The sequence below is a fragment of the Argiope bruennichi genome, chromosome 1 (genome assembly GCF_947563725.1).
Source record: "Argiope bruennichi chromosome 1, qqArgBrue1.1, whole genome shotgun sequence".
Lineage (NCBI taxonomy): Eukaryota > Metazoa > Arthropoda > Arachnida > Araneae > Araneidae > Argiope > Argiope bruennichi.
Genome location: NC_079151.1, coordinates 142,259,882 through 142,331,970, shown reverse-complemented (window position 1 = coordinate 142,331,970; position 72,089 = coordinate 142,259,882). Strand labels below are relative to the sequence as shown.

General features: G+C 28.0%; 1 protein-coding gene across 1 annotated transcript; it reads left to right on the top strand.

Annotated features, from left to right (window-relative positions):
- The first annotated feature begins 49,993 nt into the window (after positions 1-49,993).
- On the top strand, positions 49,994-70,904 carry LOC129961993 (uncharacterized). Its single transcript, XM_056075684.1, has 16 exons — positions 49,994-50,111; positions 50,903-51,052; positions 51,800-52,024; positions 53,712-53,946; positions 55,897-56,130; positions 56,404-56,608; positions 56,846-56,977; positions 58,740-58,841; positions 60,125-60,308; positions 61,419-61,517; positions 61,705-61,824; positions 64,060-64,215; positions 65,856-66,031; positions 66,146-66,308; positions 68,693-68,854; positions 69,213-70,904. The coding sequence occupies exons 2-16, from the start codon at positions 50,915-50,917 to the stop codon at positions 69,960-69,962; spliced, it is 3,081 nt and encodes a 1,026-aa protein (XP_055931659.1). The 5' UTR covers positions 49,994-50,111; positions 50,903-50,914; the 3' UTR covers positions 69,963-70,904.
- The last annotated feature ends 1,185 nt before the right edge of the window (positions 70,905-72,089 follow it).

The following is a 72,089-nucleotide window of genomic DNA, read 5'->3' as shown; positions in this document are numbered from 1 at the left end:
AGTTTTTCCTTTTTTTATTTCTAATATTTTAGAATATTAGGAACAAAATTATGAATATCATGTGAGAAACCATTTAATGGAACTCAACGGTAATATTTGAATATTTAGGTATTTAATACTTTTTTTAATACTATGTTACTTAACGCCATTCCTCGTCGTCTGACCATGGATCAAAATTATGAGACCTAATAACCTTCATGATGCTAAAAAAATGGGATGTTAGGTTTTTTTAAAATAATAAAGTGGAATGTCTATTTTTTCATAGAAAAATTGGTAATACCGGGTGCGGCAAAAATTCATGCAAACTTCAAAAAATCATAATAAAAATAGTAATGCTCGAAAAAAATTGCGGTTTGCGGGAATATGTTCAGAGAGCCTTTGAATTTTGTTATTTCCATTAAAAAATGACTGGTAGATGGCGCTCACAAGTCATACCAAGATTGTTTATGCAAATCAGTATAGCTATAAAGCACAAGGCTGGAAATGGATCTGTCATTCGAAGCCAGTAGCATGCTATCGCTACCGGATCGAGCATTATTGATGAAACTGTTCTATAAGAACAGTGAATCCACGACTAAAGCATTGCGACAGTTACGGGCGGTGAAAGGAATTAAGGGGAAGAAAAACCCAATTTCATTGAATGGGATATTGAATTCAGTTCGCCATTTTGAGGAAACGGGAAGATTAGAGGATCGTCCACGAAGTGGCAGACCATCCGTCAGCTCTGACCGCGTCCCTGTTGTCCAAAGGCTCATGAGAAATGTGGTAGCCGAGACTTCAACTGGGAGTTCCAGTGCACGTGAAGCAGGTAAAATAACAAGAATTCCGGAAATATCGATCCGACGCATTCTGCATGAAATCTTGAAGCTGCATCCGTACAAGATAGAGGCATTTCATCAGTTGTTGCCAGCAGATTGAGAGAAAAGACAAGCCTTTGCAACATGGGTGCTCGCACAAATGGAACGTGACCCACAATGGTTACTGAACATCATGTGGACAGATGAAGCCCACTTTTCATTGCATGGTGACGTCAATATGCAAAACAGTCGTATCTGGGTAGCATCAACCCTCTTGCGTATACGAACAAACCACTACATTCTCCACATATGACTCAATGACTTGAATATATCAAATTTAATATGTGTTTTTATGACTACCAGTGTAGGTCTGTGTTTGTTTTAATCAATTGGAAAAAACGCATTTAAAATACATTTAAGTACGCAAAAATTAACTCGAACATATTTCACAGCACAATTTGTTATACACACTTTCTGAATCAAGTAAACAAGTTTATTTTGTATTCAATACAAGGAAAATAATAATACGTACAAAGGGCGTTTTCATCCAAGTGAAAAAAAAATTAATATAAGTTTTTGCTCAAAGCTATTTAAAAAAGAAACAGCTTAAATAGTAGAGTTTCTAAAGATAAAATATTGTTAATAATACAAAGAATAGAATCTTGGAATGAATTTTAAGAAATGATTTCAAACAGCCAAACATCAAAATATTTTCATCTTCCTATGGAAAAAAAATTACTCACCGTGATGCAATTATTTTTATTTGTATCAAAACAATTTATTGATTTTTAACATATTCATAAATATTTTAGAAAATTATCATCATTTTCATCTAATGACCGAAAAAAATTATATTTTGTTAAATATAGATTCAAATTCGTTTTGCGAGGAGTTTGTTGAAATGTCTTTATTCAAAATAAGACAGTTTTTCTCTTTATATGTAAAATACCAATATTGATATTTGCATGTTAAAGTATCTGTTTAGTATTATTTCGCTTCAGATCTTGATTCTAGTCATAATTCAACAAAAAAAAATATGCTTACAGCATCAACATTTTTCAATTGCATTTTTAATCAATTTGAACAACAAAATTTAAATAGAAAATTGTAAAAATTGCTGAAGAGTAAACAAGACTGAAGACTTCAAAAACATAGGTTCTTTTTTCAGACACTTAACAAAATATAATTAATTGATGTCTGCTGATTTCAGAAAAGATTTTCAAAGAACAGAATCAATTACTTATATCACATTCATGAATAATTGAACATATTGGTAAACATTAAGATAGTGTTCTTTGTATTATATATAATTATTAAATATGCTTTTTAAACTCAAAATGTGCATATATAACAATAAAAACTCTCACCATCTTTATCAGCATTATATAATGAATTTTAATACTTACATTTATTTATTTTCTCAATTTATTGAGTTTTAATGCTTTTTTAAATATCAGCATTATTTTTGAATTTATTTTTATTCACATTAACCATTTCCTCGTCCATTTTCAATTACCCGTCTTTGTGTTTATTCAGCTTTTTTTTTTGGTACATTAATATGGTTTTGCAGCTATTAATAAAGAAGTTTAATATTTATGAAATTACTCGCAAGAACCAACACAATAAACAAGAAATCTCATTAAATTAATTTCAAGAAATAAATTTGCTTAGGAGGCTTTAAATATAACTACATCAATTATTTAAATTACTTACTCAGCTAATTTTATCTGGTGAACAGCGTGTAAACATATTTTGGATTAACTCATTCACTGAGCAAAATTTCTTTTTATTCAATTTTCCATATATGTATATATAGTTGTGCTTTTTTGCATATGTCATTTTATATTATCATGATAGCTTTGTATATACAGAGTATGGATCTTTCAGGCAAAAATGATTTTATTATTAAAATATCACAGAAACAATTTTTTTACTCACTTACTTCTTTCAAGTTTATAAAGGTTTTTCTTTCATGACAATATATTATTTTATTACTTCCATAATTTGATTATCATTTAATAGATTATTAATAATTGGCTTTATAATAAGTTTTATTTATTAACAGAAAAATAATATCTCTGATAGTAAATTTGAAAAAAAGATTGATTTCAAGATTCCACATCTTTATAGTACCGAATTACAAATTAAAAAATAAAAATTACAAAATAACTAAAATAAAAATTTAATTTTATTGCACTGATATAAATTTGGTCCTAAAAGCATTTTTTTTTTGGGGGGGGGATAGACATAACATATTCTTCTGTTAAAAATGATGAAAATTGCAAGAAAATTTTTAATGCTTCTATATATTTTATATGTGAAAATATAAACCACTTGACAATAAAAAAAAGTTTCAAAATAAGAATTTTAATTAAAGCTGAAAATATGTCAAATCATCAAAAGCATTTCTTAGCTGTATATGCATTGCTTTTCAAGAAACAAAACTGAATATAAAACCTTTACAAATAAGATTGAAAAAGATTGAATATACAGTACATTTCCGAGTATCCGGCCTAATGTTGCGGAAGTGTACATAGGATAACAAGAAAGTCGGATATGCCGGAATTCTATGAATTCATCTTTTTTCCCACCAATAACAGATGACAAATAGAAAGCTCTGCACTGGGAGTTTATATGTTTTTCTATACTGCACTAATTGTTTCAAGAATTTATTAGAGAAAAGTAAGTTAAAGGGTCTAAACTGTTCTTAATTCAACATAAATTCTGTAATGTCCAACTTAAATGCAGGAAACATAAACAAAACATTAACGTAAATTGTAGACCTAGTTCTTAAGAAAATTTGCTCAAAATGATTTTATTTTTCACTAATAAATGTTTACACAGATATGAAATGGTAACCCTGTGATAAGTGTCAAAATTTACAGTTTTTAGGTTTTGAAAAAGTTTATAATAGATGACTTATTAGACGCCTTGCCTTAATTATTTAATTACGATAAAAGGAAACTATGCCGGATAGCACGGAAGCCGGATAATCGCGAACAGGATACTCGGGAGTGTATTGTACATCTAAATATTTGCTTGGACATTTCTTAGTTATCTGACAAAAGCGATCATATATCATATCTAAGAATTTACCGTAGAAATAATGCATATATCACTTCATAATTTTTATTACGTGAGTCAAATCGTGGTATGATGTAATATGATTGTGTTTTTCCTTCTACAAAACGCGCAATGGATTTCAAAATGGAATTAGCTTGACACATTGATGCGCATTCTGCTCTCAGCAAATATTCCTAAACTATCAATATTTTTTGAGCCTTGCATTTTTGGCAATTGATATCACGAACAGATTCAGAATTCTAAATCTCATTTAGTCATTTCTCAAGAATTGTACAAAAACAGCAACGTTGGTATTTATATTATTTTTAAAAATTAATTTATTCTTAAAAAATGCATCAAATTGTATTTCTCAATATTACTTTCAATATTTGGTAATATATATATATAGATAGATATAGATATATAGATATATGTTCTGAATGGAAGTTTCTTAAAAATATTTTATTTTGAAAATAGAAAAGAATTGTAAGGAAGAAAAATTGATATCATAGAAAAATTTTGTGAATATTGAAGGAGATAGCGTTAAAAATTAATTTTTAATTAAAAATTTAATTTAATTTTTTTAAACTTATTCTCAAAACGTAATTGTGTTTCCTTATTCATATTCTAGGTTCAATGATTTTGCTAATAGCGCGTTTTTAATGATTTTTTTTGTTATGTATGCCGTCATATATAGATAGTGTGCCAACGTACAAACGTTATCATTCAAAAAAAAATTATCAACACCTTTTCAAAAAGCTCTTTATTACTCTGTGTTTTTATTTTACTTTCTGTGCTTCTTGCGTTAAAAGAAAAAAAGAAATTTGTCAATCGACTTTTTTTCTTACTTAATGTATTGCTATGGTTTTCTAATTTTAAACAATTGTGTATTGTTGATGAATTAAATATTTTTAAAACTTACTTATCATGAATCGACTAACTTAGTTAAATTCTTATCCCACACCAATCGTCCTATATGGTTAAACGAATTTTGGAGAAAATTGATTGAAATATTCCATTATATTTAAAATTTTGATCTATAAATTAACGTATTAAAATGTAATAAATAATTAATAGCTATTTTTAATGCACTAATAACAATGTGCATTTAAAAATTAAATTTCTTAAATTTTTATTTTATGGCTTTTATTTTGTTTATAATAAAATTCCAAATCTTCTAAATTATGTCTAAATCTTCCAAAAGCTGCATAATATAATTTCATTACATTATAAACTATAAACGAAATTTATGCTGTTGAAATTCTTTCTTTAATATATTCCTGATTATTTTTTCAATTCAAAGAATCCCAAAAATAAATTTTATATTATAATACAATAAATGAGTTTTTTAGCATAATATTTTCTACAAAATAAATGCTTACATTAAAAATATATTATACACGAAATAATTTTAATCCCGAAAAATACCAAATACATTATTACACCAAATTTAATATATCTGATATTACCTGTATCAGATTAAAGACTGGACGCTAAAATAATTTGCAAAACAATCGATGGTCTGTATTTTCTGTTCAGTTTGTTTCAGTAATTCAGTTTTCTTGTGGTAGAAGAAATGAAATAGATTTTTAAATACGATCTGCTTTATTAATGACATAGAAACGATTGTTGGATTATTGAGTAGTACAAGAACATTGTAAATGTAATACATATCTTTTTGTGGATAAGATCCAATTGAATTCCCGAATGAGGATCCTTATATCCATCTCTGTATAAAGGATAGATTGTTAATTGATAATGTATTGTTACTCATTGTACCAGCATCACAAATTTACACCAACATTTTGCATGATTGAAAGTAAATTTTTAAAAATGAAGTAAAACTTTAAAAAACAGCGGAAATTGGAATGAAAAGCATTTAAAGAAATATTTCATAAATATTGATGAATGATGTTAAATTTAAAGTATTATTCACTTGATTATTAAATCTTAATAAACGGAAAATTCAAACATTGAGGGACGAAATGGAAATATTCAAAATAAATTAATAATTAGATTAAATACTCCCAGTTTCTTTTATTGCATAGTAAATAATTACCTAATAACTTGCATAGTAATAATAAGTAAACTGAAGCAAGATTTTCCATAATTGCTTTCTAACACAGGCTGCCGAAAGAAGACAACTTTGTATTACCATCATTAAAAAGTATCATCATGAAAAAAAAAATAACCGAATGAAGCATTTTCAATTGATTCGAAATAACAACACGAAACTATCTTATCTTCTTTTGTCCTAAAATTAATGAGAAATTATTTTAGAAAAGCAATTCTTTAAGACTTCTCAAGAGCTTGGATCTAAATATACCCTAAAGGTTGTAGCTTAATAATATAGAATATAAGACAATAAATTAATGCAATAAATAATACTTTAAATAAATTCAAAATAATATTTTAAATTTTCCCAAAATTTTATAAGAGAATAATTTTGATGGAGCTCCAGCTCGATGTTAAGTATGCTTATTATTTTAGCAGTGAATATAATGATTCGAACACTTCAGTTTTACAAAATTACTTTTGAGAAAGTACTGCTACTCTCTTCCAAAATATTTAGAAAGCTGCCTTCAATTATATTCATCGTAACAGAAGTTGAAAACAACGGCGTAATTGAATTTTGTAAAAGGGAGCAACATACACAAAAAAAATTTAATTGGATCTGGGGTTTTCACTTAGAAAGAATTCTATTCTTCGGAAATATTTCTGGAGAAGTAGCTCGAAATACAGGAATTCCGCTGTTAGACTCGATCTTCTATTTGAGGACGGCATAAGATACAACGTTCTGAAGAGTTATAAAAATATTTCCTATAATAAGAAAAATATTTGTCCAAGATATTACCAGTAAACCTGAAAGATATTCCACTAAGCCTGATTCTTCTGGGGAGGGTTATTTGTTTGATTTCATTTCATCAAAAGTCTCGTTATTTCGAGGCCATCATAGTCAGTAGTATTTCGTGATTTCGCAAAATATTTCTACGTTGAGGAAGTACAACAAGTTTAATGCTTCGGCGCAAATAACTCTTTCTTTTTTTTATAATTGAAGGTAAACATTGGTATTCTTAATACAACCTCTTTAATACTGCGCAAGTGATATTCTTTCCATTGTTATGTTTTGACACAGAATACGTGAATGTAAGAGAAAGTTATTAAAAATTCCGAGTATGTGTAAATATTGTTGCTTCTGTTCTGTTTGAACAACTTTGAAAATACAGTAAAAAAAATGTAAATCTTGGAATTTTTCTAATTATTCAAATTATCTCCCAAAAAAAATTCTATAACTTTTTTTTTGTAATTTCATATTTTTGTTCATGTATTATAATGTTAAGTGTGCAATCACTGATAATGGCACTGGGTTTTGGGGGCATTTCTTTATTTCAGATAATTAAACTGGTATGTTTGGCTCATTATCCATATGAAATCTGATATGCATTTGGATTGATTTCTTTTTAATTCATTATCGGGATCATACATCGTTTCAACGATGTGGAGCAGACGTTTCGTGAGTTGGAAGTCGATTTTTGGTGACGTATAAGTGAATTATTACTTGAACTCAGTAATGATCATGCTATCGCTGTAAAGATGGATGTGAATGTAACACATCGAAATATAAAAAATGCATCAGCTGAATCATACAGGGTGTGTGAAAAGTATCTCCCCAATTTTAAAACAGTATTTAAGAAAAGCAAATGGAAAGATGTATATACTATTTGTTGTTGTTCTTATTTTACATTGAATAAAAAAAAGAATATTTTTTGGAAGTGTTTAAAATGATGTGTTATTACTCGAGCACACTTCTTCCGTGTCAGTTGGCTTGATTTTATTTAGTTTTATTAATATCCAGCTTTAAAGAAATGCTTGTATTATTTTGGGACTGGACTCTTAATTTTGAGCAGATAACGAAGACGATACCTAAGCTGTTATACTCCTCTCCACACTTCCGCGCCACACAAATTATTCGGATAGGAATCTCTCTGGCGAACATACTTTGCCTGGATTTGTTTCATGGAGGAACATTGAACGGTGTGAGATAACGAGATGAAATCCTTGATCCATATGTCCAGCCCATATATTGCTGCTATTGGTAACGATTTTCTTCTGAAGGACTGCAATGCGTGACCAATCGAGTTCTGCTTATTAAGAAGTCTTGAAGGTAACGGTATCGAACGAGTAAAATTGCCAACTCGATCCTCAAATTTGAGTCTGAAAGGGCGTCTTTGGTCTGCCTTGTGAGAAAAACTGCTACTTTAAGTCCACCTCCAAGGTGGTTAGATGAACTGGAACAAGGATTACTCTGTGTCTGGTCTTTGCTTCCCGTTTCGGTGTTCGATAACTTAATTCTCAGGATTGAAACTCGATACTGCCAGTACATTGCAGAAAGGATGAACACATTATTAGAACCCATTTTTTGTAATGCTTTTTTTTTTCAAGAATAGAATTCTCAGCCAATAGTTTTTTTGTGTTGCTGTTGTTCTTGTAAATCATGTTTGTGCCGGAACTTAAGAAACTCTCTATGTTGCATTCGTTAAAGAACTGTTTAGCTCACATTTCCTCCAAATTTCTTGTTTTTATGTTCATTTATTCTCAAATTAGACACAAAAGACAGATTGTACCTTAACTTTTGGAGGCCAGTGTATGTTTGAAAATTCAAATTACTAATATATTGGCTACCTTCCTCTTATGAGTCCCATGACATCGATGTCTATTAAATTTCCAAACAGTATAGAACTTTGCAATTAGGAAAAACTTCTGTATTATTATTTGAAATTTTAATCTCTGAAAACCTAACATTTAGTTAATTTATATGAGAAACAAATACTTATGAAAAAATTTTATTATTTCCTATGTGTTTTTATTCTTTGTGATGAAATGAATACAGAATAAAATTTTGTGGGATTTCTAACACAATTTAAATTTTCATTTCTAAAGTATAATACTAGATTTTTAATATTTCATCATTTGTATCAAAGTTTTATCGTATTATAGCCGATGATCATCATGATATCTGCGATGCGAGCGAATCTTATAAAACGAATAAGAGGAATGTAATGTTTTAGAAACAATAAAATACCACGAAACAGCCCTCAAGGGAGTTCAAAGCAAGCACCGTAGATCCAAAATCATATCCAGCTTGTCAGGTAAGACGAATCGAAGAGCTGCAATGCCTTCACTCAGATATGTTGTTGTATCTCATACCGCGCAGGGCATTTAGTTTTTATGGGATTTCACTTAATACTTTTTCCTCCTGGAGCCCAATGGATTTCTAAGTTGTCAAATAACACAAGGTGATAAATGAATGGTCAGTAATTTTATGGTTCGTATTAGAACGAAAACAATAAAAGGATTAAATAAAATTGTATCTTCAAATGCAACAAACCATATAACGCTTTATTTCTTCTGCTGAACCGAAATAAATAATTTTGATGATCCTATTTCAACAGCAACTTAATTCAGTAACTTTATCATTTTTACACTTATTTGATATTCAGAATTTTATTGTATTTGAAACATTTAATGCATTACTTTATATTCATATAGAAGAGTCATTTCATATTGACCGTCAGCATACCTTAGTGATGACAAAGTAGGAAAAAAAAGGCAGAATTATCTTCTTAATTTTAAGCCAATTATCTTATTTAAAAAAATTATCGGTGTACTTTCTGTTTTTAAATGTAAAATTATTTTGTTGAAAAACATATTATGAGCAAATAATTGAAATACTTTATTATGAAATTTGTCAGATTTGTACGGAGTTATTTAAATAATAATCAGAAAAAAAATGCAGCGTTAAATTAAAATTCAATATAATGTCATAATTACTGAGAGTGTTATCAGCTGCATAATTAGAAGAGTGTTATTAAAAGAATACGGTTTTATGGAAGTTAATAAATTTTCTGTATATTAATTACATAATATTATTCTGAAGTATTAATACTAATTGTATTTTTGATAAATATATTTTCATCTTTTGTCAATTCCACTTCAGGACAGAGGTCAGAATAATATTCTATAAAATTTTAAGTACGTATATATTTAGAATTAAAAATAATGTTTTTAAATAAAAGGCATCATGAAGTTGTAAGAATTTAATACTTAAAAAATTTATATTAAAAGTAAATTTTTAAGAATTTTTTTATAGAATATGTCTGCTTTCGAATCACTTAAAGAGGAGGACATAATAACATCACATTCCATCTTTTGAAAGAAGCAGTAATCATACTTTGTAGTATTTAAAAAATTTCATATTGAATCTAAGGAAGCCATTGGAAAGTACTATATTTAAATTTTAAAAGAAAAATTTCATAGAATGAATCGACTTTGAATGCATTAAAATAGGCTAATTATAAGATTATTTTAGCATTAATTTAACATCTCAATAATTAATGTAGTAATACGTCTACTTTTATGTGTAAAAGAATATATTTTAAAGAAAATGAAAGCATAATTCCTGGACAGTAAGATATATTTCAATATAATAACGATTTTTAGGTGACTATTCTTTGTAAATTGAGCGATATTGAAAGCGAAAATGTTTCAAAACGCCTTATAAGACAAACTACAGAATCAGAACAACCTAAGTTCGCATGTAGTTGCTTCATAAGGTGTAGGGAATTTGTAAGAAAGGGATTTTTCAAATTTTAATGACATTTTTACCTGAATTATTTAGAATTTCGACGTTTTCCCCAAATAACTTCGGAGTATATTATCACACAAAAGCTATTTTTACACATTTTTAAAAATTTTAAAAATTCATTTTTTAGTGATCCAGTTTTTCCTATACAGTTTTTGTTATTAATTTTACTATTTTTTGATTTAAATTTATATTATTTTGTAACAATTTTTATTGTTGCAATAAAATTCAAATTTTTATTAGTTTATTAAATTTCTTGAGTGAGAAATTATTTTTCAAAAAAGAATAACTTTCTTTGGGTATTATTTACAATGCGGAATTTTTTCTTTCGCTTTGAAATAATAATATTTTTTTATGTTGATATTCTTTCCGTAAATTGTGTTCTTTAAAAATACGTAAGAATTCACGGGCAAATGCAATACAACTATATGAAAATAAGGCAGAGAAATCAAGCCTAAAACCTTTTCGTGTAGTTCTCGTTCGTTTGTTCTAGTTTCGTTCAATAGAAGATTTAATTCTATTAATTCTATTTTATTCAAAGTTTTGTTAATCAAAACTTTGAAAAAAATGTTTGATATGCCTTATAAAAAAGTTGCCAAAAAAGTAACTAATGTTTCTTTCACCTGAAACAACCTCAAAAAAAATGTCACAATTTTCAGGGGGGAGATGTTGAAATTCGACTTAAACTTTTAGTTAATGGCATGATATACTTTCATAGTTTAATGAAAGGTATAATCTTTCAGAATAATAAGAAAATAAAAAGATATAAACTTTCAGTAGTCGCTTTCGGAAACATAACATAAAAAGAGTAATATATGTATGGACTTGCCTATGTTTTCACTAGTTTATGGAATATTGTCGTTAATTTATGCTTTTTTTTTAAAATTATGCATAAGACACCACATTATAAAACAAGTCTTTGCTAATTCATCATATGTAAAATCATTATTATTTAAGAACTTAAATCTTTGGACTAATATAATAAAAAATGGCAAATTAGGTTTTACTACTTTATTATATGAATGGTGTAAACAAAAGAACAACGGATGGCATTTCAATCTTATTTCAAATTCGCCACTCGCGACTAATTTTTGTTAATAATGAAACAACCTGCTAGAAGTGTAGGATGTAAATTCACTGTAAATGAATAAATCTTTTGCAGTTGCCTAATAAATTATGGAAGAATAATAGAACCTTTAACAAAGCTGCATTATAGACATTTGGAGGTAATTATTTTTTCTTTTTCTTAAAAAAATGGCAACATTATAAAAACACATATCATCATTAATTATATGGAATGATGTGAACAATTTGAATATTACAGAAATTATAACAGAGAGAATGTGCTTTAAAAGAAAAAAAAAATGCGTGTGTGTGCTTTATTTTCATCAATGATATTTAAAAGGGCGTTTCTGCAAATAAATTCTTTAGAAAAATTATTCTCTAGAAAAATTTTCCATAAAGAACAAAAATTTTTCATAATTACCTCAATTTGAGATTTACTAATCTTAATTACTCTTGCTTGAAAAATTCCAAAATAGAATAACTCAATGTAAATAATTATAGTCAAAGCAAAAGCAAAGTAAAATAAGGCACATTTAGCCCCAACATTACTCTAAATGAAATTAAAAAGCAAAAACAATGAGAAGAGACAAAAATGGAATGAAAAGAAAATCCACAAAACTTTTCTGCAAGTTTTAAATTAAATCTTCGTTGCTGAAAACGGCATCCATTTAATCACAAAGTACTTGGAGGAAGAAAAAAAAAAGAAATCCAAAGTCGGCTGACACACCTCTTTAAGTCCTACATCTTTCTAATTACCTATAACTTAATTAGCCTAATTACCGTCGACATACACCACGCGGTTACCTCCTGTATCTCATTATATAACGCTCCGTCCTTGTCTTGATTGAAAGATGGGCCTTCGGTAATTCGAAACTTGAGGGGAAATTCAAATGACAGACGATTTCAGGAACAGGATTTTCAGGAAAAGCAAATCAGTCCCCGCTCGTTGAAGTAAAATTCCCGGAGGGGTAAGTTGTAGTTGCTATGTCGCCAATGGGAATGGACACTCGTGATTCGATCTGTCTTGTACTATAAGATTTACTCACTTTGTACACTGTGTTTCTTTAAATATATCTGGTTCAAATAGATCAACTAAGTTTGTAAGGGTGCTTCTGGCAACATTGTTAAAATTTTAATTGAAATTGAAGTTTGTTCAAATAAAAGTGGTTGTGTACATTAATCCATTAAGTCGGGGAATCGAAACTAATCTATTGCTGCGAATTCTAATGCTTCTTCTACAGTCCTTCAGAAAATCCCGAAAATTAAACTATTATTTGAATTAATGGACGTGATTTGTAGTTTTAAAAAAGTTTATTATTCAAACAGGCACTTATTCTTAATGAAATTGTTAAAATCATTCGTAAATTTAATCACTGATCTTACATTTCACAGTCATTTTCAGTTATTTCACAGAACTTTAGCAGAAAGCAATCATGAAAATAAGAGCAAATATTGAACCAAAATCTTTCATTCGTTAACATAAAACAAAGAAAAAGCGTGAGAGCAATGTTGCTCTCTTTGAGCTTGTAGGTCCAATCACATGTATTTAAATATGTTTCGAAAGTTGTATTTTCTATCCTGAAATGCGAATTAAGTATTTCAATTAGTTTAAATTTAGCAGACAATGAGTCGCCTTTGTCGACCAGCCGGTTAGCCGGAGATGCAGGTTATATTTAATTTCACTTAAAATTCATAGATAAAGCCTCATGTCCATGATTCCATCAAATTCTCAGACATTAAACGTAAGTTATTTTAATAGATCTTGCCTATGTTCTGTAAACTGTAAGTATGAATTTCTCTAATGACGAACATTTCCATAACATGATAGCACTATTATGTTCGGTTTATCTCTAAATTTATTTAGCGATATAATAATTTCACTTTTTTTATTCTTCCTGAAAACTACATAGATATTAAACAAGTTCCTTCTTTAACTTTCAAAAATGGAAGAAAATCACGAGATTAATGGAACTATAGTTATGAAATACTTAATGAAATGTGTTATATACTTAAGAATATGTTTAAAGTTAATTACATATAGACAAAGAATTTTAATGTAACTAAATTAGCATCATTGAAAATAATTTTTTGAACTTTAAAACAATGTAAAAATTATGTTTATGCCAGAATATTTTCGGAAGTTATATGAAAAAAATCTAGCTTATTTTCTTAATTAATTAAAATTTCAAGAAAAAGCTTCTGAGGTGCATATTCGCACCTTACAATCTGGAAAAAATTTGAAAACTCTACGTCAAACAATCTGGACTGTAGAGCGCCAACACATATATTTTTCTTTATTTAAATAGAGATCGAAAGATTGTATAAGTGTTTATCTCAGTGATTTCCATTCGACATTCCTTACGACATTCATTTCATGGCATTTTCTGGGTACATAATTGTTTATACATTTGTGTGTATGTGTGAAGATGCTGATATTTACTTAGAAATATTTCGATTTTCTTACTTACACAAAAACCAAGCTTACATACCTAGTTGCATACTGTCAATTAATCACCGCAATTACTTGTTCATGTATATTTCTTCAGAGACCATATTTAAATTTTAGAAACCAATGCCATAAAAGTTGTATTGTACCAATGTCATAAAAGTTGTATTTTTCTATAAATTCGCTTTTGTAGTAATTCGAAATTTCTTAGGTATAATAAGAATAAAGTAATACAAAATTATCAATTTAATTATATTATAAATCTATTATTAACTTGAATTATAAATTTACTTCTATTATAAATATATTATTCACTTCAAGTATAAATTTACTTGACAAAAGTTTTCCGATTTAGAATTTTCTTTGAAATATGCATTTACCCATGTATATAGAAAAAAATTTTTTACCTCTGACTTATTTAATATTTATTATGGTAGTTTTTCCTTGAATGAATTTCAGATGAAAATATACACTCAGATCAATTCATTGCTGTCTTTAAACATCTATAGATAAAAACAATAATCATAAATGGATTTGTAATATCATGAAGACATTAAAATTCATAAGTTTAAAACAGTATCAAATTCATGAACACTAACTATTCTAGGTGTAAAAAAGTCGTTAACATGTAAATATCACATAAATATGTAAGTAAAAATAATGAATATGCTAACTATTAATGTATTCACTTGTATATTATTTTATGGAGGCTTGAATATTTCAAATATATGAGATATCTTTTTTTTCTTTAATTTTTGATAGATATAATATATAGTAAACGGGTAAATAACTTGAATTGATGTCAGAATACGGTTACAAATAAAAGGGATATAAAAAGCCTAGAATTTAAAATAGCATTTTAAAATAAGCAGATATGTATATTTAATTTCAAATACTAGATTACCAGAAATATAAATTATTCTTTTTTAAACATATACCCTTTCTAACTGTTGTAATTAATTCTCAAGTAATATCACTATCGCTATTGCATTTGTAATTATTCCTAAAAAGAAATTTCTGTCGATAATAGAGAAATGGAAATACTGGATTCAGCATGCATATAAAGAAATTTTCTACGCCTTAAGAATTTCTTTTCTACCATTTTAAGTGCGCTCACTGAATAATTCAATAGTGGAATCAAAATCCATGAAAATGCAAACTTCGGAGAAAAAAACTGACTTCACACAGAAAGTTGAAATCAAATCTGTGCGAATTGCACGTAAACGGTTTAATTCTCGAAAACTTATCCGTGAAGAATAAAAAGTAAGACATACATTCTCACAATGAATGATTCTGTGTTAACATTTAGCGCGAAATGAAGAAATCGGATAATTCTAAAATGTTACAATCTGATTTATTCAAGAACTTTGATATTTAAAATCTATTTCTAGAGCGAAGCCTCTTTGGAGAAAAAAAAAAGAAGCCTCTTTAAAGAAATGAGATGTTTCTCTTTTGAAAAAGCATTCATTCAGGACAGATAGAAAGATTTATAAAATGCAACGATTAAGTGGAGATTGCCGAATATATAAATTACGGGTTTTAGGTCATTTTCGTGAAATAGAATATTCAAAAAATAATTTGGCATCATCATGATAAACTATCATGATTTCCCTCTTATTTTTACTCGCATTAATTTTAATACATTATTTTCCTCTGAGATTTGTAATGATTTAAAATTATGAGTTTTTTATAGAATACTAGAAGAACATGCTCGAACATATAGGTTTTATTTTTCTTCCATTTGATGGTCACCGATTAACTAAAGAAAGTTTATTATAGAAAATTTCATGCGCATTGGCAGAGTGTTTAAGAAATTTAAAAAATTGTAATTTGCGGCGTAACATTAAATGTAAATATGTAATAACATTAAAAATAAACAATAAATGTTTGGAATTCTATGAGAAAATAGACTTTAAGAACACGCAAATCAAAACTTATCACTAAAAATGGATTAAAACAAATTGTGAATCCACCGATAGAAAAGAGTGATACCAAAAGTAAAACAAAAAAAAATGCTCAAAGAAAATATTATCTATCATTCCAATTCGTCCACAATGAGAGAATATAATGAATCGGCATAAATATAAAATTATAATAATTGCAGACCTCAGTTCATTGACCTCTGTCACAAACCAGCATAAAACAATATAAATAAAATGTGTAAACTTAACGATAACATAATTAATTTTTTTCATAAGATTTATTCGCATGCCGATAAATCATAATTTTTTGAGTTGATTGATTCCAAAACAAAAGTTTGGATCTGCGCATCTGATAAGGTCATAGATAAAAGTGGAGGTGCTATTTTTTAACTCTACCCAGTATTACAAATAACAGAGGTTTATTATGTTACAGATTCTATACAAATCTTACAAACAATTGTAAAGAAAGCACATAAATTCACGTTCTAAATAGTAACCTATAATAGCACACAATTAAAAAAAATCATAGAAACGACAGTCAAAAACCCCATAAATGTAGTGACAGATTCTCAATCTCAGTTCTGGAAGATCATGGGATTGAGATTCAGTTTCAAGTAGAAATCAAAGGGTCAAGAAATAATAAATTACAAGTTATAGATAAGGGGCTAAATCAACATGTCAGTAAACAGCAAATTACAGATAAGGGGCTCTAGCACATTTTTATAACAAATATACTTATTCATAAAGCTATGTTAGGGCCCCTTATCTGTTATGCAACCGCCATTCTAGGTCCAAGTAGTTATCAGTATCCACATGAAAGAACTTGAATCACTTCACGCCTTTCAAATAAATAAAGCGCCATTATTTATTAGAAATCACAACATTCAGGAATACCTTCATCTACCAACAATTAATGATTTCCATAAAAGGCTATTGCAGAAATTCTTCGAGAAGCTGGGCGTAAAGACAATGAAGATTTCATAATAATAATTTCAGATAATTGGCTCTATCGAATGAAACGGCATCTCTTAACAACTCATCCGAACCCAGAAGGAATGCTAGTTCCTCATCTGATGTAGGGCATCTTTAATGTGTAATAATAATTTCAGATAATTGGAGTATATGATTCTAATATTTCCAAGAATGAAAGATCCAGAAGCTTTAACAATGTTTGACATCTCCATTACCTGATACATCATGACACCAACATGACAGCTGAACTTAACCAATCTGTAGAAATTAAATAAAACGTTGACATGAGTAAATCATGTTCTCACTTTATTTTAATTTTTGCTTCATTTTAAAGATCAAACATTGCTAAAAAAAACATAGGTATAATTTTAAGAGTAATATAGAACTGTAACTGTATTCGTAGTGCTACTTTTTTTTTCAGTAATATTGGCATCCAGACATGAAGAAACCTTGAGTTCAAGGACTATGTCAATCCACGACGCATCTACATGTGTTCGGGCATGATGCACATTAAATTCATTATGGGCAATCTAATCTTCGCACTACAATGAGGAAAGTGTGATGCTGTTCTCATCAGTTGATCACTGTTCAGGATTAGGAAGTTTTTTCTAAAATTATCTTTATGCCATTTCAAAAAGAGGATGATGGCTCAACTACAGCCAAAATTAAACTAATAGCAATTTAATGAGAATTTTTCCTTAGATAGTTTCTTGTTAAACAAAATTAATCAGGATTTACCTTATAAAAATGGTTTGATTGGTATATCTTTGAACTATAGCATAACAATCTCATGTTTAGCATTTCTATTGAATTACCATCGCAACAATAATTTACAAAATAATTTAATTAATGGACGAAGGTACGATATATATTAAAAGATCTGCTTTATTTTTTAAATATATTCTAAGCTAAAAAATACTATTAATATCATAATCCTTTTCAATTTTACTACTCAGAAACCAGGAAAATAAAAATTCTTTTTCGACCCAAATTCAGCAAGATTTGCACCGTCGATTTAGCAGACTAAAGTAGCGGAAGGAAACCATTTTCGTGGCGCCATTTAGCCTTATTTATTCAAGGACTTTGACGATTAATCTATTTTAGTCAAATCTCTTCTTCAAGCACCATAAAAGTTTTACGACCATTCACCTATTTGTGTGAAGTTGCTTTGTGCAATTTGTTCCTTCTGATAGTAAAACTGTGTCACATTAATATCCAAAAAGATAAAAGAGCTTTCTCATATTGATCAAGGTTCATCATCACGATTTCTTACTCCCCAGGGTTGTATCGTTAAATAACAAAATATTTAGAAGGCAGCCATAGGGCAGACGATGGAGCACGTATAAAGCAAAAATTCCTCTGTGACTTGTGCTGGAAGCATAACTATCGAATAAATTGAGATGAGACATATAAAAGAAGAGTTCTAACTCTCATGAACATTAAATAAACTCGGTAATGAGCTCTTAAAAGTGAGAAATTTGAATCAAAATGGTTACCTGAAAAACTATTAATTCTTAAAAACTTATTTTGGGACAATTTATCTTTTTTTTTTTTTTTTTTTGCTAAACACATTTTATAACTAATCCTAAATAATTCTAACATTTTCATCTAGTATCAATGTCAATTAAAAAACAATTATAAGATAGCTATTGGAGAATTTAAATTTTTAAAAAACTGGTTATGAAAATCATGCTGTTCTGTTATTACGTGCGGTAAATATTATTTTATAATATTTGTTTTGATAGTATTTTAAACTTTTTTTTTGCAGAAAAACTACTTGAGAAATTTCGTTAATTAGCGAATGAATTATATATATTTCCTACAAAATTCTGATATTATTAATATTTTTTGATAATTGAAAATTTATATAGTTTTTTTTTAATTTTCCTTAAATTTGCATTAGAAGCATATTTATTTTTTTCTGTTGAAATTTGCATATTATTTTTATAGTATTAATTCATGCTTATGTGATGTATGTAAAATGTATCTAGCTAGTTTCAATTTTGAAATTCATTGTACATCATGAGTTCTCATACCGACATTAAAAGTAATTCTTTTGCTGTTTAATTTAGTTTTTATATTTTTCTTTACATTTTAGTTGTGTGTGTGTGTAAGAGAGAGAGAGAGAGTCAATTATAAATTGGTATAAGGGAATGCATTTAATTCATTGAAATTTTATTAAAATGTTATACAGTTATAATGGTTTTTATTTAAAAAAGTTACGATTCTGACTATTTAATATTTCAGTTCACAAAATTCCGAACTTTTCCTATATTGTATTTTCAAGTAAGATTTCAATAATTTCAAAATTAATAATCGAAATCCTCTCATTTTTTCATACATTTATAAATTTTTCTGTTAAATTTATATAAAGTTTATTTAAATGACATTTTTCTCATAATGCTCTGATGAAAATTCTGATAATACGCAGATGAAGATCTTTATAATGCTTATATTAATGATGGCTCTATCGAGTGAAACGGCATCTCTTAACAACTCATCCGAACCCAGAAGGAATGCTAGTTCCTCATCTGATGTAGGGCATCTTTAATGTGTATTAATAATAGAGCTCACTGAATAATTGTGCTAACCTAAACATCGTTATCTTAAAGAATCATCAAAGCTCGGTTAAATTTCAGCATCAGTTAGCGAATCCGGAGAAGACGAAATTTTCCTCGCGAGGAAATCAGTGAATTCCAAAGCGGGAATTACTCTTATGAATAGAGGCATTCTTCACGAGAAATTATTGCTGGAAAACTGAATGCCGTGAATTACGTCCCAGATATAGTTTAGTGATAAAACATTAGCAATGCTCATTCCATTCATTCATATTCAGTTTTAGTATTCAGCAAGACAGCCGATGGTTAATTATTTCTGACTTTCTGCCTAACTTCGTAAATTGACATTCGAATAGGAAGGAATTGTTAGAACAAAGAGGAATGGCGGAAGACAGGAAAATGCATCAGTTGGAATTCCCTGCCTGAATTTTTGAGACAGAGAATGAAATGTATTCTGGTAATAAAATTTTCAAGAATTCATGTATGCAGTCAAATGGTGACGTTAAGTAGTTTGTAAGTTTTGAAGTGAAGTACTCAATGATACAAGAAGCGAGTGTGCTTTGCATATCTTAACACTTTCCTCGGTAAAAGAATGGCATTTTAGAGAAAAGTGGTTTCAATAGAACTTAAATTTGAAAAACTGGTAAGAATATGTAAATCTGATAAATAAAATAAAAAAAAGACGCGGCTAGCATTAACCTAACAAAAATTGGTAAAATAAAAAATAATATTTCTCAACATGATGGGGTTTTTTTCTACAGCTAATTTACACTATTTTTACAGCTATTACAGCTATTTTTACACAGCTATTTTTCTTCTTTAAGATCATTTAACCTTGAAATATATAAAACTTTATTAATATACATTTCTATTTTTTTCATGCTACCATTTTCAGTAGATTTACTTACTTTAAAAATCTTTTCTTGGTGCTTTTTTTTCTTTGTCAGTAATATAATAACATTCGAAAGGTTGTTGACATGGTTGAAATAGAGTTTAAAGCCGAAACGTAGTACTCTATGCAAGAAAAAACCTTTTTGAATTTTGAAAATTAATAATAAAAACTTTATTGCGTGAAAATGACAGTTTGCAAAATTGCATTGAAATGAAATAATATTGAATATAAAAAAACCATAAAATACATTACTAATGAATGGTAATGAAGAGCACAGAAGTCTAAATATATGCATTACAGAGTTGTCAATTCACACTATGTGAATGAAAATTTGATGTTAGAAAAATATCAAATTATTATTTATAAAAGTGAATTTTATTGAAGTCATATTGAAAAAGAGGAGCATCAAGGATTTCTTTTGAAAAGTGTATAGGTTACTATGCATAAAATGATTATTTTTTATTTATTCAGTGACATCAAACCTTGTATAGAGTCATAAATAATGGTATTATCATTTGGAATTTGAAATACAGAAAATATTTTCTTACATTAAATCTTCAATATAAAATTTTTTCGATATTTTCTTGTATCTTATCTTAGATTTTATTTTTTATTTTTTAAGCATTAAGCAAATTAAGCATTTATTTTGTATGAAATGAAAACTCATGCATTACAGAGTCCATTCATTAATAATTTTTAAATTTAATATAAAATTTAAAATTAAGTAAATGAAAAGAAGAGAATCAGAAATCCTTTGATAAATTCATTGCAAACAAACACCCAACAAATTCAACAGAGGAACATGTTTGTTTCGTTTCGGTAACTATACGTAAAAAAGGTAGATATGTCAAATCAAGAAAGTAAAGAGCGCTCTGAAGTATAAATAAACGCAGAGTTCTTTGAACAGAGTACCAGAAATATTATTGAACTAATCCAACTCTGCAATTCGCTGTTATTTCAATCCTTTTTGATTCTCTTTTGGTAAATATTTAAATTCAATACTGCGAGAGTAGCAGTATCAGCAACACTTTAATTGCCTTCAAATAATCAACATTAAATATCTTTATATACAACCGCTTTAACATTCTACAGAAGTCTTTTTATAGTGAAATGCTGATTCAGACATTTTTCGGAGTTTCGGCATTTTACTGTCTTATGGTGTAAAATGTATTCATGACACTTTGCAAACAGTTTTTTTAATAAAGTTACATAAAAAGCTAGAAAAAAATGTTTGAAATCTTAAATCTAAATGAATTTCTGGTGAATGACATCGATAAGTGTATACAAGGTATTATACAATATTCAAGGAATGCATAAAGAAAAAAATGTGTTCTGAAAAGTAAATACCTGACGAGTTATTTATAAAGAGAAAATCAAAAAATTGTCCTATAGCTGACTCGTACGTCACTATTTGCTATCTTCTTTTTCATTTTCAAACAAAATTAAACCTTCAATTACATTTGAAACGGCATAATTTTTGTTAACTAAAAGAGGTTACACAGTTGATTGTTTGATTAAATATGTATCAGTTTATTTACAAGATAGTTCTTTCTTCCCATTTACAGTACCTAAAAACTCGGAGTTAACTGATGTTAAAATAATTTTCCTGGCGCTTTTCTGTGCATGGCGAATTTTACAATTAATTCGATTTATTTCTGTACATTATAAGAATTTACTCATTGTAAGATAATGTTACTTAATTTTTTATTCATTGATCATAAATTTATAAAAATAGTTCAAAAAATGTTCTTTCGCAATTTAATATTAAATTTAATAATCATTTGGATTAATCCTTTGCAAATAATATATCAACTGTATATCTTATATTATTGATAATGTCAGAAATGCTTCTTGTTAAATTATATCCATTTCTTATATTTCATTAAATATGGTGTCGCAAACAGTGTAAGCTGTTTTCATATCATACAAAACTTTTGGTCAGCTATTATATATTCACGTAAATCAACGCTCTGTAGTATTTTGTCCGCAATTCATACCCAAATGCATGGGACGAGAAACAATTTGCACTTCGGGCAGCCACCATTCCCATCTGTTACCGACGAAATCTCGTCAAATCTGCTTAGAATAAACGCACGACGCAACATTATTCGAATCCATACGAAAAACGAAAGGGGACAAACCGAATCTGACTTGCTCCGATATGCAGGCGAGGAACACAAGTCAAGAGCGCCCAAAACCGATATTCTGCATAATGGGTCCTCTTTGTATGGAGAACGGAACGCACCATTAGAAACGGAGACAAAACAGCTGACGGGAAAACCTTGAATGGAACGACATATACACTTTTCACTGCTCGGATATTTCTTCGGTCTTCATTTTCGGAATGGCAGCAGCTGGCTCGTCCCAGGGTAACGCACCCCCTGGGGGGTGATGGACAAACTAAGTATTCAATTTCTCTCGACTGCGGATGGACCCTCTTTCTCCCGAAATGCTCAAACACGGGAAATTCCAAAGGAAAAGAGGTCCTAAAAAGCTCCAGAACGAGGTATTAAAGAGGAATTTAAGTCGAAGAATATAAAGACGAATGGGGCGGAGACCATAAGCGCCCCAGCGCCGGGAACTGTTCCAGAGAATAAGAATGCAATTTCGGCACACAATCGCGTTAGGTATCCATCTCCTTATTGAATCGCCAACTTTTCTAGTGGCTTTAGAGAATTTCACAATGAGAAAGAAGGATAATGTGATGGAATATACCGCATTTAGAATGCCTTCTCTGTCCCTTTCTACTTTATTTTATGAAATATTCACCGGCAACCTGAATTCAAATGTTTTCGAGTTTATGCTAAAAGAAATTTGATCTGTTCCATCCAATTACGTAGCATTAGTACAGAGAAATGATTAGATTTGTTAATTATATATGCTTCAAATTCATTTATAATGTTTTTTAAATGATAGTACAGAATATATCAACTAAACTGCCTACTTTATCTCGAACTTGTTTTAATAAACATATTCTATGTCTCCCTAGCAGATATACTTCAGCCCAAATTACAAAATTAGCTATTTAATAAGTTCAGATGACACATTCGTGTCTTATCTATTTGGGGGGGAAACGATGAGATTTGAGTCTTCAAAATCTTGAGTGAAACAATAATTGGGAATATTAAATCTAAACCAGTGTGAGTAGTCTCCTCGAAACTTTCTCGGATACACTCCATTAAAAGCATTATCCCATAGAATTTAGCAAATTTACTGAATCCATCACGTATCGGCGAGTGTTTTGAAAATGAACCCCTGATATTCGGTTAATAGCATCCAAAAATCGAATATGAATTTTAAACGCATTTTTTTCCAACTGATTGAAACAAAATTTTTACACAGAACTACACTTGCAGTCACAAAATTACATATCAAATTTGATATATTTAAATCATTCCATTTTTGAGTCATGTTTACATGTTTCTGAGAGTGCAAACCGACAGACGTTTAACTCTTTATTGTATAGGTATCTACACTATAATTTTACACAAATATTTTTAAATACCTGCTACCTGAATTTCTATAATTTCACATAAAATTTCAGTTTAGTTTCTGAAGAAAAGAAATTATATTTCAACTCAGTAACATGCTTGCTAAATCAAAGCATCCTCGTAAAAAATATAAAGACAAATAGAAACCTCATTCAACATTGACGTTATATACGTAGTATAGAATATATTTCATGATTACCTCCTTGTAATATATGAGAGGATTATTCAATAAAAATTTCTCTAGCTCAATAAAAAAAAACAGCGAATTTTTGTGAGAAAATAAAACAGCAAGCTAAAAAAGTAATTATATAAAAGTGTAGAAAAAATGAAAATTTTAGGACGAAAATCATCATCACTTACCTTTAATAATAAGTGTATTGTAATCATTACAATATTCAAAAATTTAAGGAAAAAAATGCTTTAAACAAAAACTTATTCAATACTCAAATATAAATGAAATCTTCATATGGATTGTCAACAATGGAAAAAAACAGAGAGAAATTTTAGCAGCAACAATGGAACCGATGTGGTTTCATTAATGTTAATATAAATAAAATGGTGTTAAATATAAATAAAAACATTTTTGGAAGTTAATTAAATTAACAAATTTACATCAGCAAAACTGGTAGTATCAGAAAGAATTTTTTTTTAATTTTAAAAAGGTGTAAAAATCATTTTTGTATGAGAAGATTTTCGAAGATTTTCATGATTAAAGGGTTAAATCTCTCTCAATTTTCAATTAATTACATTTCTAATTAAAATTTCGAAAAATCCCAACTAGGAACTTCCATCATCCAAATTAAACTTGCATCAAATTTATTGTCTCTATGTCAAACGATCTGACCTGTATAATGCTAAAACATACACACTTACCGTATATTAAATGTGTGTGTGTGTGTGTGTGTGTGTGTGTGTGTGTGTGTGTGTGTGTGTGTGTGTGTGTGTGTGTGTGTGTGTGTGTGTGTGTGTGTGTGCGTGTGTGTGTGTTCGTGTGTTGACGATTTTGAGATATATATATATATATCTTATTGAAATAATTCAGCTAATTAAAAAGTAAGCTGAATGTAAGAGTTTTTCGTCGATATCTTCTGAAAATATTACCGTACAAAAATGACTGTTACATAATCTTGAAATTCAAATTATCTTTTCACGGATACCGATTTAACTGTCGTGCAAATTTTTCCTAGATTTTGAAAAAATTTTTAAAGATATTTCTTATTTCTAGCAATATATCACGTTATTGCTCTAAAATTCAAACAGTTTTCATTGTTTCATCATCATTTATTCGTGTGATTTTTCTTCCATTGTTGTGAGCTATAGAAGAAGGGGTCTTTTTTATGTATCTGTAGTTTACTCGACGAATAGAAACGTAAGTGTGTGTGTGCGTTATTTGTGTGTGTGTGTGTGCGTTATTAAAATATCGCGAAATTTAGAAAATAAATTTATCTATTTATTTTTTAAATAACACTACGATGTCATGAGACAAATCTCCATTAAAAATCCTCATGTACGCAATAAACAAAATTTAAGTGAGACATTTAAAATAACATCAGACATAACTTAAATGTCAGACAATTTAGCAGAATCATAGACATGAAATTATATAGAAACAATTTATCTGAAATCAATAATCATTATTCCCGACGAGCCAGCTGGTCGCCTGAGGCGACTTGTCTCTAATAATAATAAAGGCGGCAGGTAATAATAATAAAGGATGCTAAGCAGATTGTAGCATTCTACATTATTATATCGGAGCTCTTTTATCATTTTTATGAGCTTCAACTTAAAAAGAGTATTCTTTTCAGATTATTGCCGACTAGAAATATTGCTTTTCATAGGACATTATTCTGTCAAGTTTATTTTATGAATGACAAATTATCTGTCACTTTATTTTTACTTGTCATATTTAAATTATAGCGTATACTCTTGCTTTTGGCTTCAAATTACAGCACAGATTCCCGAATAAAGCAATAGGACATAATTCAGTGGTAGCATTGCCAGGTTCATTAGTGAAATATTATAAAATTAGAAATGAAAAAAGAAGAAAACAAGAAAGAAAAAAGAAGAAAAACTGTTATCACACTTTGATTGTTTATAAAGTATTTTTAAATATCTTATATTTTTTTCTAATATTTGTAATAATCTATTTTTTAAATTATTACTTATGACTTCAAATTGATATCGCGATATCCTTTATAATTTTTTGATATCGTGCATATTTAAAAACATTTTATTTAAAATTTCAGCTCATTTACTTTCATTGTCTGCGATCAATTCATCGATAACTTTATAATTATAACTAACCGTCTTTAAAGACTAGGTTGTTCGCCAAGATTATAGACTTTTTAGGTTGCAAACAATTAATATGAAATGCCCTATGTTTCAAACTGTATTTTCTTATTTGGTACAACTTGAAAACATGAATTTGATTGAAATCAATTTGTTACAAATTATTGTGAGTGCAAATTAAAAAGTGTACATATTGGAAAATAAAAGTGATAGTGAAATGCTTACTAATTAGAAATTAAAATCCAAAGAAAGCAGTTTTCATATCTTAATTTAAACACTAACAAAAGCGCACAACTTAACGTTTTGATACTACAATAAAAGTAGTAATTTCATTTCAGCAGTAAAAACATTTTATTGACTGAGTATCAAATTAAAATTTTAAAGCTGATGAAACATAATTTTTTTTAAAAATTGCATCGAAATGAAATTTTATCGATAAAAATGTTATCTTTTTTTTTTTTTCAATTTTAAGATCGTATAAAAGCCCTTTTTTCTAGGTAATAGTTTTGGAAAATGGTTAATTACCATAATTAAATCAGTATCCATTTGGTGATGGTTTATCCTATTTTCGCTCTTGATTAAATCTTCCCTTTGACACCTATTTCTTTTTTTTCTTTTTTTTTTTTTTTTTTTTTTTTTGTAATTGTACATCTTGTTTCCATAGACTGAATGAAGTTTTGAACCAGCCCTCTTCAGAACATTTGTAATAAAATTTTGCAGCTCCAAGCACTCAATGAAGCAGTCTGAATGGTTCATATAGAGATTTGTTTTCATTTGATTGCTGCCATTCAGTAATAAAGAATAAAAGAGATTTCTGTGCCATGTATGTTAGCATTTTACGTTATACAGATATTCCGTTCATAACTCCGCTTATGACATCAACGGTATTCTTAAGAAAATCTGACAAGAAATTTAAGATATTGGTTGCCGCAAAACTTTCTTACATATTTCCTTAAAAAGATGATCTCCCTCCCTTTATGAAAATTGAGGACCTTGGGCAACTTCTTGAAAGCCACGAGTATTCATATTTTAATTCTTAATCCCGCGCTAGAGTAGTGATTCGATTTTGTGATTCGTAATACAAGGATTAAAACAGAGTATTATTTTCCACGCTTTCTTTTCCAATTGATTAAATTTAAAATTTGAAATAGAACTACAATTAAAAGAACTTTATTAACAAGATCACATATCAATATTAAGTTATAAATATTGATAATTGATATTGGATTTTTGAATTATCATGTTTAAATGTATGTGAATTTACAGCCCTCCAAATCGATTCTTTGATGGAGTTTTCTAAACCTTTCATAAAATTTAGATAGTAAAATTATTCGCCAATTTTTATTCATTAAATTCTTTAATTTTGTATTTACCATGTTTTCATGTACTCGGAAAGACAGACAAACTTGCTGTGAATGGAATTTTGTTTAAAATTTGAAAGAAATCTATGAATTTAGTGTAAATCTCTCATCGAGAATTTCATTTGTCTATCTCAAAGCGTTTTTAGTTCACTTGCTCACTGACAAATAGAGAGATATACATAATTCCAAAAATGTGTTTTCTGATTCAGAGTGGAGTGAAACGATGAGATTCGTCAAATTTTACGCCCCCAAATTTTTTGACGATTACAATAACTTCTTTTTGTATACTTCGAGTGCAAAAAAATAAAAAAAATAATTTTAAAAAAAACAGGGTAACCTGTTTTCGCTTTAATTTAATTATATTCGAAATTCGAGATCTTTTTCTCATTTCTGAAACTCAAACTCACAGCATTCAAAAAGTCACGATTGCTCGCAAAGTTTACCTTTTATGGAAAAAATGCATATTGTTCAAATTTCGGAAATTTGCATATTCTTAACAAAGATAAATATTTTTTAAATAAAAGGCAGGCTGGAGCAAATATTAATTGAAAGTAATATTTATATTATTTTATAATTAGATTCAAAATAAAAAAATTAAAAAAAATAGTTGATTTTTTAAGGACGTTTCAGGATTTTTTCAGGACTGAAACAATTCCAAATATCAAGCGATTAGGAATATAGAATTTTTGTATTTCCTTTCATAAAATATTCTCCTTTTTCATTACCTGTATCGATATCCATTACGAAATCGGGCAACTGTTGTGCATTTTTTTTAATAATCCGTTTAATTTCTTGTGTAATAAAGGCATTCTAACCTCTTCGCTATCCCCCTGCTTACATTGTCAGTTGATATTGCTAGATCATTCGATTTTTCATTCGTTATTTCTCGATTTTCATTATCGAGTCATTTTTATATTCTTCCTTTTCTACAAACAAAACACCTACTCAGCCATTTGCTTTTGCTATTTATAAGATTTCTTTGGTTTTATTTTTCTATGACGACCGGTCGAAGCTACACTATTAGAAAACACATATACACAAAACATTTGTATTTTAGTCAGTTTCCATAATATCATCTTATTTTTTTATGCAAGGGACTGCAGAAACCTTGGTAATGATTTATGGACTATTTCTATTTTCCTTCATATGCCTAATGACATCTTTCAGTAATTTGTAATTGCGTTACAAAAAATAATGAGAGTGTTCTTGAAACAAAGCCTGAAAAGCTTACTGCATACAGAATAGAACAAAAGTCAATCTCTTATATCCTTCTACTTTTATTACAGGAGATGGGTACTAATAAGCAATAAAATTACTCCCCATATTTTCTTTTTTTTTTCAGAAGTGCATTTTATAATAAATAGTGCTAATTTCGCATTTTTACTTTCTCTTATCAGAAATATAAAGAAAATATTGTAATCGACAAAAAACACCAAATCTCCATGTTGCAGATGCCCTGAATTAGAAAAGACAATTTTAATATTATGTCTTAGTGTTCGTCTATCTGTCTGAGAACGTTATCATTTAAAAACACTTTGAAGAAGACCGATTAAATTTGATATATAGACTTTGGATTTAATAAACGGATTTCTTCCAATTTTTGAACAAAATGCATTAAGAAGTCTATCTCTGAATGGATTTGCAAGTAAATGCAAGTGAACTCGGTAACTACAAAACGTAAAAAACTGGATAGATAAAATTTGATATGCAGATGTAGCATCTAAAATCTAGATTCCTATCAAATTTTGAGCTGAGTATATCAAATGATTGACCTGTCTGTTGGTTGGAACTTTAGCATGCATATAAGCGCAGAGAGTTAAATAAAGGAAATTTGGCTTGTAGCTTCGTGCCAAATTTTGGCTTCTATCGCTAGGGAAAAGAGTGTCTAAAATATGCCTTCGCAAGACAGATTCAATAAAAATACTAGTTTCACATCAAAGATCTATATTTCGTAAACTGTTCGCCAATACGATGCAAGACATTCACTACCTCGCCAAAGGCCCACAATGTTTTACGTGTTGGGGGACAAGACCTTTATTAGTATATACGAGAGAGCTTAGGAGAGATCACTCTCTCTGGTTTTTGAAAAAGTGAATATTCCTTTGAGATGCGCTTTCAGTACACCTTTGTATAGAAGAATTGTAAAAATAACCAGTGTCAGAATTTTCCATCCTTTTCTGTACAAAAACAAATATTCACTTGCACTGGCATGTAGTAAAGTGGTTTAATAATAGATTCATATTCATTGATAGCTTCAAAGATGCAATTTCTTCCATAAATGCGTTGTCAGTTGCCTCTTTTCTTTATAAAATCATTCAGCTCCGCTAAAAGAATTATTTGTCTTTAAAATAAAGATCATTCGCGTATGTTTTTCCTTGCTAATGCGAGAAATATTAAAACTAGTTGCTTATAAAAACTCGAGTTCAGTTTTGTTAGTAAATCAAAATGATAAATCATTCGGTTACCTGTTCTCGATGCTACCTGTTTGTTGCATCCCTGGTAGCTGAAAGCCCTTAATGGTGCATTCAAGTTATGTAACGATAAATTAACTCATACTGAATCTTGGTAGCTTTAAAAAAATAGATATCTTAACTGTTAGACCATTTTGTTTCAATACAACCTTTCCGTGCAAAAATGCAAACTTTTACCAAATGATTGAGCGTGAGATTCCAAGTCTAAAATAGTTGTATATGTTTTTAGGATATTTAATTATTGCATAGGTACTATCATACTGTTTCCTAGCTTCAGCAAATCCAATCCACAAAAGCATGCTTGAAACGAGAAAAGTGAAGAAAATATTCAATCATATTTCACCTGAGATTAAGTTTTTCCTTTGAAAATGACAATGGCGGTTAAGATTTTAGCTTGCATTTAGTAAGATTTAAATTGATTCGAATTATATCAGATGTATATTTATTCCATTATGTTGGCGTATTGACTCAATACAGCATTTGCAGATCCTTTTATTATTTTCCCCGCGCGAAAGGATTAGATTAGATTTTAGATGTATCCTAAACTAGAGCTCCTGACTTACTGATGCAACATAAAATATAATTTTTTTCTAATCTTTTTTGTTAAAAATAATGCCCTAAAGCAGGCAATAAATGCCTTTAAAGTAAAATAATACTTTTGTGATCAGCCAAATTTCCTACTAAATTTTTTAAAATTCATTTCATGTTTTAATTAAAATTACGTCTCAAAGCAAGAATCCACAAAGAATAAACGAAATTCGAGTTACTTTGTTCACAAGTAACTCTAAATTTCAAGCATCAGCAACATCACACTGAGGGACAGAATGAGATTTGTACTCCGATCCCTTAAAAGCTGGCTTTCACTTTGTTTTGGAGAATAAGAATGCAAAGCAGATACTGATGATGCTTGAAATGATGTCGAAAACAAACGTCAACAGATGCCTTGCCCATCAAAACACATATACAAAATGAAATAATCGAGAACGTAAATCGAAAGTAAAGATCCTGCCCTCCCTTTCCCCCTTTCCTGAATAGAAAAACAACAAAAATATTAAAATGAATGGAGGAGGGGGAAACTTCGACAGCTATATACCACGTTTCAAACAGCAGGGAGCAATCAAAGGAGTTTAGGATTTTATTTCTTTTCATAAATATTCTGCTTCTAGTATAGTATTAAGGAGAAACTACTTTTAAATGCATATGATGTAATGATGATTCAAATTGAAAGTGAAATGCTTAAAGAATTTAAGTTAGTTAGCATGTGAAATTCTTTAGAGTTCTCATAATCTTTCTATATTCGAAATTGAAAGTTGAATCCCATATAATCGATCATTTCAGACCAAAGAATTTCAGGTATAGTTTATCACAGAGAAACTACATTTAAATGTATATATTACAAGGAAGATTTAAATTGAAACTAGACTGTTTTTATAGAATTTAAATTAATTGGTATATGAAATACTTTAAAGTTCTCAAACCTTCCCATGCTTAAAATGGAATGTTCAATTGCATTCAATCGATCAATTCGGGCCAAAGAATTTCTAGTGTAGTTTATCACTGAGAAACTGCTTTTAAATGTATATAATATAAAGAAGTTTTAATTTGAAGTTAGACTACTTAAAGAATTTAAATTAGTTGGCAAGTGAAATTCTTTAAAGTTCTTATAACCTTTCTACGTTTGAAATTGAAAGTTAAATACTACATAATCTGTCTAAAGAATCGAAATCCTACAGCATAAAGAATAAAAGACTGCATAGAAGTAATAAAGATAATACTACTAAATAGCAGTAGTTTTAAATTCGATGAATATATTTGGAAGTTTACAGCTTTGAAGCAATGGTTTGATCAAACAGGTCTCGATGAAAAAAATAGTCTTAAAAATAATTTGAAGTTTCCACTGGGATTGTGATTGTGATATAAGTTTACCATAAATCATAAACCTAATGTGTAAATGTATGTTAATTTCGTATGATTAAGAGCAACGTAATATTATTTATATAAACTTATTTAATATAATTATAGATTTCAAGCTATAATTTGCTTGATAAAAATTCTGTATGAAAAAGTATAAGCAATTATTTATCTATGAATTATCTTTCATCTGCTTAAAATAATATTAAAGCCAGAGAATCCAAGTTAAAACCAGTTCATTTGCCTGTTAATGCATGTCTGTCCTTCCTTTGGCTTCATCGACTTTTCTATTTTCAGTATTTTTCCTATTTTTCCTCATCAAAATCTTACTTAATTCAGGACTGCACGCATATTTATAATTCCGAGTTTTCAGTAGAAATGCTTTATATAGTTTTTGATGAAATTGACAGAAAATGACTTTCAGAAGATAAGTTAATTCGCCTGATTTCTGTTTTTACTGCATTTGTAATAACTAATAAGACCGAAAATATTTCAGATTTTGTGGGAAAGGTTTCAAATTTTGCTTGTTTTGTCCGGAAATCAGGAGATGAGACATATATAAAATATATTCTGCAAGGTTAAATGCTAAATTAAACCACCGCATATAAAATCAAATCTTGTTAATCAACTTATTAAAACATGATCAAAATGAAGAAAATGCTTTAAATGCTTTTGTGGAGGAGACAAAACTTGGATACCTTCATAAAATATGTTCTACGTGTTTAAAAAGTTCGATTAAACCAAAAACGATTTAGCTTCTACCACGTTACATAAAATAATGCCTTTTTAACCAATTTATTAAAACATGATCAACCTGAAGAGAAAATTTTAAAGGCTTTTGTAGACTGAAAAAAATTGGGTACCACATAAAATATATTCTGTGTATTTAAGAAGTTTCATTAAACCAAAAAAAAGGTTTTGCTCCACCACTTCATGTAAAATCATACCTTATTAATCAACTTATTAAAAAATGATCAAAATAAGGAGAATATTTTAAATGCTTTGGGGGATAATTCTCATGTTTATCCAAAACACAGCTGAAAGAAGGGGTATTCATATGCCCCGACAGTACGAAAAATGATGAAGAATGGAAATTTTCAGCTCAAAATGGAAATAAACTGGAGAAAAGTCCGAAAATCCTTCAAAGTCGTTGTAATTAGCATTCTTGGAAACCACTGCGACCCAAACAACAAATCTGTTGTAGAAGGATTAGCAAACTTCAAGATATTAGAGTGCAGTACGAGCTTAAGAGTTCATTTTCCCCGTTCATACTTGGACTGTTATTCTGAAAAATTAGGCATAAGATGAAGCATTTCACAAAGGCATATGAGACATGGAGAAAAGATATCACGAAAAGTGCAATATACTAATACTGTCAGATGTTTAAAAAAAAGCGATGATCCCGGCAATATCGCAAGAAGAAAAGCAAAAAAGAAGTTTTGAAAATAAAAAGAAAGATAGAGAAAATGGTATAAAGAATTGCAATCTTTTTTCTAAAATAATTTAACATTTAACATGGTAGATTTAACATTTAGCATGATAAGATACAAATATACAGTATTTGTTTATAAGATAATAAAACAAAAGTTATTTATTTTTTTCATCTATTTTCATCAGAATATAAAATTTTATTGTGAAAACAAAAACTACATAAGATAGAAAAATATAAATTTCATATGCAATGGTGTGAAGAAGAGTTTCATAAGATAGGAAAAAAACAAGTTTCATTTCTGGAATCAGCACTAAAAATTATATTATAAAAAAACAACAGTTACCAAAATTGAAATGATTTTCAAAAAAATATTTTCTTACGGACCTCTGTTATTATTTTCATAGTTTAATGTGTGCATAACATTCAAAGACAGATTAAAAAGAAACTAATTAAAAATAACAAAGTAACAAATTTCTAATGTATATTCAAATTCTTATAATAAACAAACTAAAGAAAAATATAGTAAATAATAATTTTAGCCTCTGCAAGCGGAAGATAGTAATAAAATTAAAAACGTCTAAATAATATACTTCTTATTATTCAAATACTTAATATTGAAGTATCTCAATAATTAATTATTTATTATATATTCAAATATAATAATAAATCTCAGAAGGAGGACGATTTAAGGTACGTAATTACATTCAGGATGAACGTTCATTTCTTCCCATTTTTGAAAAATGCTCTAAATTGTTGTATTTTTCAATTTTTGCATAAAAAAGATTGAAAAAAACTGAATGAAACTAAAATATACCAATTAAATGTCAGAAGTTTTTATAAAAATTGAAAAAAAAGTGAGCTTTGGCTGAAAAATAGTTATAAAGTAAAACTTTTCTAGAAGCTTATGAAATGATTTGCTTAAAATTTTTTAGATAGTTCAAAAAATATCTCACCTAGTTTCTGAACAAAAAAATAAACTTGTAGCCGCTCTTGTAATAACTAATATAATTATAACTGATGATGATGACGTCAGAGATAGCGCCCTCTAAAGTCTTGTGACACAGTGACTGAGTTCAGATCTAGCAATGGCATGTGCTGCATGTTTTGATCCATGATCTTATATATGTATCTTAAAGTTATGTGTGTAACGTAATCAGTAAATAAATGTTACACTAATTACAGACTTTTTACTGAACCCGTTAACGACCCCACAAACTATATTTCTATCCACTCTTTGAATGTTAGAGTTCAATTGATAAATAACGTGATTTTTTTTTTCATTTTTTTTTCAAATTGATTTAATTTTTTTTTCGAATAAAACAACAGTAGAATATTTCTAAATGAATAGATTATATATTCCGCAGTTAAGGAACTGCAGAACAAATTGAAAAATCATTATTCTAAATTTGAACAAGCAATAGGCATCATATTTTTATTTATAAGAATTTTCGTAAGAAAATTATACCCAAGATTAGAATTTCAGAAAATAGTATTAAAATGTATATAAATGCAAAAGTATAAAAATTTGTGTAACTTCCCAAAAAATGGACTTAGAAAAAAAAATTCAAATAGTTTTATAAAGAAAACTGGTAAGATTTTAATACTTTTGGAAAGTTTTATTTCTTTAGAAACTTTCAGAATGGTCATGAAATTCATTTTCATTAATCTAAATTTCAATTTAGTTACTAATTTATCTTTTTGCAGGCATACAAATTCAGTATTATAAATAAAACTGCTCTATTTTGGTAGGTTTCTTTAAGATTATCGAACAAGTTTTAAGGAATTTGTCATTTATATCCTTGGAAAAAATTTAAATGAATAAAAACTTCCACAAACAATTGAACTTTTCAGTTTCTGTGGCACTTTATTATTCTTCGATTGGGGTAACACGAAATCCTGTTATTAGTTAAAATACTTTGTAACTTGTGAATCCCTTTTTAATAAATTACATCCCTTTAAAATGTCACTATTAATTTATTATTCCAAAAGTAACATATGACACATAATTTGATAACACATTTTGATTTATCTCTTCTCTTGAAAATGTAATGATTTTCATCTCGCTGGCAATGAACTAGTTTTACAGTTTCCAGACTTGTGCGAGAACTTAGTGTAAGTAAAACAAAAGCAATTACAGAACTTCATTAAAAAGATAAACATTGAGTCTGCAGTCTAACTGCGTAGTCTACGAAGTCCCATCTTCGCATCGAAGTATCGAACTTTGGTTTCACAGTCGTTATCTACTGCAATGGCGTGCGTGATGATAGTTTAATGTCCCCGAGTCATAAATCACGCGCAGTCTTCCATTAGTTGGTGCGGAAGAATAAATCTGTTTTGACAGCTCTGTTTCCAGTCGATCATAAAGGAACCGAGAACTGTTCGAAAAATAGTCAAAAAGTAAAATTAATGCCTGCCTTCTGTCGTAACTGAATTCTTTGTGGAATATTTTCTTCTTGATTTCTCTCGTGGAAAAGGAAGGCATCCAAATTGAAATGTTTCATCGAAACGATCTTCTGGTGGGGATCTGGCAACAGCAAAGACTTCATTGTAAATTCACTAGAATGGGAGGAAACCTGGCAACAGAAAGGACGTGAGGGATATCTCGTAAGAATTCAGAATGGCATGATTTAAAATTAAAATTAAATCGCGCAAAGTAGAGAATATAATATTAAACATAAATTTATAATATTTCTCAAAAAATTAACTATTTGAAGCAGGAATATGGCGAATATCTTTTTTTTTTTTTTTGAAGATGCGCAGAGGTGAGACAATTAAAATACCGACTCTCGTGATGGATGTTGCCACCTTTTACAAATATATATATATATATATATATATATATATATATATATATATATATATATATATATATATATATATATATATATATATATATATATATATCGTGTATATCGTATATATATATATATATCTTATCGTGTTTATAATCGTGTTCGTGTACTGCAAGGAATAATATCATTTTCGACTAATTCAATTTTTGAATGAAAATTGCACTGAATTGTCTTTCACAGGCTTCTAAAGATAAAAATGATGTTAGAATGAATTATACGAACAATTTTGAAAGATGTAACTTCTAATGATTTATATGCTATCTCTGAAATATCCACAAACTTTCGGCAATATTTTCTCATTTATGAATATATAAAGAACAAAAAATCGTTATCGTCCAAAAATTCAGACTTGAAATTTTAACGGTTTAAAGAGAAAACACATTTTGAAATTAAATCTGTCTGTCTGCGAACATGGTTTCTCAAAAACATCTTGAGCTCGATGGATGAAAGCCATACCCCGATCTACCCAGAGTCCATGCGGGAAACTTGATAGGACCGTCGATGAGCAATCCTACCTAGCACTGAGCTAGAAGGATGAAATTTAGAAATTCAAAGAGTTCAAACTCTAAAAATTTTGAATAAATAAATTAAAACTGTAGTAAAAAGTCTAATTATTCTATAAATATTTTAATTTTACATTTATTTATTGAATTTTGTCAAGATGCATTCGGTTTGCAAAAGTAATAAAATTGTTAAGAGAGAATATCACTAAGCGTAACGTTTCTATAGAATACGAAAATATTTTCAGTTCTTTCTCTAATATAATATAGTTCAAAATGGATTTTATAAGAAGCACAATTTTTGGTGCATGTGAAAAAAGGAAAAAAAAACTTTGAAATTTGGCAGAAATTGAATTTCCGATTACTGAGGATTTGTTTTCGCTAATCACTTATAAAAATTTTTGCAAACTTTTGAGTAAATTAAGAAATTTAAAAATTATTTTCTCTTAAGATCATTGAAGTCACAATGCTCGAATATATTTAAATAATCAAAACAATTCTGAAGTGAATACAAGTTTTAATTTACACATTGCAGTAACCAAAATATATTCGAATCATGGACGATATTTAGAAATTATTTTAATAAGAAATTCAAAGGACTAGCGGGAAACATAGAATTACTTAAAAATTTGATTTTAAAACTCTCCAATTAAAATGTCGCTGAATGGAATGTCACTGTACGTCCTAAATGTCACTATAAATGGAATCTTTTGAATAGCTTGCAGAAAATGAAAACTACTTGGACAATTTTTAAAATCTGTGGAAGTAATATCAAAGAGACTTTTGTTTTTAAACATTAAAAGCATTAAAAAGCAGGCATCTACCCTTGACCGATGATCGGACATCCCATGAAGACATCTACCAAGACTGACTTTTAGGACAGGATGCTATCTTTTCTCTTATTTCCAATATTATCTTTTTAATTGTGGCCGCAAATTGCATTGAATCTATGGAATCGGTTATTTCTGTTATTATCGAAATGAAATTTGAAAACAAAAATTCGTCCCATTTCTTTAATTTTTATGCATCAATTTGTCCATGCACAAATAGAAAAATGGTATAGTTTAAAGACAGCAAAACTGAAAACAAATTCCAGTTTTTTTTCCAGTTGATTTTGTTCACTGTTGATGTTTGTTTTCTCGTTAAGATAACGAATTCTACGCAATTCCTTTTATTCATATTTAGTATGTTCATCCCTTCCTTACTGATTGTATAGGTTATGTGATCTGGTACATGCCGACTCTAAAGAATAAATAGATATTTAAAACAATAATGTGAACTGGTTCCTCATCTTTATAAAAATGGCGCATTTTTGAATCTATTATTAAATAGTAGGTTTCGGAGAATTTGAATATTGCATCCACGTGTAACAGAATTGGCACTTTCTCCTGCGCAGTAAATATAGGATTGCCATTTTTACTGAGACAACTTTTTCTATAGATATCGATATACTTTTTAAAAATACGAAACTTGATAAATAAAATTTTAATCTCTATTTTTTTTACATTATAATCATATTTATCCACATGCCAACGATGTGTAGAATAAAATATCATGTTCGATTATCCCTTCAAATATTATATATCCCTCAAATATATATATATATCAAATAATATATACCACCTAATGGCCAAATTTAGTCGACTTGGGAAAAAATCTCTAGGGTTTGTCGTCCCACCTCTTATCAACCTCCTTCGCCTCGTCCTTGATTTGAAATTTTATCTATCTTAATATTTGGGAAAAAAATATTAAAACAAATAGAATGAAAAAACGGCCAATAAAATATTTTATATCACTCCCAATATGTACATAAACAATTCATGACTTAATTTATAATTCATTCTCAGAACACACGCAGATTGTATGATTAAATTGTATTTTGAAACGTGTGCTTATTTACTTTGAAAATGTACGAAATTACACAACTAAATTGGAAATGATAACGTTTGATTTCATTGGTGGATATGAAATATAATCTTTTGAGAAAACAGATTATAAATTATCCAAGCTTATCTTTTATTTAGAGTGGTTTCTGCGGTTGAGTTCTGAGACTAAAATATGTAACTCATCCATCTAAGATTAATGAATATGATGATTTATAAAAATCTCAAAAACTGATGCAGCAGACAATCATTTATTCATTACTCATTAAAAAAGAATACTGAAAAGAAGTGTATCACCTCATATTTCCACAAAAAAAAAACTTTTTCTATTGATTCACTACAGCATAATTTAGATATTATGTCTTCTTTCAGCTAAAATGAAATTATAATATTATAGTAATAAAGAAGAATTAATAATTAGAAACTATAAAAAGAGTGGAAATATTCTTTCAAATTTATTTGAATATTGAATGAACAACACTCCATATATTGAACAAGATTAATGGAAAAGATAATTGGTAAAGTGCTTTATACTGAGATATTTGCATATTATAAATTTATTCCTGAGAATTTTAAAAACATAGGAAAACAACAAAATTCATTTTAACTTAGAAATTCTTGTATTGATGAAATGAAAATAGTTTTAAGTATTGCACGAAAGTTCTATAGTAAGACACTGGAAATCATTAAGATATTTACTTTACCAAAAATTAATGTCTAAATTATAGCTTTTGTAATTCGTGAAAAAAACGACAATTTGCATAAGAATTTAAAAAAATATTGTAGTATGATTATTTTTCAATCTTTGATCCTGTTGACTTGATTGTATCAGTCATTATATTTTGCGAAAAACAATTTCCACATCAAGCAATTTACAGAAAGAGTTGCATCCTAAAAATAATATTATGTCAATAAAAACGAAAGAGAAAGCTCAACTTTGAAGCTAATCATAGTTGAGCTACCTAACCGAAGGCTTACGGTTAAATTAAATTACGAGAACTATAGACGGGAACTATGGTTGAATACTAAAGACCATCACCGGCCATGGCACAAACCCTCTCGTAAAAGGCAAGAGACAACTCGACCTAACACCGTTTCTGTGCAAAGCAGGATGGAGAGAGGAGAGAACCAAACAACATTCGCAAAACTCTTCATTCCAGTATCTGAATGACCCGGCCGGACATCTTTGACGTTTAAGTGAAAAATTTCTTTTCATTATAGAATTTACATTTATCAAAATCTTGTTTAATCAAATAGTAAGATTGATCTGAACTTCATTGCAATAGAAAAATGCTATTTATTGTATTCAAAATTAATTTCGGAAAAGTTTGTTATATACTGAGGTGACAAAAGTCATGGGATATCACCTAATAACATGTCGATATCATTTTGCCCATCGAAATGCTGCATCTCGACATAGCAGGGACTTAACAAGTCGTTGGAAGTCTCCTACAGAAAAATTGGGCCATGCTGGATCTATACATATCCATAATTGTAAAAATGTTGCCAGTGGGAGATTTTGTGCACAAACTGACCTCCCGATTATGTCTCACAAATATTCCATGGGATTCATGTCCTGCGATCTAGGTGGTCAAATATTTCGCTGGAATTGTCAAGAATGTTCTTCAAACCAATCGGGAACAGTTGTAGCCCGGTAACATGGTACATTGCCCATAAAAATTCCATAATTTTTTGTTCCATTTCAGGCATAACCTCCCACCATGGACAACGCAGTGATCGACCGTCTGCATTTAATAATCGAGACAATGCCATCATTGTTCCATTCATCGGTTCAGTTGGATCAGAGAACACAGTCCATGCCATCTAAAAACAACCTACATAATGGAGCCACCACCATCTTGCACAATGTCTTGACTTCTTGGGGGTCTGTGCCACATTTCAGATCTACCACCATTTATTACCAACTGAAATAGTGATTACGGTTTCCCAGTCGCTTAGAATTATGAGTCCAGGAGCGGCGCTGCAAGTGATGTGGTTCTGTTAGTGAAAGCACATGAGTCGGTGCTGTGCTGTAATAATATAGCCGAATTTCGCCGCACTGTCCTAATGCACACATCCGTCTATGTCCACATTGATTCCTACAGTAATTTCACGCAGTGTTATTGTCTCTTAACACAGATAATTCGTCACATACGTCGCTTGTATCGGTCATTAAATGCAGGTGGTTGGCCTTTGCTTTGTCCATAGTGGGAGGTTATGCCTGAAATCAGGTATTATTTGCACACTCTTAAAACTGTGAATTTCAGGATGTGGAATTCCCTGATTGCCGAAATAGAATATCTCATGAGTATAGCTCCACCTATCATTCCGCTTTCAAAATTTGTTAATTCTCGTCGTGCGGCCGTAATAACGTCAGAATCTTTTCACATGATTCTCTTGAGTAAAAATTAAATCCCTGTCAATGCACTATCCATTGATACATTTTGTACGTGATACTGTTGCTATCTATATAATTGCATATTGTTATCCCATAATTTTTGTCACCTCCGGTGCATTTAAAAAAAATTGCACGATTTTTTTTTTTTAATTATAATTTAAAAAATAATTCTTTCTTTGGAGACAGTCATAAAATAATGTAAAAATTGTTTGGTGAATTAGAATGCTCCAAAGTAATTCAGAAAAAAATGCTAAACCTTCTATAAATTTTAATTTTAAATATCTAATTAAAATTTAGAGAGCTCCTTTCTTAGAAAGCATCTATTACATAATAAGCAACTACATGTCAAATTTGGTAATCTCTGGTCTCTGGTCAATGCAGCTTGCATATTACCATTTTTAAAACATGTAATTAACAGAAATTGTGCCAGCTTAAATATATATTTATGTTAAATATGTGCTGAAAACGTGATGACAAAAAGGTTGCTGATTATAAAATTTAATCCACTGTAAATAATTTTGCAAAATACAGAATCAAATAGAGAGACCAAAACTTTTTATTGCATTTTCTGGAAATTAGGAATGCACATGTACATTCTAATATTCAATTTTTTTTAAGGAATATCTATTTAAAAGGAATAATAAAACATACATTAAATTTTAGAGTTTCCTGAACATAGAAAAAAATATTGATTGAAAATATGGTGATATTATATATATTTAGAACAAACTTGAGAGTCCATTTTGATTTTTTTAATTCAAAAAATAAGTTCCCTGAAACTAAAGAAAAACTAAAATAGTAAAGAAACAATACTGGTATATTTTCATAAAAAGAATTGAAATAGTGAATCTATTTCAGAAATCGTAAATATAAAATGTTGCAAAAAGTACAATTTTACTATTCTTAATTTATCATGAATAGTTGAAAACATTTTGAAAAAAAATTCAACTTTCCACTTAATCATAAAATATTGAAAAGAAATTAAAGAGATTTGTTAAGTTAATAAACCCATAAATCTTTATTCTAAAAGAAATCTAAATCAGGATATACTTTTCCAAGTTCCATATTGAACCGAAATCTATCTAAATGAAGTTTGTAGATCGATATGAATATGACAGTTCGAAACCATTTTCCACAATCTGAAAAAAGGAATTCTAACTCGCAGAGAAAGCTGTCACTGATAGATTAATGCCCTGTATTTTTTCCTCCAGAATTCTCGAAAAACCTTCGAATGATTAAAAAATTGAAAGAAAAGTTTCCCACCGGCCATTTGCATCCGCTTTTCTCTGCCATTTTCTCCCTTTTTTTCCTGACTGCTAACTTTTTCTTAGGGATTTTTTTTATTTTCATTTCTTTGCATTCAGAGATCATATTCCTTTGTTTGGTTACAAATACATTTTTCACGTCAAGCTTTGAACAAAAGATATCTTCTCTTTTCATCTCATCTGCGAAGAAATTTTTTGAAAGGAATTTGTAGAAAAACATCCATTCTTTCTCGTGCGCTGATTCAAGAAGGTTTTTATCCTATTATGAAAAAAACAAAAATCACCATCCAAGAAAGAATAGAACTCAATAATTCCTTGGCGCTGTGATTAGATGATCATCAATTCAAATTCCCAAAAATGAACCCTGGATACGAATCGAACAAATATGATTGATGCTGTTTGAAAACTTTTCTCGATATTTCTTCTTTTTCAAAATTTAAAACACTTTTGTTTCCGTCACAAAAAGTAAGATAGTTTTTCTTCATCCACGAAATGTATTTCTGAATCGAAATAAAAAAAATAATAAAAAAATATCCAAACAAGATAAAAGAAATCCTGGAAAGCAATGGATATGCAATAATACTAATAGATAGCTGTAAGCACCAGTTTATAAAATTTCAATCTTGCTATCTAATAATTTCAAACTATAATAATTATTTCTTTTTAAAATTTTTAGTCCCTATTTTATAGCGGTACTGTTATTGTACTTCAACATTCCTATAATTAATCGGATTTTTCCAAGTAATTACCGATTTGTTAAAATGAATCAGAACGTTAGAGAGAGAAAAATTAATGGTCACTGGAACGACTAATGTGATTGATATTTAATATTAAGGAAAAATAAACAACATAAAAAATTTCAAAAATAAAAAATTGAAAATAAAACAGATAAACAGTAAACATAATAAAGGCGAAAATAATTCAAGAAATCATTCTAGAAATGAGTCAATTATAATATTGAAACATATTAAAAACATACATGAAAGAGAGTAATTAGTTTGAATCATAAACAACTGAATTTCAACTGGATGGATGTTTATGATAAACATGTTCCGTTTTATAAATTTATTTGACATTTCTTTCTTTTTTTACGTAACTAACTCGTCTCTCTAACAAAGAGAACGAAAATAAAAATAAAATGACTGTAAGAAGTGTTAGTATTCATATCCATCGAATGTTCCTGTAATGGCAGATGTATCGATTATCTTTCTGTGTGCTAAGTGGTTAAGGTTTATTCTCTGAATTTCTGAACTTTTAATTTAAAATATTATGGGACCTAGGAAGGAAAAAATTCGGAAACTTATGTTCTCCGCAGGAACCAGTCATGGGATACATATCGCTGTTATTAATTATATGCAAACATAATGAGAAATTGAAGTCAAACCTCACTTAACGAACAGTTCCCATAACAAATTATTCAAATAACGAGTAAACCAAAAGTGAAAAAGTGACTCGTTTATGAGCAATGTTTCGCAGGAGTGACAAGGACACACCGTGACTGCTGTATTGGCTTGTATCGGTCTGTGTGCGCTTGTTTAAAGAAAACTCTTATATCAACATGAAAGAAATTTTGGCTTGATAGCATTGTCGAACACAAATGGAGGGGAGGGGGGTGAGCAAGTGCTTGTGGAGCTTTAATTGGTGGGATTGTGTATCTGGCCAAGATTAATGGGGAACGGTGGTGAATAGCAACGACATCGATGAGCTAGTAGATGAAAACAGTCACAACTACCGAAGAACTTATGGAAATGCATTCTGAGTCACAGAAGAAAAAAAAACTGCTGAAGAGATTTGATTAGGAGATAAGGAAAAGTAGTTTCAATAGAGCCACGACCTCCCTGTGAAACAAGGGAGATGCTGAAAGTATGGGAAATTATTGCATCATACTTTGAGGAGCATCACTCATATAAGGTAGTAGCTATGTTAGCTACAAATTCATTTAACGATTATAGTGGCCCTCATTTTTGACAAATTTTGTTGCGTAGCCAAAAACAAATGTCTTTAGATAGTTTTGATTCTTAAAAACGTGCATTATAAATAATAAATTATAATATTATTAATTTGTTTGAGCATTTCTTTTGTAATGGAACATGTTTTCCTATTCTACATGGATTCCTGTGGTAAAAATTGTTTCGCATTGCAAATATGATTCGGGAGTGAATTATGCTCGTTAAATGATGTTTCATTGTATTGTATTATTGTATTTTACTGTTTTAAATTGCTGAGCTGGGTACCCAAAACGTGGTCTCGAAGAATGAAGTAAATATTTCCAGTATCCCCACTTTTTTTTAAATTAAAAAAATGAATGAATAAATGAATAATTTAAATTTTATTTTTATAGTGCACTATTTTTTATTTTCATTTTGTACTGTTTTAAAAATTACACATCAATTACAGTTTAATTTTGTGTTGTTTTTTCTTATTTTCAAATAAATAACTTCCTTATTTATTATCATTTTTAAATAGATAAATATACGAAAAATAACTGTTAATGTACTGTATGTGTGTGTGTGTGCATGTGAGGGAGAGAGAGAACGTGCATGCGCGTGCAATGATATCTTTTAATCTAAATTAAATCTTAAGTCATTTTCCATATTTTTATCTTAAATTAGCCCATATTACTTTATACTCTTCTTTTCTCTTATTTCCTGTTTAAAAACCCATTTTTTATTTAATTATTTCTAACATGAGCCGTAAAAAATTGCTAACACATTAAGTTCTTAGGCTCCGAATAAAGGGATAAAAAATCTTTAAAACCTATGGCAACCTAAGATTCCTTTTCCTAAATCGACATGTGTCAAAGAAATCTCCATCAGAATCTCTTAGTAAAATTCCTAAAGGGAAAATTTCAAACACTTTCACACTTATGCTCTAGTGCGAATAGACGTGTTCATCCTTTGTTATCAATTTTAGAGACCAACTTAGATGAGTGTCACGTCGCGGAAAAACACATTAATATGGGTATAACTTTCAAAAAAATTATTTAAGTAAACAAGCATCATAAAAGTATTCAAGAATGTATTTAATTTTCCTGCCTCCTATAAAAAAATATATTAAATTCTCTAGTCTTATTTAAATACAATAGATTTTTTTATATATATATTTAAGCTATTTTTTTTACTTTCACGTATTTTAAAATATTCTGTAAAGTTTATAAAGCAGAAAAAAATTGAAAATTTCTAAATAACATTTTGGATTTTAGAGAAATATGAATCAAATCTATCCGAAATTACTGACGTTTTTCTCTTACGATCCATAATAATTCAAAATAAAAGCGATATTTATTTTTTTTGAATTAGATAGATTTCCCGTTTATTTCTATTTAAACGGATTCCTTTCCTGATAATATATTCTGTGTGGTAAAAAAGAATATATTGTTTGTTACAATTGCAATTGTTATTCAGTTTTTCAAAGCAGAACTTTTTACAACATGTCAAGCCTTAAATTGAAAAAACCATAACAAGCCATACTTTCATTATCATTTATTCATGGACAGACTAAGTATATTAAATGCTGTTCAAACATTCAACCCAAAGAATAATTCAGTAGAAGGTGTTAAAAGTCTTATTGATGGTAATATCATTACACTGGATTAAAGGCCACAGCGGCATCAAAGGTAATGAATTAGTTGATCAAGCTGCCAAAGCCTCAATAGATTATCATCGTGGAGAATCTGAAAAAGAAGTCAGAATACTTCTTCATAAAATGACCTTTACCGTTAGTATCTTTACCTATAACCGCTTTACCTTTAGTATCTTTTCTCAGATAAAAAGAAATAGATGTATTGATGATAAATATTTAGCCCAATTAATTACAAACCATGGACTTTGCCTGCATTATCCTAAAATATTCAGTTTGAGAAACTGTAGCTGTAGATGTGGTGATTATTTTGATGACATTGCACATTACATTTTTTCATTGCCCTATTCTTCATCATTTGAGAAAATGCATTGAACTTCAACAAAATAAATTTTATCAAATGAAAAATTGATTTTAGAAGCTGTCTTGGATTTTCTGTATCACAATGAAAGTAGAATTTTTCAAACGGAATAATAATCTTTCTCCATTGGCTCTTATCCGGACTATCCTTCATTATTTTGGACTTTGCTCTCGACGGAGTCATTGTGTTATTTAACTGCAAGATAAAAGGATTTTTTTTTTTTTTTTTTTTTTTTGCTGGTTATACCTTGCTATAAACCATTTTTGTATTCGTCTTAGTACTTCAAGTGTTAAAACTTTTTTAACAGCAGCAAACTTTAAATGGTACTCTACCATTGCTTGAGCCTTTCAAAATATATCTAGAGAAAGTCAAATATTTTTAATAGTGATCAGTATCTTGTGAGTATTTAAAAAAATTCAAAATGAACTCTTTTTCTAGCCTTTCGTACCTGAGCCTGAACTCTGCCTAAGATTGAAACAATGTATATATTTATTTTTTCTTGTTTATTTCTTTATATTTTTTCTCTTTTCTTTAAAATTCTTTTGTTTTCTTTTTATTTTCCATTTATTTGTTTACATTTTTCTCTTTTCTTTAAAATTCTTTTATTTCCTTTTTCATTTATTTTTCTGTTTTCTAAGTTTAAATTGCCTATCTTTGGTTAATTTTATTTGCTAATTAGATTTTAATTATATTTTTACTGTGAAATATTATATATTGCTGAGTCATTCAGATTTTCTCCCCGTTTTCTTTTTATGCCTTTTATGTCGTTTTCTTATTATCGTTTTTAGCATCTAGCGCACATACTCATAAATTTCTTTTGAATGGGTGGTCTTTTGACAGCCATTTAAAATCTATTTTTTATTTTAATCACGAGCTCTTTAACAATAAAATATCATTTTTATAAATGAATGCCACCTAATCATCATCAGAATGCAATTGCGACAGACGGTTTATTAAAGCATGAACGAAATTATATTCCTATACGATTACAAATTAGTAATATGCATACCTTCTAATATCATTGCTGAATGAAGAGCCCATGAAGATGGCGTAATTTCATTCCTATCATAGGGACACAGGGGAGCATGATATGTAATCAAATCGTCCTGATCGAATTGTTATCAGTGATATCTGATAATATAAAGTGATCGAAAAATCCTTCGAACACCCATGCTAAAAAGTAATCATGTGCAAGCAGAAAACGTTTGTGTATTTATATATTTATAAAATAAAAAATTTATCTGTACAAAACATTATTTAAATATTGTTATATTCAATATCCCATCATTTGCTTGTTTCTATTTCTAATCATCTCATTGAATTTGTTAAAAGATTAGTTCGGCTTGTAATTTGAAATTGACCTAGGGGTTCTATTTAAAATCTCACAATAAAAAAATCTCACGTTATCAAGCATAATATCAATAGATGAATAAAAAAAATAATTCCATGATTTAAAAACTTTTTCTGATAATGAGTGAACCACAAAATGTTTCCATTTCACATCTCCCCCTTTCCTCTATATCCTATTTGTTTATTTTACTTCCTCTCGTCTCCCATAGAGATATCTATCTCTCAGAACGACTTTGGATTGGAAAATAGCTCACAATAAACAAAAAAATATATATAAGAACAATATTTAAATAATTATCTTTGGAAGGAAGCATTTTTATACTTAGAAATATTGCAAAAATTATTCTTGTGCAAGAATTCTTTCGGCAGTTATTTACGAAAAAATTACGGAAAATATTAAAACTTGACTTAATTTTTTTTAATTAAAATTTTTAAAAAAATCAAAAAAAGGTTCCCATGTACACATTTCCTCCCCCAACGAATATCTGTGACAAATTCAGTTGCTGTTGATTCGATGGTCTTACTATAGATCCCCAACAAGCAGATAAATGTTTAACTTTTTTAGAAATGAAGATACAAAATATGCAAAAATTACTCTGTTCAAGAGCTACCATAAACAATGAAAAACTATATTAGAAAAATCTTTAATTCATTATTCATAAATTAAATTAAACCCTAAAAATATTAACCCTAATTAAAAGCTTTGTGAAAATTATAGTTTTTTTAATATTCCATATTTTAGAAGCAATTACCTTTGAATCGAACTTCCATACTTACTACGAACGAAAAGTAGTCCTCTATTTAAAAAATTATATTTTTAATTCCAAATCGTAAAAAGAAGTCATTTAACTAAAAGAAATGTTTAAAATTAAAATTAGATATAGAATCACGTGAAACTTCATATTGAACTAACACTGCGTTATTATAATCCACAGTCGCCTCTCAAGGTCCGAGTAATGTGGTGAAGCTTTATAAGCCAGCTAACAACTCTTGGACAGGAGTGATCACTTTTGTCTAGTGGTCATGTTACTCGGCTACGAACCCAAACGTTGCCAGTTCAATCCTCGCTATCATCAATAGCTACACACTATACAGATGGCATCAACAATAAAATCTACTTTTAATCTCATTCAGAATCAAAAACGAAAATATAGAAATCGAATCGAGTCACTGATAGTGATTTGCAATAGTGATCTGTGAATGTGAATAATTACTGTGATTCTGAAAATCGAAGAAGAAAATGAATAATCACTTTTCATCAATGAAAGTCTATCGCTTCGAAACATTTATGCTATTCCCATAGTTAATGTTTTATTGCTTTGAAATAAAACTAAGGTTGTTTCTGGTCATACACGACAGAGAGTCAATTCCGCTGTTATGTCTTTATTACTTCGTGGGGGAAGAAACTTGGCTCTATTTGGTTATTAAAATCTATATGGAAGTTAAAACTTCTTTTAAAAAATGAATCAGAAAATTTTAACTCTTCAGTATGGGCTATTAAATTCATATCAGTGATTAAAGCATTCCTGTCTTTATTTTTATTATTTTTTATTTATAAATTGCAGTGAAGTGTGATATTTGAGATTTTTTGATATTGCATTGAGCTAGGGATGACGAATATTTTAAGAGCGGTTATTACGTAACCAGTATCAAAAAGTCACAAATACCAGTGATCAATACTTTTTAAAAAGGGGTGTGATTCAAATCCTTGACATGATCTTACTGGTGATATTTCGATTAAAGGTCTTGGATCACGGTAGAAAGTAACATCGATACAATCTATCCAATAGAAGCTCTCAAACAATAATTCAATCATGCAATCTGTGAATGGGTTGTAAAGTGAACGGACCGATTATTTTTAGAATTATCGTATCATTGAATCGCATATCACTGAATGTTGAGCTATCACAGGAAAGTGCTCATAATTGTGAAGTCACCGTTCTGCTATGATAACCGCTCCGCTTGACTTTCCGATATTCGCATTTGACAATGCGATATCCCATGAAGATCATTTTTAATTGTCTGTAACATGATTCTCTAATACATACATTCCTTTCACTCTCCAGGCGCCATCTATTGGCAGAATATAGAACTAAAGGGAACATTTTAAAGAAATGACTTTTTTTTTAATTCAATTTTTCAGAAAATGGTTTACTCCAATAAATAAATTAAATTAATAGTTTTGAAAAAAATTAAAATTAAAAAGTAAGCTGAAATAGATAAATTAATTCAATCACATGTTACTTAAAATAGTAAATTAAGTATTAATTACAATTAATAAATTTTAATATTTAATAATAATTGATAATTTTTAATTAATAATATGATTGAAATATCAGATATTTGGAACGATTATTTAAAAATTACAATAGCAAATTTATTTTTTATTCAAAAACTCATGGATTATGCATCTCATTGAGCAATTCGTTGCAGAAAGCAAATTTTTTCCCCTCTCAAGAATACATTTTTTGAATCTGGCAATTACAAATTTCGCGGGATACACAACATTGAAATCTTAACAGCTTTGTTTATTTTAAACTTTTGTTGCAAATTGATTTCGGAATTCTTTAATATCCCTTTACAAGTTGAAATATTATTTCTATATGACAAGTTAGTTTATTTATCTGTTGACTTCAATATGAACTTGCCAAAGAATATATACTGAAACTTTTGTCCGATTAAATAATTTTTGCCTGTTCAGTAACTTTTAAATGTTTCTTAATTTGCTTTTATTTTTTAAAATTTTAATCATTTATAAAAATATATATGTTGATTTGGAAGGCGAGTTTAATCTTTGTCCCTATTCAGTAAAAAAATATTAATTATTGCAAATGATTATTTTATTTTTAAGAATGATAATCATCGTATTTTTTTTATTATTATTATTAGATGAACTTTATGTTACAGTTGTTTTGTTTCTTTTGTGATATTGACAATTAATTGATTATCCTTTTCACTCACTTTTTTTACATGACAACCGACTATTATATAGAAAATTATGTAATAAACTCTATATTAACCGATCATTCATTCTTCTATAGTGACCAATTGAAATGATTTTTGTTTATGATTAGACTAATATTATAAATTATGGTTATTAGATAATGTAATTAATATCTAATATTGATTATAATCCATGTATCCAATAAAATCATAAATTTTTTCAAGTGTGTCATTGATACTGACATATTCTAAAAATACTTGTTTTATATCTGCTTTACTTAATGATTCTTATAAAAAAAGTTTGCATTTAATTATTTTATATGATGGCCAATGAAAAATATTTAATTCACATATTTTCTATTTACAGTTGCCTTGTTTATGCCTTATTTACAGTTGCCTTGTTACTTTAATTTATTTATATTATTTAAATATTTTCTTTATGATAATTAAATTTCTAGATCTTTTAAAACATGACACCACATGTTGAAGAAGAAGCTGTAGATGACACAAAGAGCCTGTATGAGCAACTTGTGGACATTTTTGAATTATGTACTATTGAAGCCGATCTGTCTGGTTTGCATAAACGTCTTTGCAATATTTATGATTCTGTAAGTAATGCTTAGCTTTGGTTTATTTTTTAAATGTAAATATTAATAATTTTTAAGGGTTTTTTTTTTTTTGTGTGTGTGTGTGTATGTCTATATATTTTTAAAAGATGATAAAGTTTAGATAAGTATTCATATAACTTTTAATTGATTTAAATTTCAATATAGATGATTGACTTGTAAATCTTTAATGTTTTCATTTGATAAGAACAAAATATTTAAATCTTCTTAAATTTGTCTCTATTAATACTTAATTTATAGAAGAAATAAAACTTACAATACTTGTTTCCACCAAAATTAAACCAGAAAGGATAAAAATCAAACTAATTCAATTTAAAATAATAATTTAGAACAATTTAATGAAGTTTCTTCAATATTTTTGCTTAGAAATGATAAAAAATATAAAAGAAAAAAAGATGGCATGAGAAATTTAATCATCTTAATACTTTCTTAACATAAAGTGCAAGTCCTGAATGAGGTAATATAAAATATCCATATTATTAATTCAGTTGTGATTAAATGATAAAGGTTTTATGAATTACAAATTTTTATTCACATTAGCATTAATTTTGAGATAATATCTGATAGTTCCAATAATTTTATTGCTTATATTACAGGCATGCATAAGTGAATTTCAAATGACAATAGTTTTTCTCTAACAATTTAAATATGTAATAATTTAATTCATTAAGTCCTGCTTTTCATCGTATATCATTTAATTCATATTTTATAATTATTTTCTCATTCTAGTACAATGGCCAAGGATTTGAAGACTTTTTTGAACATTTTCTAAAAATCACTCTAAGTGAAAGTAAGAGAAATACTGATGTTCGAAAAATCTTTTCTTTTATATCTGAATTGCTTGTGAATTTAGACAATAAATATAAAGATGCAAAAGCAAAAGAATCAATGGAAGAAGAAAGTGATGATTTAATGCATCCTTTATTGAAGAATGTTTTCACTCTTTTAGAACAAGTAGGTATTTGGATTTTGAATATTCTATATGTCTGGAAATTCAAATTTTAGAATGAAATTTATTTTATTTTGATTTTATCAACATTGTTATGAAAGTATTTTGATTTTATAAACATATTTTTGAAAGTATTTAGTGTTGCTTTCTCCCCCTACTTTTTTTTTGGTCACATGAATTCTGTTTGTATTATTTTCTTTTCATATTATCTCAAATATGCTAAAAACTAAGAATAGATTTTCTCTTATTGTACTTTTTTTTTTTTTTTACCTTTTTTTTTGGTATTTTTAGCTTTATTTGATTATGTGCAGGAATTTTAACAAATTTTTATTTTTGTATATGCAGTGTGTCAGGGAATTTTTAAGATTGGAACTAGATTTCTGCAGTAGCATCTTGGTATATTTGTGCATATATGGTATGGGTACTGGCATACTGCTCAAATTCTATAAATTTATTAAACTAAATTAAACAACAGAACTATTCTTGATAGAAGTAAAAATAATAATTGAAGCTGTAACAAAATTTAGAATAAAACTTGGTTTCAGTGGGGTTTACAAGTCCATGGTCAAATTATTTCCACTAGTACAAATATGCAATATATGATATATAAGTATATTACAAATCTAAGTTACTCTGGTTACCGGAAATTCTGAGAAAGTTTAGATTTTGTTACAAAAGAAAATTGTATGTCATTGAGAAAAAAAAATGAAGAATAAGATTTAAATCATCTTCCATGAAAATTAGAACAAAGCAACTCTGTGGAGACAAAGTTTTAAATTTGTTCCACACACTAATGGGAAGTGTGCATGGCAGGGATGTCGTTACAGTCATGAAAATAATGGCTTGAAATTGAATGAAGTTAAAACATTATTTTTCCCATTATAATCCTAAAACAAATGGCAAGTCAAGAAGAAAAGGAAAGTTCTATCCAAAATCAAAGATTGATAATGAATAATATCGCACTTGATCTCATTTTTTAGTAAGTGCATTATTCTCAAAGAATTGGTTTCAACTAAACTCAAGTTATGGGTCGAATTTTATTTAAAGGTCTTGAAATTTTAATAACCAGAATTCATTACTATTGTCCAGAATATTGGGGATGATATTAGTTGGTGTTTTTGTGTGATAATGCATCTGGTAGCACCTTCCCCCCCCCCCTTCCTAAGAAATAATATCTGTATGTTGAGTCACCCACTACATTTACTTGACTTAACACCCTACAACTTCTCTTTATATGCAGCAATTTTAAAAAAAATAGCATAGTGTTTCTTTGGTGTTTTGATATTTTTACTACATAAATAGCTTTAATGTATACTGTGAATAAATTTTTTAAAAAACAAATGTTTTTCATTCTTAGGCTTAAAAATTCTTTAATTGCTTGAATAGATTCTCTTCATTTTAAGGTTTTTCTTGATCTGATATAGTAACCTTAATTTGTTTGTAAGACAGTTTTGCTAAATATATTACTTTCTTTTTGATTTTCTGCCTTTTACTTAGTTTTGTTTAATATCAGAAAAGCATAAGAACAATATTGTTGCATGAGATGCATAATTTATTAAGTTCTGGATCAATTGGAATTGCTTGGTTATTTTTTGTTTGTTTATAAACATTTTTGCAGTTTATATATATTTGTAAAAATAATAAGTTATTTTAATATTTGTCTGAAAATTTCAATATACAATTCTTTTTTAGTGGTCTCGAGCATCAAGTTATACCGTAAGATTCCGATCCTGCCAATTTTTGCACACCATTCTTACTTATATTCAAGATCATGGAATTGGAGAGTTGGATATGAACACCTATGAAGCTTTACTGGAAGTTATTGACGCAAGAAGACTTGATGTCAGCTGCAATGTTCGTGTTCAAGCTGTTTCACTTGCAAAATTCTTTCAAGATCCTCATACAATTAATGACCCAATTATTGCTGGTAAATTCTCTATCTCTGTCACTTTTTAGCTTAAGTATCTGATTTTCATTTTACATCAGAGCATTTATTTTTTAAATATTGCACACTTAAGAGTGATTACAACAATATTAAAATGTCTTGAAAATTGTTATACTATACAAATCCATCATAATTTTCAATAGTCCAGAATATTGAATAAGATACATGTATATCTATGTATACACATGTATTTTCAAGCTTTTTATGCCTTGTACTTTTAAAAAGCAAAGACAAATATATGGAAAAGATTTAGCCACTCATCATTTCTAGAAAGATTGCATGAGGTTTAGAGATTTTTTTAATGAGCCTTTTATCTAGAGTGAAACTTTAATAAAAGCTGACTTTAGTTCATCTCTCTTTTCATTATCTGATCAGGAAAATTAAATGAAATTTGTCAAAATAAATTTCAAATGTTATATTAAAATATTTATTTTAAAATGGCAGTGTAATCTTATTGCCCTTAGAATTAATTATCCAGATATCTGTTAATGGTTTCATTACATGTAATCTGATTTTATCATGAATAAAATGTGACAATGATATTTTAAAAATACATTCAGTTTCACTGTCTTCGAATACATAAAACATTTTTATCTCATGATGGAAGAAAAAAGAAACAAAAAAACATTTTAATTTAAAAGGAACATTTGTTTCCTTTAAATTCCTTGCTTATATAAAATTCTACAGTGTAATCTTCATTTATGTATAATTTATGTGTAATATCTCTCTTCTATAGATTGTATAATTAACATAATATAAATTTAACTTAGGAATGGATATATTTTGCATTTATGAGAACTCTGTCCAAAACTTTCCTTTCTAGTCAGTAAGAATTTGACTCAATCTGCATGGTAAAATTTATCTTGCATATAAATACCTATAGTTGCATTTAAAATAGAAATAGGACAGATCACAATCATTGTTCAAAGGATTTTTTAACTAATATAACTAAGTGCCTTTTTTTTTTTTTTTTTTTTTTTCTACTTTCTTGTATACACAGAGAAAGTAATCATCACCAAATTCAACCCTGAGATTTTGGCAATTTTCATCAAATTTCTTCTAAGCTCAGTTTTTGAAATGCATCTGTCTGTTTATATATTAACTTAAAATTGCAAAATGATATACTGATAGTATTTTGTATGTATTCTTATTATCAAAATCATACATTTTTTTAAATAAAATTTTGGATGATTGTTTGTCTATAGGAAATTTGTATATGTGCATGTTAATATCATTTATGACTAAAACTGTGGATTTATATTAATCTGGGCCAATCGCCTATTAACTCTTTAAAAGGTCATTTTCTTCTAGTCAGGATATATTAAAATATTTTTTTAAAAAATTGAGATTAGCTTAAGAAAAATGATTCTTTAGTTTATTAGATAAATTAAATTTAATTAATTTTATTAATTAATAACTAAGTTACAAATCAAGACCGATAAGGAAATGAACCATCTAAATTCCTGTCTTATTGAAAAATTTCTCTGAACTTATGCAAACATACTTAGCTTCATACAAAGATTGATGAATTTGATGGGAAGCATTCTTTTCACGACCTTAGAAAGGTTTAATTTGTATATTCATATGTGTTATAATATCGTGGGTACAAGGACTTATGTGAAGGAATGTGTTGGTGTGGGCAAACATGTATCAATTTTTGATCCCAGTCAGTTAAAAGAAAGAGGGTCCAAATGCTTTTGCTGAAATTTGTATCATATAAAATCATTTTTATAAATTTTAGAGTGATTTTCTTCACTGAATTCTCATCTAGTTGTAAGTATTTAAAAAAAACTTTTATCTTTAAATATATATATATGATCATTCTAGATTTAACCTTTAGACAAGTAACCAAATCTGCAAATGGAGTACATTATTTCTCTTTTGAATGTAATGTGAAATGACTATATATAGATAAATTTTTCTTACTTACAGGTCTTTGTTGGCAAATGGAGAATGATCCAAATCCACTTGTTCGGAAAACAACTGTGAGTATAGTTGCAGCTTGTGAAGAAACTATCATTCCCATTACAAAGAGATTTTTGTATGATAAGAATGCTAATGTTCGGAATGCTGCTCTATTGCACATATGCAACAGAATAAGCCCACGGTCATTTACTACCAAACAACGAATCATGATCTTAAAGCAATGCTTCAGTGATCCTTCTCGTAAGTATACAAATTTATACAAATACAAATTAGATATTTTTGCATTTTTTTTAATATCAAACTATAAATTTATAGCTCTTGTGTTATTTATATTTAAATATTTCATTTTTTTTTATAATATTTGCCATTATTGAAGAAAGTTGTCTCTACAAAAATTTTTATTTTGCATTTTCTTGTTCAGCTGTTTCAAAACATTTATTTCCATTGCTTGCTTTCTATATTAATAAAACTGTTTTTGTGCTTATGATTATGTTTCTTATCATAAATCTTTAGCTGTGGTTCGCCGCAATGCTGAACAAAGATTAATACCTGTTTGGTTTCGGGCGTATAAAGACAAATTAACCAGATTTTTCAAAGATCTGCAGGAAGGAAATGAAAGCTTAGATAACATAGTTTTTATTCCTGAACTTTTGCAAGTACTTTCAAAGTGTGTCAAAATTGCTCAAATTGTTGATGAAATTGGCTTGGATGTAGATAGGTAAATATTTTTACTTTTTTTTTCTCTTTTCATTGTAAAATTCTTTCTCCTTCTTGTGAAATAGGATTAAATAATTTATGTTTCACTAACTTTGTTTACATATGTATATATATTACAATAAAGGACTTTTGTTTTAAATTTGATATATGATTATTCATTTTACTTAATAAATTTGTCTCATTATATTAAAAAATGCAATATCTATTTTGTTAATTGTCATATTATTATATTTACTAGTTGTCTACCAAAATCCTCTTTGTCTGGCGAACAAGTATTTTTGTGGCGTCATTTTTACCAACTAGCACATAAAGATAATCGGCTTTCAAAGTTTATTCCTTTACCTGAAGATTTAATTGATTTCATTTTAAAGTAAGTTATAGGAATGTATCTAATAAAGTACATTTTAATTCTTAAATCTTTGAAATTCTTTATTGTCAACATAACAATATATCTTTATTTTCTTATATATAAAACATACATAGAAGAAGTATTAATTTTATCAATAAGTTGACCTTACCATTTTTTTTATTATTATTATTATTTATTTATTGCCATATATTGTACCTTTATAGTTCAGGGTTGGAGAAAACAATTTTTAGAATTATGGGGATCTGTAAACAGAACTCAAAATGAAATAAATTAGATAAATGTATTAGATTGCTATCTTTACATAAAAATTGAAGATCTGTATAACATTTTGACAAAATCCATCTGTAGGAAGCTTCAACAGATATGATTTGATAATTTAAAAAACATTCTAGGCTAGGTGCAAAAAATTTAGCAAATGAATCTATCAACATAATTATAGATCTTTATCAAATTTTAACCAATGTTGTGTGCATCTTAACTCTCTATTCAGATACATGTGGTTATAGCAACATAGATCTGCAGATTTGAATCAAATTTTAAACCTTGTCAGGTCAAGTAAAATATATCTTAAATGCATACTTTTCATCATTATGCTACCAAGTTAAATACAAAAGGCATCATATTACAAGAATGATTCTGTTCCAGATTTTACTTGATTTTCTAAAGTATTAAATCATTTACTAAAAGACTTTACATTTCATATAACTTTCACTTCTTAATAACAGGTCCTCTCTACCACCTATTAATACAGATACTTCAGATTCTAATCTAATACTTAAAAGTTTAAGTAAATAGTCTGTCTGCACAAAATTGTTTTACTGAGAAAACTTATGTATGTTCATTAGTGCAGAAGAATGTATGCAGAAAAGTATATGTATTAATGTTGTAAATTATATGAAATCTTGACATTTTACATTACTTTAATCTTTAGAAATTTTGAAATAGAGATGTAATCCCCCTCCCCCCCTGTTATTATTTAAATATTCAAAATAACCAAATTCAAAATTTTTTGATGGATTGTAAAACATTTTTCACCAGGAACATATCAATATTGACTAATGTTTTTGTAATCTATTGCACTACTTAATTCCTTTATTCATAATGCTAACTGAATAAAAATAACTGAATACTAACTAATATCTGTTTGAAAAAAAATTAGTGATTACACCTAATATAAAATAAAAATAATTCTGAAAGAAAGTTTTAACAATAACCTCCAACTGAAGTGAGAAAATTATGAACGAGCAAACCTCAACTCATTAACCTTTACTACAATCCAGAATAGAGAGTATAAGTAAAATTTGAAATTTTTAATCCCATAATCTATTTTTATTCATGGTTAGCTTTATTTGTGCACATTTAAAAAAAAATCTCTTGAATTGTTACACATTAAAAGAGAAGTTTGTATTTCATAACAGAGGATATTTTGAAACTTTGGGAATTACAGGTAGAGCTGGACAATTACATATATGTACTTTTTTTTTAAACTTTTAAATTGGTATGAATTGATTATTGGTTGCGTTATTACAATCAATCATTTCAAAAGTATGTAATAATCAAAAGCATGGATTATATAACATGCTTGGATCTTATGGCTAGTGTTTGAAAAAATTTGCTTTTGAATTTAAAAATTAAGTCTTAAGAGTTATTATTTTTTCTAAACTAAAGATTTAAATGACAAGAAGTTATATATTGTTGATTTTTTTTTTTTTTTTTTTTTTTTTTTTGCTTTGCTTTAATTAAAATGATTTCAAATATCTAGGTATTTTTCCAACTCTTCCATAGAAAATGATCAAGCATATAGTTTCAATGAGCTCATTTTGTTTTTAATGGACCTTATTGATACAAATGGAGTTGAGAAATGGTAAGATATTTTTTATTATAATTATAATACAACCTGGATTTTAGAAATGTCAGTTTCTTTTTATTTGGATTTTTTTTTTTTTTTTTTTTTAATGAGTTGAAATTTTAATCTTTTTGTGTCATCAGAAAATATATTTTAGTTTTATTACTGTTTTTGACTAAAGCTTTTGTTTATGTTTTATTTAAAGGAATTTTACTTACATATTTCTCCTATGATTACACCTTTGTGTGTGTTTGTTTTAGTTTCAAATTTGTTTTAATTATGTTAATACTAAATGTTAATTTAATGAATGTTTTTTTTTAATATATAATGTTTTTAAATCTTGCTGCTTGAAGAAACTAATCAATATTCATTGAAAAATTTCATAACCCTAAAACAGTGCAATATACATTCAACCTTGGCTCATTTTGTTTGGATATTTTAAATCTAATTAAATTGATTCAGTTTAAATCATAAGTAATAATAGGGAAAATTATACTTTCAGTGGATTCCTCATCTATAATAATTTATCAGATATCAAAAATTAACTTTTAAATCATTCCACTGGTTTTTGTTACACTGAATAAGTCTGCCCCATCATGTTTTCATTAAAAAAGTCTAATTTATTAATTATTTTTATATCCTTTACTATTTACTACCTTAGAATAAAAATTCAATCATTTTTAACCAATTATTTGTTATACATACATAGATAGATAAAGAAATTATTTCATATTTCTGATTGAAATCTTGGATAAGAAAATCAGGTCTGTAATATGCAAGTTGCTTCTTGATCCATCTTTTATATTTAATAATTCATTCTTTAAAAACATGTTTTTCTTTTGACATTTTTTTTTTGATATTTTATTTTTATCACTTTATTTAAATATGAGATTTGAAGGGTTTTATATATATTGATCAATGTGTACTTATTGTACATTTTACGCAAGAGAAATTTGTTTATGTTGGTCACTAATATTGTGAATTCTATTTTTATCATAAAAAATCAGTTTCATAAATTTTGCTCATACTAGAAATTTTATGTGTAATATTTAACTTAATAGGGATTTCTACTTTGATTATAATGCTTCTTTAATCTCTACAAGTAGAGGAAACTACCTGGTTTTCTCCATGGATAATCCTCAAAAGAATTGATGAAAAATAAATCTGATTGTAGTACTTTACTGGGTTTGATTGCTTCTATATTAAGTTTCAAACAAAAAAAAAAAAAGTTCTTTATCTAAAACTCTGTTATACCTTTCATGTTTTCCAAGAGGATGAATTATCAATATGCTTAATTTCAGTGAAAAAGTGTTTCCAGTGCTCCTAGACATTATGAAAAACCCTTTTATTTCATATGAAGTAATGCCATACATTGTGCCATTGTATTTAAATTATGCGCCAAAAGACAGGGAAATTATTCAGTGTGATATGTTGGAAGTCATTGAAGATTTATTGAAAATGCTGCAATTTACTCCTGATGTTCAGGTGAGATTTTGGGTGAATTCCTTATAATCAAAGAATTTTATGATGTTCATAATGTTTTTTTTTAATTGTATACTTGTTAAAAGGCCTTGGAAGTATTTATTTTAGATATAATACATTTATTTTGCATGTTTTTAATACAAACTTTAAACCACGGAACATTCAAGAATGCTTCCAGTTGTGAAACTTATATTTTTCTATGTAAAAACATTTTTAAAATGTCATTATAGATATTCATAAATTTTGGTTACAATATATCATTGAGAAAAGATAAATTTTTCTATTTCACTCATTATGCTATGAAAATAAAATAGTTTCATTTACAAAATTTATTTTAACATATGCATTGTATTGATGTCAAATGAAAATATTGCAGTCATGTTTTTATTAACACTATTATTTACATTTTGTTGTGACATGATGAAAATTTATGTGTACATTATCATGGCTATGATTAAAGTTAAAATTGTTTAAATCATTCATAGAAGAATAAGTCTTATAAACACTTGCACCATTTTTTTTTTTTTTTTTTAATCAAGTGGCATGAGAAGAAGAAAAAAAATTAAACAAAGAAAAAAATCATGAATGTCTATCTATTGATGACATATTTGGAATGCTTTTATATTTTTTTAATCCATTCAGAAATATTTGGTTGATACACCTTTTAAAAATTATTTTTAACTGCAGGTCATGAGCTGTATTCTTATATAATAAAAAAACTAGTTTTTAAGCTGTGCTTCTGACTCATTCTTTTCAATTTTGCTTTCTTCTTAATAAGCTGATCTTTATTAGAGAAAAATTATATGAATTTATATATGCATATTTATTAATAACTGAACTCATGGTTTAAATCATTAAATTGTTCTTGGAAGGAAACAAATTTATTTATGTATAATAAATATATATGTTTTTGTGAAATAGAGTTTATCTTTGAAAGAAAGGGTATTTTTTATTATTGTAATATCAAAATAATATAAGAACAGTTCATTGAGATAGAATGATAAAAGATAATTATTTGGATGAAAATCAATAATGTTTAATTATAAAAATTAATAATAATGATGATTTTTATTTAATATGTCTGAAATAATGTGTATTTAATTGTGATTTTAGGCAAAAAGTATTGTACTCAAATGCTTTGCAATTGCCTCTCAAGTTCTCATTGAAGAAAGTGTTATTACAAACAAATTTCAGAATATCAAAGATGTGTTGGTAAGCTTTTTTATTGTTTTAAAATGCCTTTTTTTTTTTATTACTTTGAGAGTAAATGTTTCCTTAAAAGTACATAAATTTTTTCTTTATTGTGCATCTACAATTTTTAAATCAGTTGAATTTACTAAAAGTTTTGTCAGTAGAATTCATAATTTATAAAGGAATACTGATTTCAATTGAATTTTAGATCAATCACTTTTTGAGTTCAGAAGATTCAGAAATAAAAATTCAAGCTATTACTACCTTGTCACTCTACTGCCAAATGGATCTTATAGAAGCAAAACTGTCATGGCCTCTATTTGCTGAGGTAATTTTTTGTAGTATTTTTTTAAACAGCAATGATGCCTGTTGTATTGTTGTCTTAGAAATGGTGTAACTTTTAATACTTTGTGTTATATTAAATATTTGTGCTACTTATCTTTTTGACCATTATAATTATGTTTCAAATTTATTTTTTTATTCATATTTTTATTTAATTTTGGCTGAATAATAAAGAAAGCATGCAACATATAGTTAGAAAAATATGATGCATAACATCATGAAAAATGCTTAATTTTGAAACAAGGTCCTTAAAAAGTGCTTAATTTTCTTGAAATGCAAAGATAGCATTTTATTCATTTTGTTTCCCCATACCTTTAATCCGATAATCCAAAAGCATGGTCGCAAATGCTTGTTTATCTGATGTACCAAGAGAGCAGACCAACAAAAAGGTAGAATTCGGAGAAGGAATTCTAGGACAAAAAAGGTCCAGGGATTTCAACTTGTATTATGATAACACTTAATAAGCCTCTTTTTTTACTCCTTCCTGTGCATTATTGAACTTTATTGTTAACCTTATAAAAATTGACTTAATTTTTTGGTATTGATAGTTTTTTTTTATAATCTATTTTGTTTTTGTCAAAAACCTAAGACATAATTTGTTTTACAATAGAAGATGTGCAAAATTTCACTAATATAAAAATAAATATTAAAATTTAAAGAATATGCATTTAAAATTAATTTAATAAATAAATAAATACAAGCAATGCATTATTATAAAACAAAATATCATACACTTAGAAAATATGCAGATTTGAATATGTATACATGTACAAAGGGCCTCATTTTTTTGGCTAATGTGCTTAAAAGTACTTAATTTTTGCACTAATTGCACACCCTGAATTAAACCAGAAGCTTAAGAATTAATAGTTAAAGTGATGAAATGTTTTCTTATCTGTTTATTTGTTTTACTAAAAATTTTGATATGTTTCCCCTATAATCATACTATATATTTTCACCATCAAATTTTACTTGAATACTTTACATCAAATATTACCTACTTGAGATGCTACAGGATTTGTATGTTTGATTTATCCTATTTTATTTTTATTCTTCAAAAAATTATAATAAATTTCTAAATTTTAATGTTTTGATAAAGATATTTGATACCTGTTCCTGTAGTTGGTATAAAGAGCAGAATTTTTTTTTAAATTAAAACATTTTAATTAAATGCTCTCTTCAGACACTGGAGGCATTGAGATGATTCTCTGTTATGATTCTCCATTTAAAATGAATAGAATTTTTAATATTCTTCAAGAAGTTAGGTTCTTGAAACTACCTTTGTTTTATTCTAATTCAAAATTTCTTAAATATGAGTTGTAGAAATTTTTTAAGCAGATAATGCACTATAAATAGGGATGGGAATGGATCATTAAAAGAAAAAAAAATACTTCAGGCTTAACTTTCAACAATAATAAATTTTGAATTTATATTTTATTTATCATTAAATAAATCCCACAAGTGGTATCTCAGGTATGGAAATAGGAAAATATCAATTCAATTGCAGAATCTATATTTCCTGATGGATTATAGTAATAGTGTGAGGTCAATTTACCTCCATTCTCATTATAGGATGTGTCTGCTATTGTAGGAATTCGCCACAATAATAAATTGTGTTTCAGTTGCAACTATTAGGTCTTCACCCTTAATTTCCTTCCACACTGTTGTGACAATTTATTTTATTTTTTTTTTATTTTTAATTTATCTCAGTTGCTAAGATATTGCAGGGCTACTCATTAATTTTTTTTATTTTAAAATTTTAAGTTTATCAAAATAAAATTCTTGCAAAACATTACTAGTGGAAAGAATGTAAAGTAGCTTTTTTAACTTTAATGGAACCAAGGAGACAATGCTTCTCTTTAGCAAAAGTTTATGGTGAGGTGGGATGATAAGTGTTTGAAAAATGATTTGGTTTCTGTGCAATAGGATTTTTTTTTTTTTTTTCCTTGTCAAATAATGTACCTCTAGAGGTTTTCTGTTTTCAGTGTGGGAAAATTTATCAAGAATTATATTTATTGTTATTTCTGTAAGACTGAAAGTATGTAAAATAAAATTATATGAAGTTGCTTATGAGATTATTTTTATACTTTGGAAAAGCTGTGAGTTGTTGGTCTTTCACAGTGAAGGAATGAACAATGTTGAATGACCTCTACTCATATGTGTTGCATGTTGACCATAATGGCATTTGAATTTTGCCATGATAATCATATTTTCTCTTTTTTAGGCTGTTAACATTGGCTCTTCTCCTCTGAAAAACACACTTCTAAAAGGAGCTTTTGATATATTAAAATCCCATGGATGGCAGATGTTTGTTAATCTAACCAGCAATGGAGAAGAATTTTTTAATGAAGCTTTAAACAACCTGCTATTGCATTTAGAGGTAAAAAAAAAAATATATCTCTTTGGATTATTTTATATACAGCAAAATAGATTATCTTTGAGTCATGCATTTGTCAGTTGTTACTATTATTAACTATTATGCATCTATGGAAATCATCTTTTCCACCAATTATATATTTAATATAATTAAGGCAACAAAGGTTAAAACTTTTAACATTTACATTTTAATAATTTGAAGGCTATAATTTTAATAAATGATCAAAATATAAATTAGAAATTCCAAAAGAAAACAATGGACAGAAATTTATTAATATTTGAACTAGATTTTGATAGTTACATAAAGTATAAATGCGCTGGCACTTTTAGTGTGTTTTGAAATTTAAATCATTCCTTTGTATTTAATTGTTAAAAAATGTTTGGTAGAAAGACTTTTTAATATTAGAAAAGATTTGAAGGGTTTTTTTCCCCTTTATTTCATTATAATTCTTCAATATTGAATAATTCTAAAATCACAATAATTAAATTATTCAAATAAATTACATCTTAAGATTCAAAATATTTAAATAAGTACAGTATTTAAATACTTGAATTGAGGAGCTAGAATAATTACTATTCATAGATGACAAAACACCTACTTAAACACATGGGGGGGGGATTAAATGCTTGCATCTGCATCACTAAATTGTAGAATTTGTCGTTTAGTAGAGATGAAAGCAAATCGGAATGTTGCATTTATTCAACATGTTTGATGCACAAATCAGAAAGGCATTGAACTTTGATTGAAATGAATATTTTAATTTTGATTGATTTTGTTAAAGTACTGTATGAGGTTAAAGTTAAAAATTGTGCCAATTTCTCTCTGTTTACTTCCCACCTATTTACAATATTATTTTTTTTCTTTCTATCCTTTGCTGTGGGTGTAACAAAAACAATAATAGTAAAGTCTATGAAATTTTATCAGAAGCCCAATAAGTGTCCTCCAATTTTCATAGGAAAGCATCACAAATCCTCAACCCTGATGATTAATATAATCACATTTAAATAAACAAAAGGCTCTAAAATCATAATTAAAATGGCTTTTTTAAGTGGTGAATAAATCATTGGTCATTATAAAATTTATAAAGAGATTAAATGTTAATTACTTTTTAAAAATTATACTTTATAGTTCATTGAGTCATCTAGTCTTTAAATTCTATCCACAGTCATTGTCTAATCTCGAAAACCGGCTAATTTTTATTGAATTCAATTTTTGGCTGAAACTATATGATGAAATATTCTGACTTAATATACTGAAAATCATCATGGTTGGTATATAAAATACATGGAGTATTGAAACATTTAATTCTAATATACTATATTTATATTGTATAACAGTTAAATAATGGTTCATTTGGAGAAATGACATTATATATATATATATTGATCCATCTTCATTGTTCAAAAATGCAAGTTTGCAATAAAATTTCATGTTATTAAAAGTAGAAGGTACATTTTTCTTGCTTTATGTATTTAAATAATGAAAATATATAATAGAGTTTAGTGTAACTGAAGACAATCGTTTTTTCCCTGTTTTAAGTAATTTATATATGCAATGTTTGTGCTGTAAGAGCTCTATCTATTTGAATGTTTTGCAACAGAATTTTTCCCTTGTGAAATTTTAATGTAAACGTATGCTTTCAGGATGATGAAAAAGAGAGAAATATCCTGGTACAAGGTGTTCTAAAATTGTTTTTGGTTCATCACACCTTTTCTCCAATAATTTTGTCACAGTTGATAGCGTTACTTTTCCATCCAGATGAATATCATTCATTGAGAAAAGATTTGGAAGAATTTTTCCTGCTTTATGGAGAAACTAAGTATGTATAAGTGGAAATTTTATTATGTATACACTGTTTAATGAACTGAACAAATCTGTTTAATTGATGACTTCAAAATTGCATTCCTAATTGTTCATTTTCCCATTCTTTTAGGGAAGAAGCAGAATGTTTATCAAAAGCATTTTTGGCTGTTATTAATATTTTGTTTGATGCTAAGGAAAACAGCCCATTTTACAAAGTTAGTATCAAAAAAGTTGCCCTACAGTTGATTGAATATTCAAATGGATTTGGAAATTCAAAGAATTTCACATTGAAGGTTTGTGTTTTAGTTTAATGTAATTTTACTATGAGTACATAAATTTATTAGATGTATGCAATTGTAAATATCCTTTTATTCTTTAACTACATATCTCTTTACCCAATTATACTATTAGCATAATTTTGGGAATAAAATGTCGATGCCATCCACTTTTCTAGAACAAATATTGTTTGTTTTTTGTTTTTTTAAATTTCTGAATACCTTTATCATTCAAGGAAAGTTAAACTTCATTCTAATTTGACAGAACCCCTTCCCTTTTCTTTTTTTTTTTATATATATATTTTATGAAGCATTTGCCAGTTTCTGAAATTAATTCCAAACACTCCTATTCATCATCCTATATTGTTAGGATTTGTGATAAATTAAATGTGCATGCTTAATTAATTTCATGCCAAGCATGAGGTTATGTCCCATTTGATATATAAGACCCACTACATAAGGCTCAGCTCATGGTAGGAAAAAGGAGTCTATTAACATCTGTTAACAAAAGCCGGTATTAGTTTAATCATCAACTTCTAATTCTTGGACTTGCAGGAATGTGCTTGAACTAGTGAGGGTTGTTCTATGGTAAAATAAAATTTCTTATTTAGATGTTACCTTTATAAGGTTAGATTACAGATTAAGAATATAATCGTGGCCGAGTAGTGAATTTCCAAATCATATATTTCCAATAAAAAAAAAATTCTTTAAATGAATTAGGCACTATATTTTTAGTTGGAATCAATATATGTAAAGATGAATTCATTCTAATTTGGCAACCTCCACCCCCCCCCCCCTTCTAATTTTTTCTTGTATTTTATGGGAGTTAGAAGATGCTTAAGAAATTGTATTAAATTTTTTTTAAATTTGTTTAGAAAAGATTTAATATGCCTTATTTTTTGGTTATTTTATCTAACCCTTTGAAGTAATAATGCAAAGACTTCTTTAAAAGGTTTTCTTTGAAAAGAGAGTTATTCTGATAAATTATCTTGTAATATATGAAAACATCACAAATTAGTTGACTATGACTAATTTATGAAATAAGGGATGATAAATATAATTACCAGTGACATTCAGGCCAAATTAGATATAGTAAGCATAATTACTACTAAGCATTAAACATAAAAAATATTTCATATGGTAGGGTAATAAAATGAATTTGCTTCTATTGTATTTTTTAGCATAAAACAATGGAATTTTTAATATAATTATTTAAACTAAATTTTGAACTTCATTTTATACTTAATGGGATGCCCCTTGCTAGGAATTCAATTACAAAAATTAACTGTTGTAAACTATTTAATTTAGTTAATAACACCTTATCCACTGGATTTGTTGAGATATTTTTTTTAAAGGCTCAAACAACTACAATTTTTGAGTATTCAATACACTTAAAATTAATACAATTAAGATGTATGTATTTAATTATGAAAAAATAAGTCTCAAACTTGGAGAATTGTAACCAAATTGTAACAATTGTGCTCTAGAAATTCAAATGGAAAATTTGAATCATATTCTATTTAAAATATTAAAAAAGGATTCGGATTATGGCTGTTTTATTTGGATCATTGTACTGATTATTTGGAGGAGTTTGTTTTATCATGAATATGGATTCAACGTGGTTAAGCTTCAGCTCGTCTTTTCAGCTTGATCAATACATGTAGAAATAATATCATTAGATCTGGATGGTCCTTAGGACCTGTGTGATCATCATGTTTAAGCTCATTAGATTACTTTATTTGGAATTATTTAAAAAATAATGTATGTGAAAAAGAATGCATAAATTAACAAAACTTGAGAATTGTATAAAAATTTATGCCAATTTTTCTTAAAAGTGCATACAACTTAAGTGATCTAAAATATAATTCTTTACTTAATTGAACCATTATTTATTTTTTTTTTCAATTAGAATATATGCCTATCTTTAATGGCTTAGAAATTAGTTATTGGGCTACAATTAGATTTGTGCAGTTAGAGTATATGCTCATTATGTGTGTTTGTCTGTTAAATGGAAATCATGTTATATCTTAAGTTGAAGCCTTATCATTATTATTATTATTTTAATTATAGAGTTATTGGTTCTGTCTCCATAATCATGTGAAGTGAAATACACTGCATTTGCATTGCTTTCCCCTTCAACTATTAATAAAGCAATTCATTGTGATTGATTAATGACTATTGGACTAACCTGCTTTCCAAAATGCAACTACTCATAACTAGTTCCTGCTTCATAATATTGCATTAACAAAACCATTGATACTGAGTTATTATATATTGCATTATATCATTTATTTTGCAAAATTTAAAAAAAAAAAAAATTGCTTTCTTGCACATTTTTGATGAGATTATATAAATATATTTGTGTTTGTGTTTATAAATATTCTCTGTTTTTGAAACTTTAGGACAACTTCCGAGATTTACTTGCATTGAAACTTACAAAAAAGTTTTTGAAAAGGCCTTGGCGACTACCAGCATCAGATCTTTATGCTGTTTGTAGTGGAAACCTCCCCAAAGATTATGATAAATTGTTGCAGTTAAAAGAACGAATTAACTTAATTATTGAGGTATGTTTGCTTTCTTTTCTTTTCGTTTTTTTACCAACTTTATTTGAAGTTTAAGCTTTTACTGTTACATCTTGAGATTAATTAGTATTATCTTTTAAAACTTATTGTATCACATTCATCCTTTAATGCATTAAATGATATATCAAAATATTTTTACATTTAGATACATACATCTGATAGTGAAATAGTACCTTACCAAAAACTACTTTTTATCTAAATTTTATATGGCAATATCTTTTTAATTTTTTTAGCAAATCAAATATTGAATATGTATAATTTAACTCGGAATGCAACAATAATTTTTCTTTGTTAAAATTTATGTTGCAAATAATATTCACTTTTTATTTTTTTAATCTAGAGTTTTCACTCTGCTGTTTTTCAACGAAAGAATCCTTGCCCCAAAAGAACTGTAAAACAATTTTCAAGTTATTTGAAGAAAATTCAAGTTGCTTTGGATACAGCCCCACAAATACAATTGGATACTATCCCTTCTCCAATTGAAAAAAGATTGTTTACTGATTCATATGTTGATTCAGATTCTCAAAAAGAAATCAATACTAATTCATCTTATTCATCAGACCAAAGTGAGGCCCTTTCATTAACAGAAACGTCATCAGAAAAAATCTCAACGAGTTCTTCACAGTGCGATAATCATCTATCAGACAAAAGCCTCCAAGCAGATGAAACTTCCTTAATGATAGATGAAGTTGCAAGGGCAAACATTTCAGAAACTTGTTTTTCTACAGGGGCTCCAATGAGAGAAGCTTCACTGTCAAAAGAAATTTCTACTAAAAATAAACTTCCACTATCTGCTAAAACACCGTCAAAAAATAATCCATTCCCATCTAAAGACAAGAATCCTCTAGCAACAAAAACTCCAGCTAAAGGCAGGAATCCTTTGCCATCTAAAACTCCTGGAAAAGGTAAAACTCCACTACCGATAAAAACTACTGAAGTTGAGAATCCACTACCATGCAAAACTCCTTTATCAAAGAAACTTTCAAAAGTAAAAGAAACACCTCTGCCTTCTAAAACACCAAAAGGTAAAACTCCAGCAAAAGGAAAAACACCCTTACAAATCAAGACATTTGTAGATGAAAGTGATTAAAATATGAAAAAAAAATGTTTTTGGGGGAAAAAAGGGCTTGAAGTAACAAATTAATCCTTCATGGAAATGCTTTTATTATAAACAGCTCAGTTTTATTTTAAGATCCAGTCTCCTTGAAAGGCTGGTATTGCATGTAAATTTGCTTTACTTTATGCATTAAAAATATTTCACTATGTTTTAAGTAAGCTTTAATTCCTTCTAGGAAGAAAGAAATGTTTGCTATTAATCAACTGGGTTGATTCGATTATAAGCTGGAAGAAAATATTTTACAATCATTTTTTTAAATAAATATCTTGCACTGATTAATTGAAAATGCAATTAAATTGCTAAGAGATGTTGAAAGGCATAAAGTCTATCAGGAAAGTATAACCAAACTCAGTGCAGTAATTTTTCTACAAACTCTACTAAATTCTTTTTTTTTTTTTTTAACAAGAAATTTATTTTATAAAGGGTTTCAATGAAATCTGCTTTGATTCATAAAATTTTATTTTATTGCTTTGACTGTAATAAATGACTAATTGCAATTTAACAAATCAATATTTATTGTGCTAATCTTGCAGCTTGTATTTTTGCAGTGCAGAAAATGTGTTGTATTACGTCTGCTTACTTAATTTGATTATTCATAAAAATTTTAAAATATTAATTTTTATAATTGTTCTTATATGTATGTAGACAAATTCAATTTAATAAAAACTGTAAATACAGCTTAATTTTTAATGTTTTTTTTTAATTATTACAATTTAATGTTGCCTCAATAACTTTTTTCCTTTATATACATTTTTTTGAAGATGGCTGGAAGGAATGATTTTGTATAAAATTTTGATTGTCATTGATGCTACTAGACTCAAACCTTTGTTTCAGAACTATTTGAAAAGATTTTGTAATATAGTAGACAGGAATGGAGTTATTTAATTAAGCAAAAAAGTTTGAGTCAAGAAACGAATGTGTTAATAATATAGATTAGTCTTTTTCAATATATATATATTCAACTGGATAAAAAGAGTTTGTAATAATAAAATTTCCTTTATTGAAGCAACAAATATTCTCATTAAAAATGTAACTACTAATGAATTTTCTAGAAACTACTGCAATATTGATTTTTTAATTAAAAAAAAGAGATGATTTGGTACTAATCCTTTTGCCTAAAATAAAAATAACTTTCCATTGCATAGTAACTAACTCAATAGATGGTACTAAGAATCTCCAATTATTTATCACCTTGAAGTAAGCAGAAACAAAAAGAACAAGATGGGACACTTTTTATAAAAATTTTACTTGCTGCTGGTATGTGCTTTCCTTTTTGTTTTAATAATTGGTTATGAGAGTTTTTATGTTATTGTATTTTTTGCCTTATTAGTGGTCGTTATTTTTTGTTTTGTTTCATTTCTGTAAAAAATGGTGTATCTCTTAGGCCTTAATTTCAGGGGTCAATATTCTTAGACTTAGGTCAGACTCCTCACAGAAAAAATCCCTTATTTTGAATCCCTCCCTGAGGGTGGCCCTTGAGAAAGACTTCAAGCCGGATTCTTATTTTATTTGGTTTAATTTTGATTCTATTTCTTTCCTTTTAACTTGGTTTTATTACTAATTAGTCTATATATATATATATATAATGATATTTTAAACTCTTAATTTAAACCGAATTAATTTCCAAAGCTTTATCTTAATTTAGTCCATAGTAATTTCATTCTCTTTATTTCCTGATATAATTCCACTTTCTGTTTAATTAATTCATCTGAAGCTGTGTAAAAATTACTGTGCAATCAATTCTAAGTATCAAATGAAAATGATCCATCTGTTGCCCTTGGCCAAGGTCAACACATGTTTTCAGTTGACACATGGCCAGAAATCCCATGTTATATAAGACTGTGATCATTTGGTTTGCTCCTTTTCTTACTTCTGCTTTTGTGCCGCTCTGCGCCTTCTTGTAAATAAATCATGCTTATCACCCGGAAGAGAATAAAATGAAATTAAAAATATAACATCTCGTCTATGTCTTCAAACCTGCCTTCTGCTTCAATCAAAAACACATTATATATATATATTCTCTATTTTAATAGCAAAATTATGCAACTAATGGAACAATATTTTATTATACCATTTCAACCTAGATGTGGTATGCTGAAA

What these genes read in the sequence shown, in the direction of transcription:
- LOC129961993 (XM_056075684.1), top strand. Translation starts at nt 50,915, where the DNA reads ATGACACCACATGTTGAAGAAGAAGCTGTAGATGACACAAAGAGCCTG. An exon ending in ATGCTTCAGTGATCCTTCTC is followed by an intron (nt 56,131 to 56,403) that starts GTAAGTATACAA and finishes ATAAATCTTTAG; the next exon opens with CTGTGGTTCGCCGCAATGCT. An exon ending in CTGCTTTATGGAGAAACTAA is followed by an intron (nt 66,032 to 66,145) that starts GTATGTATAAGT and finishes CCATTCTTTTAG; the next exon opens with GGAAGAAGCAGAATGTTTAT.